Genomic DNA, 67,444 nt, shown 5'->3' on the forward strand with positions numbered 1-67,444 from the left:
TTACCTTCCTGCAAAAGTGGTACCTATTGATCTACTCACATTTGCATGTTTTTGAACTGCTAGGTTGGCAGAAGCTGGCCCTAACAGTGGGAGCTCATCCCGCTCCCCGGATTTGAACCGCCAAGCTTTTGGTCAGCAAGTTCAGAAGCTCAGCAGTTTAACCCACTGTGCCTGTTTCCATGTCAGTATGATTTTAAATCCATTCTGGGTTTTACTCCAAACATCAGTGAGTCAAACCTATTAAGGAATAGTTTTCAGGCTTGTCCTAAAAACCTAGTTTATTTTAACCTGCAACATCCTGCAAATTAACAACACTTAAGAAAAATATAGTGCATTTGGTCTACAATGACAAAGGCACCCTGGTGATTTTGCAGTTAAAAGTACAAATGTCTCAATTGAGAGCTCTGAATGACACGACAGAATAGTGCAGTTTTTTGCAGGCAAACAGTCTCCTTGAACCAACCAGAGCTCTCACTTTGAAGTCTGCAGTGAAGTTTTGCAACAACATTGACCATAATATAGATGTTGAAGGAAAACCTCGGTCTTAGTACCAGTTTTGGTGATCTGTATGAAAAAAAGTTTTGTTTCATTTCAAAATGACTGAAGGTGTTGTAACAAATCCATTTTGTTGTCCGAGTCCCTTTACAGAGTTCAAAAGTTCTTCCATTTTTTAAATTTACTTAGTGTCTTCATCCTCATCCTCATCCTCATCCTCATCTCTTCGTTATCACATCATTCCAGTTCAATGTTTCCTGCGTACAATGTGATCAGCAGGATGGCAGCAAATCCTGTGAGCAGGCCAGCATTTTGGATAAGGAAAAAGCCTAGATCAGTTTTCCTTCCAGTTACTTTCTCTCTTGTCATGTCATTCATCTCTGGGAACTACAAAGATGGAAAGGGGAAGAGAAAGAGAAAGATTTTTAGGTAGGTTTTGCCATCTGCTGGCAGAACATTGCACAACAGCATATTTTTAAATGCATCCATTGATTTATTTTACATTGCTTCATGAAATTGGATTTGGTTCCCAAGTCACTTGAAAAACAATGATTTCGGACTATACTTAACTGGGATGCTGTGTCTGATTGATTACGTGGAAATGAGCAAGCTAAATAGTCTGTTTTACTATGTACTCCTTTCTAAGACTCCCTCCAATATTATGGGGAATTTTTCTGTTCGCCTTTTGTGGAAAAATCCTCCAATGGGTTGCCTTTGACGTGTTAGCATCACAGAGCTCATGACCATATTATTTATATTGGCTTGTCATGGGTAGGGTTGCACTGATAGGAAAGTCCTGGGCTAAATGGAGCAGTCATTTAAAGTAAATTATTGGCCATTGTGACAGGCCAATTAATGAGGAAGTGAATTCAACCTTAACTCTGTGCCACTATGGAGTTGGTGTTGGTGAAAAGCAGGGACTCTTCATGAATCACACAGGCATGTATACACTCATCTGTTAGTAGTTGTTGGTATTAGGTAGAAAAGACAACATATTTGGACATGCTGACCAAAGTTTAGAAAAGCAAAATTATAGAACTAAAATCCCCAGAATCTCCCAGAAACATAACCGAGACCACGCCTGCTGGTTACTAGTCCTTCCTTTCAACAGCTTGCAGCAGTTCCTTGAAGGTCTTTCTTATTTGTATTTATACTGGATACGATTGAGTTGTAACATATACAGGCAGTCCCCAAGTTACAAACATCCAACTTACATATGACTCATAGTTAAGAATGGGGTGAAACAACTGGAAGTGAGAGAAGATTACTCCTGGAGGAGTTGTCATAGGGGAAAGGTGTATTCATTGAAGCTTTATCACCAATACATCACCAATTTTGGCTTGTAGTTTCCACAACAAGCCAAAATTTTCAAAATTGAATTATTGGAGAAAGTAAGGTTGAAATCTTCTGAACAGGAGCACAGATAACAAAACAAACACCACAAGGGTGTTAACCTTTCTCTATGCTATCCAAAGCTTGCTCCATAGGCCCTTGCTCCTCAGGTCCATTATATATATATATATATATATATATATATATATATATATATGGCTGAAGTTAGACTTTAAAATGTACCTGTTCTGATTTACATACAAATGTAATTCAACTTAAGGAAAAACAACCTACAGAGCCTATCGTGTTCATAACTTGGGGACTGCTTATATATTTCATTTTATCTGGTTAGTGTCTTTATGCATTTTATGTACTTGGCTGCAAACACACCTCTTATATTCTTTAGTTATTTACATCAAGGCTGCATCTACACCATGCAAACTACTTGGGAGTAGTATCCTACAGCGCAAGTGCCCTGAAGTGGTATTGCAGTCCACATGATCAACTGGGCCAAATATTACATCAGCAATGGTGCCCTGACATCCTGGACCACTATATCACTATCCAAAAGCAGCTCCCCAGCACAGCCTTGCTGGTGACGTCACTTCTGGTGGCATCACAACATGGTGCTCAGTCATGTGATTGCCAAAAGCAACACTGCCAGCAAGGGTCCACTGTGGAGCTGCTTCTGGCCAGGAAAACAGCAGAGGGTCTTTTTGACACATGAACATTAGATTACCCCAGATCCAGCATCCAAAAATTAAAAAAACACCCAGGGTCACTTCAAATGCACTTCAGATGCACTCCTGAAAGTACATCTGCTGTGTAAATGGCCATACATCTTGTGAACTGCTCATATAGAAACAGGGCAGGCCTTTGGCATAAAGGTGGATTGCAAATTCAATAATCTAGCTGCAGAATATCATGTTTGAATAATCTGCCATTCTCATTGACTTGGGCTACTTGTCTTTCCAAGCCAAGATCCTATTGCATCAATCCACTTGTGTATCAGAATATAATGCAAGCAGAGTGATAGGTTTGCTGCTCACATGACTGGACCATTGTAAAGATGGAAGCTGTGATTTCCACAGCAGAGCAACCACGTCTGCAAGAGGGATTCTGCCTTGTGCAGAAAGTATTATGCAAAATAAAAATATTTCTAAAACTATTGTGGTCTTTTTAGGCAAAGGAATAGAACAGAATCTAAGTAAAATAGGCTCTGACATTTCTTGTTTACATGATGTACACATCAGAATATTCCAGGGAAACCCTGACTTAACATCCACTGCCCATTACTCACCCTTGCTGTGGGAGGAGCTAAATAAATTACATTACTTTAATTTAAAATGAGACTGAACTAGGTATAATTTGGTGCTCTGACTTATTTACCTCCCAGAATAAGAGGTTCTGCTCTTGAGCTTGTTACTCTGCCTTACTGGAGAAGAAAGGAGAATGTTTTTCTGTTACCAAGTGTTTACATCACCTTATGAGAGTAGACATTATGAGGGCAGAGAGAACAGAAGATATTTCTACTACTTCACCCCAGGAGCTATATCAGTGTCTCTACCATTATAAGAAGTGCCATGTCATCACTTTCAGCTTAATTTTCACTCAGTTTTCAATTGCTTTTTGGGAGGTATAAACTCTGCAGTTACTGTGGGAGGGGACTTGGGTGAGGCACCAGGAGCAAATATATTTTGCTGCAGCATAGGGTTAAAAAGTCACTAAAATGGGGGAGGATGGGGTTTTTGGAGAGATAGGCATAGACCTGTGTTAAAGGTAAAGGTAAAGGATTTCCCCTGACATTAAGTCCAGTCGTGTCCAACTCTGGGTATTGGTGCTCATCTCCATTTCTAAGCCGAAGAGCCAGCATTGTCCATAGACACCTCCAAGGTCATGTGGCCAGTATGACTGCATGGAGAGCCGATACCTTCGCACCGGAGAGGTACCTATTGATGTACTCACATTCGCATGTTTTTGAACTGCTAGGTTAGCAGAAGCTGGGGCTGACAGCAAAAGCCCTCACAGTTCCCCGGATTTGAACCTGCAACCTTTCAGTCAACAAGTTTAGCAGCTCAGTGGTTTAACCCACTGCACCACCAGGGACTCCTGTGTTAGATAACTCATAAACCAAAGGTCCAACGTTTGTTCAGCCACTTCCACTGGATGCAGTAGTTATGAGCCTATGTCTACCAGAATGATGTCCACATGTCAGAATTTGCTATTTCATTCCATGCTATTTCTGATAACTAGAAATATGTATTGTCAAAGGCTTTCATGGCCAGAACTACTGAGTAGTTGTGAGTTTTCCAGGTTCTAACGCCATGTTCTAGAAACATTCTCTCCTGATGTTTCACCTGCATCTATGGCAGGCACCCTCAAAAGTTGTGAGGTCTAGAAATATGGCTTTTAACTATAATTGTAATTGCCAAGGACCCAAGTAATATATGAGATATTTTGTACAACAAAACTTGATTCTACGACAAAGGCATATGTAGTGCACTCATCCACTCTCATACATATTCGCACATCAGCAGACTCCAGGCAGAATAGAAAGATTCTTTAGAAAACAATTCACAGAAGCTGTTTCTATTCTGGCAGGTAAACACACTTACTTGCTGTTGATCATTGTGCATACTCTCCTTGGAAATTAATTCAAAGACACTGAAGAAACTTCAGATACTGCAAAGTGCTGACAAATACAGATCAACAAAATTGCTGCACTGGCTGCTTATCAAAAGATGAGGTAGGATCAAATTCAAAGTCTTCAAAGCCTCCTGAAACTTAAGGAGTCCAAAAATTGTATTTTCCAAACACAATTGAATTTTTGGAAACAGAAGGAAAATTTTCTGTTACTGGGGTAATAAAATCCATTGGAGACAGATGACAGCCTTTATTGCTGCCACCTCTCATCATTGTTAAAGTCTCTTCAATAAAGCTAAGAATAATGATGAACTCAGTCGTCATCATCATTGCTATAAAATATCCTCTTTTTACAGGGCAGGGCTCCTAGCATTGAGCAGCAGTGAAGGGATTAACTCAAGCATCCTGATAATGGGGGGAAGGAGGTCAGGAAAGGGCAGAAAAAATCAAACACATTATGTTGCATTCCATATTCCTAAGAATCGGAAGAGGGAGGCAAGACAAACTCTACTATTTTAGAAAATAAGGAAGATACCTCGAGCAGATGATTTCGGATGTCACGCAAAGGCAGAACATGGGAGAGATAGTGGAATTATTATTCTGGAGTGTTTACTTTGCCGCTGGGGAGAAGAACAGGATTTTCTGCCTCTGGTGCCAAAAAGAACTCAGTTGCTGATGGACTTTTGACTTTTAGGTTTGAAAGCAGTATTTACTGCTCGATGTGAGGCAGCAAAAAAATCGGGGCCAGTCTTAATGATGTCTTCTTGCTTATTAGTCAAGGTGTGATTTTTTGTTCACCCAAGATTTCAGTTGGTGAACTAGAGGATCAGAGGTAACATATCTGAAAAGCAACTACAAGATAGGAAGGGAAAATATGCCCTCTCCACTGGACAACATATCCCACCATTGGTTGTGTTAGGCAAGGAAATTATGAATGCAACAGCATCTGCATTGAACTACACTTTGCTCACCACTATTGGTGTGGGCAATGGCAGTAAATCAAGGGAGGAATTTTTAGGGGCCACGTGGACTGTCAAAAAAGCCCCAAATCCAAACCAAGTGGATACACACACAATGAGTACTGAAACCTTCTAAAAATGTGTTGCTACATCTGAAAACTTTCAGCAGCGGCAATTCATCTTTTCTTGCCAGAAAAATGGCATTATGGGAAATCCAAAGGGGTCAAAAGCCACAAAAAGTGTCTGGAGGCACATGTGGCCTGGGGGTAGACACTGCCCAGTAATTACACCAAACCTGGTTGGTCCAGATGTTCCCTCTTGTCTGTGAATTGAGGAGATGATGTTACAGAATTTAATACTTGTTTATATGCCTCAGAAAGGTTCTACATCTTAATTATGGTATTCAAGTCATTACAATCATAGAATCATAGAATTGGAAGAGACCTCGTGGGCCATCCAGTCCAACCCCCTGCCAAGACGCAGGAAAATTGCATTCAAAGCACCCCTGACAGAAGGCCCTCCAGCCTCTGCTTAAAAGCCTCCAAAGAAGCCTCCACCACACTCCAGGGCAGAGAGTTCCAGTGCTGAACAGCTCTCAAAGTTAGGATGTTCTTCCTCATGTTCAGGTGGAATCTCCTTTCCTGTAGTTTGATTGCCCAATCACAGTTCATAGCTTCCTTATGCAAGCTACCAGGAATACCACCAAGTGCATCAAAATGGGACTTCAACAGATGGTGTCATGTGGATTTTTCAGCCACATGAGGGCCTAGGCAAGTTTAAGTATTGGACTGTGTGATTCTTGCAGTCACTTCTAACTATGATCTTGGTAGTAACTTCAGGCCTTTATTGTTTCTTATTTAAGTTTTCACACTTGTCATCAAACACAAGTCATCAACAACTGCATGAAAGAGTACTACAGGATATTATCAAAGGGTGGATATAGTTGTGAATATCCATGATGATGGAATGATAACTAAACAGTCTCTCTGTGGGTAACTGAGAACACTAGTTCAGCCTGGTCCAACATAAAACCCTATCCAAGATGTGCCCAACATCTGCAACTGGGATTCAAAAAAGTTATCCCTGGGTTATGTCAAATTATCTAACCAATATCCTTGCCATCAATTTTTAGGCTTCTACCAAACAAGGTGATGTTCCTGTGCCCCAACTTTCTCCAAACTGCAGTAATGTGATGCCAGGAAAAGTAAGGTTCTTTAATTTTTACTGGTTCTGATAATGATGAGGAAGAACCATAATTTTATTTTTTTAACAACTTCCAGTATCTTTTCACTATCATAATCACTGCAGTCTTAGGGATTCTGGAAGCTGTAGTACAAAGGCTTCTGAGACTTGTAATCCCAAATAGTACTGTTTCCAAATGCAAAGAAAACCAAATGTTCATAGTAATTTTGATATGTTACATTGTACTGCACTGTCTGAATTTTGTTGAGACAAGAAGAGTTGGTAAGCTCACCTGGCCATATTTATCTTACATATGACTATTACATTTAATAACTTAATTAAGTGTCAGTGTTCAGAGTCAATCTAGATATTACATAGTTGGGGAGAACATTTGCTTTCACAGCCCTTTTTGGATTGCAGGCTACTAGAAGAGGTAAGATAGAATCATGGAAGCATAGAGCTATAAGGGATTGCAAGTCCAATGCCTTGCCATGCAGATGTACAAAACTAGAGCAGTCCTGGATGATGGCCGTCCAACCTCTGTTAGAAGACTTCCAAAGAAGCAGCGGATATTAAACTAGAGGACTGCTGGCTTGTTCAGGGGGACTCCTAAATTATTTATGCTAATATGACATTGTGAAAGAGACACAATTTGCTACTCTGTCATTGGTAGGAACATGTGTAGGGCTTACTCTGTCTTTGATTAGATAACAATTAACTTGCTCTTGGCTTATGTAATTGCATTAATGACCTCCTTCTGCATGATAATCTTTCTCTTGAGATCCCAGGACCTCTCTACTTTTCTAAAGAGCCAAGACCTTCTATCCTGTGTGAGACTTACTAACCTTCAATCAGTTAATGTTTAGTGACCATAGTACAGACAAAGGTCTTCTGATGAGAAAGCATTCTAATAGACAATGCCCTACATGGGGCCCAATCCAGAGTCCTATTACCTACCAATACATCTTTCATAATGTACAATCTAGAGAGAAGAAGCAAGAAAAAGAACAAGAAGAATGGAAAACAGGAGTTTTAACAAATCCTACCTGTTTAAAATAGAGAAGAACAGGGTAGAATTCAGCAGAAAAGCAGGATTCTGTACTGACCATTCACACACATTATTTACTTTTTATTCAGATATTGCATGAAAGGTTCAGGTCTAGAAATATAAAGACAGAGAGATTTGAAAGCTAGTCAGAGAAACCTATAACCTGCTACATAGTGAGGTTAAAAACAGGGGTGCAAATAAAGACTAAGATAGAAATTACGCAGAGAGATCAGCTGTAGTCTCCTCGGATGCCCTTTACCCTTGGTGGAAAGAGATCACTATACACACCAACAGAGCTATCTTTCCTTTTTAGTTGGGGAAATACTTGTCTCATCACACACAAAGGTAGGAAGTATTTACTGTACCACAAGACTCATGAAATCTACCGTGTCTCTAGTGCTAGTCCATTCATCTCTCATTCTCTTATTTGGAGATGAATGCTATAAGGGATGCACTGAAATCTTATCCATTAAGTTGCTTTTCCCATCAACTCTTTTCTATTACTGATCTTCAGTTTAGTTGTGATAATATGATGCAGTTTTTGAATTAAACTCTTGGTATCACAAGTTTCCACACATTTGCCTACATCAAATGCATACATATACCTCTTCCCAATGTTGTTTATCATCTCTCATTCTATAGGCACTTTTACCTGGGAACACGCTAGCAAATTACTCCAACCCACTTTAAATATATAAAGTTAAAAGGGACGTTTAGTGGCTTTGATCCAGGGTCTTCCTGGAATCTATTGGTTGAAAAACCTACATCTACAGGTCCAGGAGTTTTCTTCTGTGCACAATACCTCCATCTCTATAATAAAGTTGGTTAGTTAATTTTATTATGGTCCATAGACCCATCAGTAAAACCAAATTCTCCCATCTCAAGAAAAGTCTGTTGTACAGGATACATCTACATGGTTTCAAGTAATACCCCTATTGGAGGTTAGTTGCTTTCTCAGCCTGATTGCCACTCCAAGGAATTTTGCCTCTATAAGAGTCACCCTGTGGCACTTGTCCTCTAAAAGATATCTAACAATCCTCTGCAGGAGATGGCTGGTCATCTGCGGGACAGGATTGGATATAAAAGTTGGCTACGTTGCATTGTGTAGTAGCGAAACTGCAATAAAATGTGTTCTATTGTTTCTATTTCATTTCATCCACAGGGGCATAGTCTTTGGGAGTAAGGAATTCCAGACTGCCTCTTAGCAGCTCTGAGGGAAATTCATTTAATCTCCCCTTTGTAAAGAGTCTGTGATATTTAGTCACTGTGAGGCTTTTAGGTATTCACATGTCTTAAATGGCTCCCTGTTTGGTAAATTTAGAACTCTGGGGGAGCATAGTGAATTTGAGTGGGCTCTAAGCTCTCCCAAGGCAATGTCCCACAACCTTTGCTTCAGGAATTCTTACACCATTTTGAGTCTCAAATGGAGCAGAAGGGACGCAGATAGTCCAGTCCAGTCCTTCACGCCCAAAAGAGTTTCAGGGCTTCATAAGGTAGGCAGTGTAGTAAACCTGTTCCCAGTTTGAAAACCATAGGTTCATTTTCAGAGTCCAGGCCCTAGTACTCAGTGGGCATTCACCCATTTTTAGAAGCAGGACCACATTAGGTACGCAAGAAGATACATTTAGAAGATCTCTTATAAACCATCTCTATAACAAAGGGCTCTTCTTTTTCTGTCCCATCCAGCAAACCTTGACATTCTGGTCTGGAGGATTTTATGAACCTCTTGTATATACCTAGGCACATAACTGTGGTCACAGTCAGCTAATTACCTTTTCCTAAATGTACCTAACTGGATGCTGGTTTACTAAGGAGGACTTCTGGTGTTAATGGCAAGAAGAATGTGAATAGATACAGCTCCCTCTTCTGGAATATATTACATGTTTGTTTGTTTTTTCATTTTGCAAACCACCTTGATTCCCAGCTTTGGAGAAAAGGTAGAGCATAACAAAATACTACAAATTCTACCAACAGGATTCACATTAACTTTGAAAACTTAGAATGAGAACAGATTGTAGCTAAAGTGGCTAATAGAGGAAAAGTAAAATGAAGTAATTATTTTGAAAGGAAACCCATTCTCACAAGAAATTAGTTTTGTGCTAATGATAAACACAACTTCCTCTTACAAGTATATTTCTATATAATACAACCATGTAAACATTCATTTTTTTGTGTCATGTAAGGAGAGCATAGTGGAAACTTACCATATCTGCCAGGGAAATGTATAGGAACATGCCTCCAGCAATTGCAAAGATAATGTTTGGAGCAAAGTTATTGCCCACTATTATACCAAAAGCTAGTCCAAGATAGCAGGAGCATGCTGACAGAAAATTGAAAAACAAAGCTTGACGTGTGCTCATGCCTGCATTAAGAAGGATGACAAAATCTCCTGGAAATTGGGAGAGAGGGGGGACAAAAGAAGATTAATCAGAAGTGATATTGGTACAATGTTTTTCAAAGATAATTTTAGTAATATTTGAAATACGTACCAAAAAAAAAGGAAAAAACACCATAATTGTATTCCCCAAATGCAACAACAGTGTTATCTTACCCAGTTCATGAGGAAATTCTTCACACAAGATTGCTATAGATGTGCTAATTCCCTGCAACAGGGAGAGTGTGAAGGATGCTCCGATTGCTAATCCATCAATGAAGTTGTGCAGGGCATCACTCAGTGTGATCATCCAGGCAATTGTGCCAATTTGTGACAATGAAGGTCCATTGAAACATTTGCATGAACTGCTTGGAGTTTCATCTTTCTGCAGAAATAGAAGCAAAATCTGTTACCTGATGCCTTAGATGGATATAAGAAAGCCAATAGCTTTCATCCATATATTTTAGAAAATGCTAAATTACAGAAATTCCAAGTCTTCTTCCCCCTCCCAGAACATACACTGCATAGGAAAAAAAAGAGCACAAAGCATAAATCACTCTATAGGTTCTTTGGGGTAAGTATTGAAAACAGGACTGCAGTTTTTGCTCAGGAGTATCTAGTCCTGGTTAGCACTTGGATGGGAAACCACCAATGAATAATATTTGTTGTAAGCTGTATTTTAGACGAAAGAACTGGCAAAACCATCTCTGAATATTATCTGTCTTAAGAAACCCTATGAAATTCATGATGTCATACTAAATCAACTAATGACTTAAAGGCACATAATACACACATTTAGTGGAACTAGATTGATCAAGATGCCACTCTGCAAATAAAACATTTTATCTTATTTTATAGTTGGTCATAGACCATGACTCCACAGTGTTCTGAATTTGTTCAGGCAACTTATTTTCTGGTGGATTCAATGCCACATGGATTTCAAAGTTGTTACAACCAAGGTGTTAGACCTCATCTGATATTCAATTCTTCCTTGGCCAGAATTATGTATTATTATTTATTACTGGCATTTTTACCCCGTCTCTTCTCAACTCCCAAAAGGGGACTCAGGACGGCTTACATTAGTAATGGTGCAAGACTGCTGCATCACAATTACAATAATACAACACAATCAAATACAAAACAATCATTAAAACCAATACATATAACATTAATTAAAACAATAAAACAAAATCACAATGTCATCTGCTGCAACGCCATTCCAGTCAATGTCCATTATGGTGCAAATTACGTCTGCTGCCCGAAGGCCTGGTCCCAAAACCACAATTTTAATTTTTTTCTGAAGGCCAGGAGGGATGGAGTTGATCTTATTTCATTTGGGAGTGCATTCCATAGGTGGGGGGCCACAGCCGAGAAGGCCCTGTCTCTCATCCCCACCAAAAGCATTTGCGATGTTGACAGAAGTGAGAGCAGAGCCTCCCCAGATGATCTTAGGTTGCAAGATGGGATGTAGAGGCAGATGGGTTCAGAAGGTCTACTGGGAGAATTGGGTCAGCTGAAATCTCTCAGGCTCATGTGGGGCTGGGCTCTGATTTATCCATATTTAGAAAGGAGCCAATGAAATCAATGCAACCTGAGTCAGTTGTGATGAAGCTGTATGACAAATACTTTTTGAATATATATATATTCATGCCTATTTAGACAACATCGTAACCGTTTTTACACCCTTCTAAATGATTTTTTAGCATTTGAGACTTAAAATATACAAAACCACTGATATTTATATAAAACATAGCATTTCTCTGCAACGCTGTGAATGACTCAACATTGTTAGACAAGTCATAAAATTGTCAGCCAAGTATATAAAGTAATAATACCTTGGCTGGGCAATGCTTTAGCAATCCGAAAGCACATTTTACTTCTATTGCTGGAGCCCAGCAATATAAGAATAATGATATAAAGGAGTGAAATATTTTCCTGCACAAGCTGTGCACTACAGAATATTCAGAAAGCTGTCTGGAGCAATTCTGGCACACTGGAAAAACATCTTTAATGGCTCAGCACAAGAGCACCAATGCATTGATCTCTCAAGTTGAACCCTGCCTAATCTGATAGGATAATAATTGTATTTATCTGTTGGAAGTGTGGATATCTTTGTCTCCTCCTGGACTGTTTCTTTTGGTTCAATACGACAAGAGAGAGGGCCTTCTCCATGATTGCTCCCCACCTCTGGAATGCCCTCCATAAAGAAATAAAGCTGGCCCCCTCTCCCTCCTCTCCTTCCAAAAACAACAAAAGATTTACTTCTGCTCATTAGCATACAGAAAGGAGGAGAATTAGACAATGAGAGATCACTACCAGACCTCTGGTCGTATACCATTTAGTATCTGGACTCAATCTAATTTATGCTAGTCCACTTACCATCACTAGCTACACAACCAACTCACACAACTTGATGAATGATAGCTGGCTTCTATATATCAAAGTAAATATTTTTTTTATCTTTAGATTTTATGCCATTATGCAATTTTGTTTGATTCCATTGAGTTTAATTTAATGATGTTAGGCTCTTAGGTTTTTGATATGTGGGGTTCCTCTAGGATTATTATGCTGATATTTATCCGTTTATGGAGGCATTGAATGTTTGCCGTTGAATGTTGGGATCTGCCCTGAGTGCCCTTTGGGGAAAGGGTGGAATATAAATAAAGTATTATTATTATTATTATTATTATTATTATTATTGTTATTAATGCTGGGGAACGGAACAGAGCCCCCAGTGGTGCAGTGGGTTAAAGCGGTGAACTGCTGAACTTGTTGACTGAAAGGTCGCAGGTTCAAATTTGGGGAGCAGCGTGAGCTCCCGCTTTTAGCCACAGCTTCTGCCAACCTAGCAGTTCAAAAACATGCAAATGTGAGTAGATCAATAGGTGCCGCTCCAGCAGGAAGGTAACGGTGCTCCATACAGTCATGCCGGCCACATGACTGCATGACCTTGGAGTTATCTACAGACGATGCTGGCTCTTCAGGTTAGAAATGGAGATGAGCACCAACCCCCAGAGTCAGACATGATTGGCCTTGATTAATGTCAGGGGAAAACCTTTACCTTTACCTATGCCAAAGAACAGACTGGAAAAAATACAGGAATACATTCACCCTAACCTGACAAAGTCTCTTGTCATTACTGAATATACAACAGAATACTCCAAAAGAAAACAAACACATCCAGGTTACTTTAAAAGTAAATCACAAACAACTATCTTTATAAAAGCCATTCATGTGAGGGATAACATCTAGGACAGTGGTTTGCTGAGAATAGGTAAGACGAAACTTGACAAAGAGAACACATACAGTTCAAATGAAGGAGCTAGTTTCCCCATCAGAATCATTTTATGACACTTCTGCTGCATATTTTTTAAGTTACATGTTCAGCCTTTTCCAGGCCCTTACTGAACTCCCTGAGCTTTATGTAACCTCCACAGTGGAGTCCTATAAGGATGTGATGGAGTATCAAGCCTCTGACTCCGAATGGTAATGCAAAACTTCTTGAGATGTGTTAAGGGAAGCACTGTACATTGTTCCTTTCCTTATTATTCAACTTTACAGTCTTCCTAACAACATACTTTGTGTAGAGCAGACAAGAGATGCTCAAGTTTGTGCCTGCAAAATTTAAAGAAATCTGACAAATTGGCAGAGATTGAACCAAAAGAAACAGTCCGGACACTTTAAAAAGAGGGAACAAAAATACCTACACTCTCAAAAGATAAATACAATTGTTATCCTATCATATTAGGCAGGGTTCAACTTGAGAGATCAATGCATTGGTGCTCTTGTGCCGAGCCATTAAAGATATTGTGACGCAGCTGGCTGAGTGTCAGCTGCATTATTATTATTATTATTATTTATTACTTGCACTTATTAACCGCCGCTCTCAGCCCTAGGGCGACTCGTGGCGGTGTACAAAACATAGAAAAAACAACAATTTACAATAAGTCAAGACCACAACACAACATCTTACTAATACAAACATCTAATTAACTAAAAATCCGCTTCGTCTATTTTGGGGTCATAATCAATCTCATAGTCGTAGTCCATTCCGGTCGTCATTCCGATAACATAGCACTCAATTGAAGGCCTTCTCGAAGAGCCATGTTTTCAGGCCCTTACGGAAGGCCATTAGGGAGGGCGCCTGTCTAATTTCAGCAGGGAGGGAGTTCCATAGCCGGGGGGCCACCACCGAGAAGGCCCGCTCTCTTGTCCCCGCCAGGCGTGCCTGAGAGGCAGGCGGGACCGAGAGAAGGGCCTCCCCGGATGATCTTAAGGTCCTCGTGGGCTCGTAGGCCGAGATGCGGTCCGCAAGGTATTTTGGGCCGGAACCGTTTAGGGCTTTGTAGGATAGCACCAGCACCTTAAATTGGGCCCGGTAGCAAATCGGCAGCCAGTGGAGCTGGGACAACAAGGGCGTTGTATGCTCCCTGCGTCCCGCTCCAGTTAACAACATGGCTGCAGCGCGCTGGACTAGCTGGAGCTTCCGGGCCATCTTCAAGGGCAGCCCCACGTAGAGAGCGTTGCAGTAGTCGAGGCAGGATGTGACCAAAGCGTGTACCACCGTGGCCAAGTCAGACTTCCCAAGATACGGGCGCAGCTGGCGCACGAGCCTAAGCTGTGCAAATGCTCCCCTGGTCACCGCTGAAACCTGGGGATCCAGGCTCAGCGATGAATCCAGGGTCACACCCAAGCTGCGAACCTGCGCCTTCAAGGGGAGTGCGACCCTATCCAGCACAGGCTGTAACCCTATACCCTGTTCGGCCTTGCGACTGACCAGGAGTACCTCTGTCTTGTCTGGATTTAATTTCAGTTTGTTCGCCCTCATCCAGACCGTTACAGCGGCCAGGCACCGGTTCAGGACTTCGACAGCCTCCTTAGTAGCAGGTGGGAAGGAGTGACAGAGTTGGACGTCATCTGCGTACAGGTGACACCGCACTCCGAAACTCCGGATGATCTCACCCAGCAGCTTCATGTAGATGTTAAACAGCATGGGGGACAGTATGGAGCCCTGAGGAACCCCACAGGTCAAAGGCTGTGGTGTTGAACAGGAGTCCCCCAATAACACCTTCTGGGTACGGCCCTCCAGAAATGACCGGAGCCACTGCAAAGCAGTGCCCCCAAGACCCATCTCTGCAAGGCGTCCCAGAAGAATACTGTGGTCGACGGTATCGAAGGCCGCTGAGAGGTCCAGGAGCACCAACAGGGACACACTCCCCCTGTCTAGCTCCCGGCGGAGATCATCCACTAAGGCGACCAAGACCGTCTCGGTACCATGTCCCGGTCTGAAACCAGACTGCGCTGAATCCAGATAATCCGTGTCTCCCAAGAATACCTGGAGTTGTGAGGCCACCACGCTTTCCATGACTTTGCCCAAGAAGGGAAGATTGGAAACAGGCCGAAAGTTGTCAAATTTAGTGGGGTCCAATGATGGTTTCTTCAACAGCGGCTTTATAATAGCCTGTTTTAGGCTCGCTGGAATCTTGCCTTCCCGAAGGGAGGCATTAACCACCACCGTTACCCACTCAGCCAATCCCCCTCTGGCCTCTTTCAGAAGCCAGGATGGGCAGGGGTCTAGGATGGACGTGGTGGGCCTCATTCCTCCAAGTATCTTGTCCACATCCTCGGGCTTCACAAACTGAAAAGAATCCATCAAAATAGGACAAGCAGGTGCTTGTGTCACATCCACAGAGACTGCATTTAATGTGGCGTCCAGCCCAGAATGGATCAAAGCGACTTTGTCTGCAAAGAACCGAGCAAATGCTTCACAGCGCGTGGCCGAATTGTCAGGGCTCCCGCCTGAAGTAAGGGGAGTTAAAAGACCTCTGACAATCCGAAACAACTCCGCCGGACGGTTTTTTGCAGACGCAATAGTGGCCGCAAAGAAAGTTTTCTTTGCGGCTTTTATTGCCGCGGCATATGCCCTTAAAAAACCATGCTCGATTTGGCTCGCTTGGGTCCGAGCGCCACACGCTCTCTAGTTCCCTCTTCCTTCGCTTCATCGCTGCCAGCTCCTCAGTAAACCAAGGGGCTGGTTTAGCTCGGTTACTTGAGAGGGGACGTTCCGGAGCGATCCTGTCAATTGCCCTGGTCATCTCCCCATTCCAGAGAGCGACCAAGGCCTCGACATGGTCACCTACCGAGGTAGCGGGAAAATCCCCAAGAGCCATCAGGAATCCGTTCAGATCCATAAGCCTCCTGGGGCGGACCATCTTAATAGGTCCTCCACCTTTGCGGAGGTTAGGGGGCGCAGCGAGCCTAAATCTGATCAGGAAGTGGTCGGTCCATGGCAACGGAGAGATAGACAACTCCTCCACACCGCCACCCTGCTCCCATCCCTGGCAGAAAACCAAGTCCAATGTGTGTCCAGCGCAGTGGGTGGGGCCAGTTATTTGTTGGGACAGCCCCATGGTTGCCATGGCAGACATGAAGTCCTGAGCCGCTCCTGTGAGGGTCGCCTCGGCATGGATGTTGAAGTCCCCCAGCACAAGAAGCCGTTGGGACTCCACCGCCAGGCTCGAGACCACCCCCGCTAGCTCAGGTAGGGAGACTGTAGTGCAGCGAGGTGGACGGTACACTACCAGAATCCCTATTCTGTCCCGGTCACCCACCCTCAGGTGGACACATTCGAAATTTGTGGTCTGCGGGATGGGACTCCTGGTCAGATGGATGGAATCTCTATAGACCACTGCGACCCCGCCTCCCCGTCCTCCGGCTCTTGGTTGGTGTTGCACGGAGAAGCCTGGAGGACAAAGCTGGGAGAGGTTTACGCCCCCAGCTTCATCCAACCAGGTCTCCGTGATGCACGCCAGATCTGCCCGCTCCTCCAGGATTAAATCCTGAATCCAGGTCGTTTTTCACTCATTAAGATCACTCTGACCAAAAGGTCATGAGTTCGAAGCCAGCCCGGGTTGGAGTGGGCTTCCAACCAATTGTGTAGCCTGTTGTCGACCTTTGCAACCCAAAAGACAGTTGCATCTGTCAAGTAGGAAAATTAGGTACCACCTTGTGTTGGGAGGCTAAATTAACAAATTTATGAGGCCATAAAAAAAGACTCCAGCAAAGCACTCCAGCAAAAGCATGCGGGGAATGCGGAAGTACTTCATCAGTGTCACAGATGGACGATGAAAGCGACAGCTCCCCTGGCGGCCAGAAAAAGTTAAATAGCCTCTGTGTATGTCTGTATACGTTGTATGTCAAATTGTCATTGAATGTTTGCCATATATGTGTACATTGTAATCTGCCCTGAGTCCCCTGCAGGGTGAGAAGGGCGGAATATAAATACTGTAAATAAATAAATTTTCCAGTGTGCCAGAATAGCTCCAAACAGCTTTTTTAATATTCCTTGGTCATGTTGAGATATATGTTTCTGGGCATGACTGTGTATTCGCCATGGCCCCAAGACTATCAAATTGCACACTCCTTGAATACTGCTATCATCTCCCCTCTGCATAGAAATAATATTAAACCTAAAGGTTTGCATGTCCTGCCTCTTCAGGATTAGTTTCTCAGTCCTGAGCTCACATTGTTGATATGATTTCTTAGTTATGCCTTTCTATTATATCTTTACCGACCTCTTCATTCAGCAACCTGTTCTCTTGCTTTCAGAGGTTTCCTTTTAACTCAACATTCTGTCATTTTTTTAAAACCATTTTTTAAGAAATATATTCTTTGTCCCCTCTTTTCCACTTAAACCTATCTTCTATCTGCAGGTGGTTTTGTGTAAAAGGATAATTTCACCACCTCAGGAGATTTACCTAGTCATACTTCATAATGTATAGATCAGGTTTTTATTTTAGTTTCATGAATGTATTGCCTCAGGTCCTCTGCCAACAAATCCCAGCCCATTGCAAAAACTCATATCTTTAAAATGACTCACTGCTGGAGAGAACCATGGCTTCAACTTAATATTTAAGTGGTTTCTCTGCATAGAAACAACAGACAAGAATGAGCAAAGAACACGTCAATGCATATTTTGCCAGAAGTGAATATGTGAAGGGGTTATTGTGCAAGTATCAACTCAGCACATGTAGTCAGGAAAAATAGATAGGTTTTTTTTGGGGGGGGGGGGGAGGTGTTTTTTTGGTTTGTTTGGTTTGTTTGTTTGTTTTTTTTTTTTTGTCATGTCAAGAGCAACTTGAGAAACTGCAAGTCATTTCTGGTGTGAGAGAATTGGCCATCTGCGAGGACAGTGCCCAGAGGATGCCCGGATGTTTTGATGTTTTATCATCCTTGTGGGAGGCTTCTCTCATGTCCCCACATGAGGAGCTGGAGCTGATAGAGGGAGCTCACCCGCGCTCTCCCTGGATTCGAACCTGCGACCTGTTGGACTTCAGTCCTGCCAGAACAGGGGTTTAACACACTGCATAATATATGGTTTATCTTACAGAAGTTGATTGGAGCACTATTTTTTATTATTGTTTGTTTGTTCGTTTTGGATACAGGCTGAGTCTGTCTTAACCAAAATACTTAGGATGAGAAGTTTTTCAGATTTTGGATTTTTTTTAAAAAAATGGAATACCCATTTTTGTATATAATTAGTGAATGAGCAATGAGGGAAAGGGGGCTAATCATACACCCAGCACCTGCTGGATTTTTCCTCAATGAATCCTGACAAGAGAAAAAGAAGGAGGGAAGGGGGGGAAGACTCAGTTTACGCTAGGCCCTCTATGAAAAGATGTTTCTGCTGCTTGGTGCACACTTTCCACACTTTAATCAAAGAAGCTCTCAAAGCTGGGAAGGGAGGGAGGAAATAATCCAAGTGGATCCAGCAGCACCGCCTACTGAAGCTTCAATTTGGCAATATAACCCATGTAGCCAGAAAGAGAGGGAAAAATCCATCTCTTGCCTCCCATGAGTCTTTTCCATTCTAAACTGGGCTGAAGATAGATGGCAGCTAAGCGATCATTCCAACCTCATGGTTGTTTTAAGGGTACATGCTATGTCGCATGCCAACATTGCCCATGCAAGCACATATATGTCTGGGATGTATGCATTTCACAGGGACCTTGTGTAAGCTGAGTCCTCCCCACTCTTCTTTTTCTGCTATCGGGGCAGACTCGTAAAATGTTTTTAAAGACATATACCTGCAACATATTGGGATAGATTCAGACTTCCTCATACAAAGTTACAAAAATCAAATGGGTTTCTGTGAAAATTGTCTTGAATGCAAGCAAGGCTAAATGGATGGTGAGGATACATGTAAGCATGTAAGCCTAATGCCCAAACACTTCCATTTAGCCCTCCAATCCAATGTGTCATTTAGATTCATTTGAAGTGTATGCATGGAGATATTCTTAGATTTGGTAGCACAGTATGGCAGTTAAAGTGGTGTCAGACTGTATCAGTACTACACTACAGATACACCTGAGGGATACAGCAGTGGTGTATAATCCCAATACACCACTGCATTTCCACCTCCCTGCCCTGATGGGCAAAATTGAGATACATTAACACCCCACAACCTCATCCAGTCATTCAAGTTGTAAAAAATGTGCAGCAGTTTTGCAAAGAGCTCAACTATGTGGTGAAAACTGTTTTAAAAACATTTAAAATGGATCAGAAGTAAAACTGTTCTTATAAAGAATTGTTAATTCATACCTGTCCAGAGACCACACTGACATTATCAAAACTCAGATTTCCATTGGCCTCGGCTACGGCTGGGTTTGCATAGCACATTGTTCCATTAATGGGTTTCGGGGATTCAACAGGAAGCGGAAAAATTGAGGGTGGTTTCAGTTCTTCAGGTTCAAAATGGTTATGACCAGTCTAAGGAGAAAAATAATGCAGAAAACAGTGCTCAAACACACTTCAGAATGACTTTTGTTCCTGAAATATCATTTCCACAGAAGTCAGGGCAGAATATTTGCCCATATAGTCAATACCGTCTTCTATAACCGAGAGTGGCTTTCTGTGGATACAGACAGAGGTTTTTCCCATTCCTTTGCTACTTAATAAAGATGTGTCAATTTTCCAATTTTATTGCATATCCCAGTTTCAATTTCTCTACATTTCTCCAAATCCAATCTATATTTTCCTCCCATCCTCATTTCACAGAATGCAGTGGCACATACTATATCAGGAGACCAACAAAACTAAAAAAACTCTTTGCTAAAGTACTTTTTGAGCCTTCTCATACACATATCCTCCAATTACAATGGTACCCCTGAACATACTAAAAGCATGCAGAGTTGTTTGCATTACTGGTTGTTTTCTCACTGATTTTTCTCTGCACATTGGGTTTGTTGAAGGGAACTCTGCTATCTACTTTATATCTTAACTTAAACCAGGGATTTAACTCTATTCCTTAACATAAATTGTTGGACATTGTATTTTAACTACCAGAAGGACCAGCCAACATGGCTGATGGTAAGAGAATGCAAAAGTTACAGTCTAAAACACTTGGAAGTTTAAATCAATCACGACTTAAACCGAACAGTTCTCCATCCTTAACTTCTGTACAAATACATAAATATGCTAAGCTTGAAAAAATAATAGAATCATAGAGTTGGAAGAGACCTCATGGACCATCCAGTCCAACCCTCTGCCAAGAAGTAGGAAAAATGCATTCAAAGCACCCCTGACAGATGGCCACCCAGCCTCTGTTTAAAAGCCCCCAAAGAAGGAGCCTCCAACAAAAACAGCCTAAATAGGAAGATTGTTTTCCTTCATGCCTAGCGATCTACTTACATGGCTGTAGGACTTCAGTATCATTTTAAGAATTCTTTCTACAAAGAAGAGGATGTAGAATCCACCAAACACAGCAACTGCTTTATCAATGTAGTTATCTACTTTGGGATCAAATCCAAATGCCTAAGGAGAAAATGGGATAGTGAATCAAAGCTACTCACAATGTATAAACTTTGTTAGAGAAACAATATGAATGATTTGCAAGCATTCATCTCTAATAAAACCAGTCAAATGAAGTCTAATCCACCTGTCTGAATTCACCTTGCTCCTTGTTCCACACCCTATATTTTAATTATGCTTGGGATGGAAGCATATTATACAATCATATTGGAGGACCAAGAAAGGCTGGCAAATGTTTCCAGTGGGACTACTTTTTGAAATGTGGAAAATGAAATTCTGGATATCAAGTCTGCAGATTAGATGGCTGTAATGTACAAATGTCTTACATTCCCGAGCAGCTGATCTTCATCTTCATCAAGTGATATGCGAGGTTGAAATGCAATTTTCATTCTCATTAGAAATAGGTGTCTTGACACATCAAAACTTTATTTAAAAAAAAAAAGATCAACCTCTGCAAGATTTTTTGCACTTTAGGACTTCTCATGAAAATTTCAATTCTGCACAAAATATTGTACTTTATACACAAAGACCTTTGTGAAATGTGTTTCATAAAAACCAATGAATGTACACACATTTTCCTTACAAAAAGCAGTGCTTTTCTCCACAAATGAGATTTTCACCAGGAAGTCCCGAAATGGAAACATTCTACAAAAATGTGCAGAATCCCGTACCTTTCATCCCTAAGAAAGTACAGCTTGTAAAAGCTTTGTCCTTCCATGTAAGAATGAAATAGGCAAATATTTATATGCCTAATAAAGACTCATAATGCCTCTGATAGTCTGTTTGTGTTATTACAATATGCATTTATTTATTAATATGCATTAGATATCCTGCCTTTTATTGCAAAATCACAGCATGGCATATATTTAAAATGATGTAAACAGTTTACAAATCCAAATAAAAATAACAGAATAATATTTTTCATCTCTATCGTTCAAAACAGCAGGAAAGGCTAAAAAAATTAAACCATATACATTTTTAAAATATGTTAGAAGAAAAGGCTTTAATTAAAAGCCATATTTTAATTGGTGCCTTAAATAGACTAATGTTGGGTATTCAAAAGGAAAGCATTCTATCAGCAGAGTACTACAACCAAAAATCTTCTCTCCCATATAAATGCATGTATCGTTCCCAAACTCTGATTCCTCCTGTTTCAGCTATATCTTTCTTACCTCTGGAATCAATTGAAAAATTGCATTGGAGAAGAGGGTTCCAATAGCCAAACCAACAAAGTATGTTAAAATCTTTGGGAAATAGTCTTTCTTCAAAAGAGGCGTTAAAACCAAGCCAAGAAGAGCAGCAAAATTGATTATGGTCACTGCAAGGAACCCAAAGCCCCACACTGTAAAATAAAGAAAAGCACAATGAAATATTAGATACATTCAGGTGGAGGAGCGCTCTTGATAGATCATTTGAAAACACATTGGTCTCACTGACAAAATACTTATATAACTAGTTATATTCTGGTTTTTTTATCGTGTCAGAAGCTAATTGAGAATACTGGCTTGTTGTGGGTTTTTTCAGGCTATATGTGAGGTCCTCACACCTCTGAGGATGCTTGCCATAAATGCAAGCGAAACGTCAGGAGAGAATGCCTCTAGAACATGGCCATGTAGCCCGAAAAAACCTACAACAATCCAGTGACTTCAGCCGTGAAAGCCTTCAACAATGAATTGAGAATATTCTGCAAGTCGCTTCAGGTCTGAGAGAATTGGCCGTCTGCAAGGACGTTTCCCAGGGGACACCTGGCTGTGTTACCATCCTTTGGGAGGCTTCTATCATGTCCCTGCATGGGAAGCTGGAGCTGATAGATGGAAACTTACTCCATCTCGCAGATTCAAACCACCAATTTTCAGGTCTTCATGTCATTAATTCAAATGGCACAACCCATTGCATCACCTCAAATCAGCAGAAACTTATTCTGCCAATCTTGGAAGGTAATGTTTGAGAAATATCAAAGTCAGAAACCAGATAAAGAAAATGATGTTTGTGCCTGTGATATATACATGTACAGACTAGTGGGGGCAGAGGGAGAACAACCAAAAATAGTCCTGTGACTGCACTATAACTGGATTTCTTGTGGCAATTTCAACTGGAAATAAATGTATTAGAAAGCAGAAGACAAGTGTCAATATATCTGCAAAGTACACAGGAAGCACATTACATAGTACTAAAGGGATTAAATGTGTGCATTTGTACGAATGTGTTCATAGTTTCCACAGTAAAATCTAAGAGCAGGATATTAAACCCAAATGAAAATATATAACATCTAATATTGTCCCATACTTCACAAGAGTATTTGTCTAAGGACAATCCAATTTTAGCAGAACCATGAGCAATGTAGTACATACCCCAAGTGCTATTTTTCATTGGCAACGATATTCATAGCTCTCTAGCAAAAATCCTAAAATACCCCCACCAAATTACAAATTTGAGATGGAGTCACAGCAATTAAAATGATACCAAATTGCTATATTAAACTGTATAACCATATATTAAAAATGATAGAAGCAGCCAAAAATGAAAGCCCAGCCTGAAACACAAAGTTTTCCAGGAAGGTTGCCTCACATGTATTGAGTCAACCTAATCAACCATAAAGATGATGGGAGGCTTCCTTGTCTATTTCAAAGGAAATAAATATGAAAATATTTTCAAGCAAAGTTTTATAAACACTTCTTCATTAACTCTAGCAAGTAATGTTAAGGATTTATATTTTTTAAAAGTAAAAACTTGATGAAATGTTTCGGTGAATATCTTAATAAATGTGATTTCAATAATTATAACACATTATAGTTTTCCATAGTTGTGGAGGTAAATATTATCACTATCCTTTCCTGTATACATACTGTACACATTCGTTTCTCTTGTCCCACCAGATCATTATATACAGATTATTCAAGAATAAAGGGGTGGGGAGAATTACTATGTCACTGCAAGCTATCACCATAATTATATATCTTAAACCTTTAAGCCAAGATTGAAGGGTTGCATTGCTTCTTCTTGAACCCAAATAGGATGTCCCCAATTTCACTCCATGCCTTTTAAAATTTTGGGTCTAGAACAGTGGTTCTCAATCTGTTGGGTCCCCAGGTGTTTTGGCTTATAACTCCCAGAAATCCCAGCCAGTTTACCAGCTGTTAGAATTTCTGGAAGTTGAAAGCCAACACATCTGGTACATAAGGTTGAGAACCACTAGTCTTCATGTTTACTTCATGTTTAGAAAGAAGACCAATGTTGTCATCTACACCAGTGGTTCCCAACCTTTTCTTGACCAGGGACCACTTGATCAAGGACCACTTTGACCAGGGACCCCTTGACCAGGAACCCCTTGACCAGAGACCACTTTGACCACGGATCACTCTCCAACATTAGTACCAAAAGGGTTACGAATCAGTTTTTGGTCAACTTTAGATCCGATTTGGGTTGCTGATTCAGAAACTGCATTGGATAGACTACATCAGATCTAGTTTCTGATACAGAAAATATGTCATAGTCAGTGAAAGGGATGGGGTGGCAGGCAGCACAAAAGGAGGGAAAATAAAATAAACGAATAAAGAGGAAGGAGGCTCGTGGACCAGGTTTTCATCCTCATGGCTGACTGGTGGTCTGCGGCCCACAGGTTAAGAACCACTGCTCTAAACAATGGGAACACCTCCACAAAACACCTTAAAATGTGGTTTAATACACATAAGTTTCAGGACCGCTATCGGTCATTTTGGATACAACATGAGATACATCCCATCCTCCAATTTGAGTGGGGCAGAAAAGCCTTTTGGGTAAAAATAGACTTAGAGGACTGCAGGTGGCCCATGGGCAAAACCTTTCCTAAACCTGCTATAGTGTAAAATATAAGAACAGTATAATCCATGAGCAGAGCCACATGAATTCACTTATGTGAATACTAATTGAGTTGGAAGTTTTCCCTGGAAAGTCATTACAGACAGATTCATATCACTGCAAAGTTAAATCATAATAATAAGGGAAATCCATTTGAATATAGATCGTGTGGAAAGGGTCAGCATGCCTTGAGACTCATTAGAATGCAGCATGCTACAATAAATCAGGTATGCTAATATCATATTAGTAGCCTGAATTTCTGTTGTGACATGACTTTCCTTCATGTGAGAGGGACACCAGCTGCATACTCCAGATCATGGGAAAGAAATCTCTGGATGTCCAAAAGTTCTGTCCTACGGTTCCCATCAGCCCCAGCCAGCATGGACATTAGGGTGGGACTGTAGGTGATATAAGGCCAAACATCTGGAGAACCAAAGGTATCCTATCTTGTGGTCATTAATCACTCATTCAAAGCTGAGACCCCCCACAACAATTCTCTTAATACAGAGTTACAGATTTTGGTTCTAATTAATTCTTATTACAGAAGTATTTTGTAGCAGCTATCCTGGGTGAATGAGTATAGAATAAAATGTGTTGGGTATAGATTATCATTACTATTGTTACTATATTAAATGCTGCCCTCTACCCAGTTTTGGGATTCAAAGCAACTTAGTAAAGTTACATTTGAAACAGCTAAATCATATAAAATTAAATTATCAATAGAATTAAAAGCAATTAAAATTATGACTATTAAAAAAAAACCAGAAAAAATGTAGCTCATTATTAGAGGCTCTTTCTCCATGAGCAATCAGTCCTCAAAAGCCTGCTGAAATAAATAAAATAAAATAAAATAAAATAAAAGTCTTCACCAGCCTACAGAATGATTGGGACTATCAGTCTAACCTCTCCAGAAAGGAACTTCCAGAATTAGGAACATAACAACAGCTAAAATAGGTGTGGGGGAATTTTGACTCTTCATATTTTTAGACTTCACTTCCTGATATCTCTGCCAAAATTTTTATAATCCTTTACCTTTTGACTTTATATTCTAAAGCATATGGCAAGCCAAAGTTGACCTGCACCATAGCGATAGCGGCAGTTGTTTTGTTTATAAACTTGGATATTTATAATTCAAAATAGAAGAAATTTCTTCTGGAGTATTTATTTTGTAACTAGATATTCCAAGGCCTTTTTTTCTTCCAAACAGGTAGATAAAACTAAATTCAGCTTAGAGACTGGGGTCCAATGTTTCTGCCTGTGCTGCAAAAATACTTTTCATTTTTGAAATGATTCCTCTGTAGCCTATGGCAGTTTATGTACCAATGTAGTCTCTACTATTGAAAACCACTGCATGGATAAAGAAGATAAGGGAAGGCAGAGAGAAGCAATAATTGAAGCATAGAGTTGATTTTAGTAACATTAGAAAGGATGTTACTGAGTAGTAGGGCTCATTTCAGAGCCAGCATGGTATAGTAATTTGAAGTTGGACTGCAATTCTGGAGACCAGGGTTTAAATCCCCACTCAGTCATGGAAACCTATTGAGTGACCTTAGGCAAGTCATATTCTCTCAGGTTAGAGGAAAACAAAGGCAACCCCCTATCTAAATAAACCTTGTTAATAATACCCAGAGATAAGTTTATTTTACAGTTGCCATAAGTTAGAAACAACTTGAAGGCACTCAAAAAAAGGCCACAGTCTGGTGTAGGCCATTCTGGTGCTGTCAGCAACCCATGCTCCTCCTTCGTTTGACAAATGCTTAGATAACCCTCGAGCATTTCTTCTGCAATAGAGAGTAGAACTGTATTGTCGAAGGCTTTCATGGCCGGAATCACAAGGTTCGTGTAGGTTTTTTTGGGCTATATGGCCATGGTCTAGAAGCATTCTCTCCTGACATTTCGCCTGCATCTATGGCAAGTATTCTCAGAGGTAGTGAGGATGCTTGCCATAGATGCAGGCAAAACGTCAGGAGAGAATGCCTCTAGACCATGGCCATATAGCCCAAAAAAACCTACAGCAACCCAGAGAGTAGAACTGCCTCATCTATACATAGCAAGTAGTGAACCAGATGGTGTTGGATCAGCAACCTCTGTGAATGTTTCATGACATATTCCTGAAAAGGCCCTGAGTCTTTCTTCCCTTTTAAGAGATAAAGTAAATTATTTGCATGTGAAAGTCTCAAGTTGAATCCTTGACATCTCCAGGTGAAAGGGTCATGTGGCAAAGTATCATGCCTAGAAAAGCCATAACCATTCAGGGCAGACATACCACCTCATCATCAAAGGGCTAAGCCCAAGTCACCCACATTGCTGGCTGGCTCCCACCACATGATGCTGCACCAGCTCCATGGTGAAGGAAGGCAGAGCTGGAGCATTCCACTGGCAGGGCAACATGGGAGAAATCCCATCTTGCCATAGAATGCATGAGGGGGAGCCGGGCACATCACATGCACTCACGCTTACCCCCATCTGATCACCTTCGGCTGGAGCTGGGCGATACAGGACATGGGAAGCCAGATTCTCCGTGCCTCCCTATGAACCAGAGTGATACCAGCAGCCATCTGACAAGGTTGATAAAAGAGACTATATGGACACAGTAAGTCTTCCTGGTCCAGATTGAGAGATTTTTTCAAGATTCATCTCCCAGAATTTCTCAGCTAACACAGAATGTTGACTGAAGGATTCTGAAAGGTGTAGACCAAAATAATAACTTTTCCAGGCTTCCTGTGTTTCTGCAGCAATAAACTTCATTGATGACAGTAGGTAGCTCACCAGCAAAAACTGGATGCCATCACATTAGAGCATGGAACCACTTTAAATCTGGTTTTTGACTCCTGCAGAATTCTGGGACTTGTAGTTTAGGGAGGGGGTCTTTAAACTGCTCAGCCAGGCAGGTTTTTGCCCTCACTAAACTACATGCCCCAGAATTCTGCAGGAAGCAGCAACCGGATTTAAAGTGGATCCATGCTGTGATGAGGCTGTATGTTGAGGAACCGGCAGATCTAAGAATGCAGATCCAAATAAGAAGCATTAAGTGTAAACAAATAAACAATACCTTCTGTGGGAGATGGTTTTGAGTTGCCTTTGGATTTTTCACAAGGGTGAAAAACCAACTGTTGTAAGACAGCAGGACATATTGCAGAGAAACTGGATGCTGTCACCTTGGTGCTGTTTGAGAGGCCATGCACAGAAAAGATGTCTTCAGCTGACATGCACTGCAACAGAATGGGACACTCGAGTTAATATAGGAAAAGAAATAGAGATGTCATTTATGAGATCAAACAATGCTGAAGAAATCTGGCTGCAGAAAACTGATATTTTCGTTTTCTGAGCAAACTTTAAAATATACATTATATGGATGAACTACAAAGTTATTTGGAAAGGTGTTTTACACTTGCTAAGAAGACTTTGCCAGAAGCTTGGATATATTATTTTGAGTTACAGGTTTCCAGAGGCCTCCAACTATCATGGTCAAGCTGAAGGATTCTGGAAGCTTTCTTTTTAAAAAAAATTACATTTGGCTTTCCACGTTTGTGAATTTTAGTTTTATGGACTTTTCACAAAATTGAAAAATCTCAGATACTGTAAAATGTTTTCTTTTGGGAACAATCCTGAAAGTTCCAAGACTCTTTTCTATCTCTACTTAACTTGCCATCAAAATGAAGCAAATAAGAAGCAATGTGTGAAATATTAAATATGGATGTCTTGCAAATTCAAATGTTTACAAGAACTGGGTGCAGTTGTGGCTAGAATCCCGAGCCATTTCTATCAACAAACCTTTTGAGGGTTTTTTTTTAATTTTCCTGTAGACAGAGTTTCATTAGAACATTGACGAAGAAACATATTTCTTCCTCAGTGCTATTAATAGGAAGTCAAACAGACTGTTAATGCTCTTGGTAGTTTTTATTCTGAAGCTTTACTCATACAGATCAAGGCTCTTTCTATAAAGCTTGAATCTCAATATATGTATCTTAAGAACAGACAAGCATCTCGAGCTCCGAGGATTACCTGGGAAGGAATCCCACTGGGGCATTGCAGCATACCCAAATACCTGGGAGTTATTCTGGACCGTGCACTGACCTACAAGAAGCACTGCTTGAATATCAAGCAAAACGTGGACACTAGAAGCAATAGCATACGAAAGCTGGAAAACCTGGGGATGACAACCAGATACAGTGAAGACATCTGCCCTTATGCTTTGCTACTCTGCTGCTGGGTGTGCATGCCCAGTGTGGAACACATCTCACCATGCTAAAACAGTGGGTGTGGCTCTTAATGAGACATGCTGCATTATCACAGGATATCTATGCTCTACACCACTGGAGAAATTATACTGTTTAGCCAGTATTGCACCACCTGATAGCTGCGGGGAAGTAGCAACCAATAATGAAAGGACCAAGCAGTGACATCTCCGGCCCATCCCCTGTTTGGATATCAGCCAGCACAACAACGCTTTAAGTCAAGAAATAGTATTCTAAGATCTACAGAGATACTTGCAGGAACACCTCAGCAAGCAAGAGTCCAAAAGTGGCAGGCTAAAATTCAGAACCTCAAGACATGGCTTATACCAAATGAGAGACTCCCCCATGGGCACACATAAGATTAAGCACCAAAACATCATGTTTTACAACAAATTGACAGAAAAGCTAGTACAATTCACGGTAACATTATGTAGTGATTACTGTATTTACGAATTTAGCAACAAAATGCCACAATGTATTGAAACAGCTGTGGATCTGGGTGGGAGGCAGACTGCGTTAAATAATACAGAACGTTGGAGAAGAGAAGGTTGGATAAGCGAGACTCTACTGTACTTAGATCCCAAGCCTTTTAGGAGTCTTTTTTTTTTTAAGGAGAAGTACTTTGAACTATGAAAACAATATAATCAGCAAACTGGAGGGGGAGGAGGGGAGTCTCCCACAATCTTCTTTGGCTTTCTTTCCTTCTGCTTTTTCTTTCCTCCTTTTCTTCCCGGTGCTTAATTAATTGCCTGTTGTATTCATATTCATGTCAGCATACCCTTTCACTGTCCCAATTTGGCAGAGGCAGACTTTTCCACTTTTTCAGCTACTTTTAAATTATCCCAGGTTCTTTCACCTTCTCCCATTGAGGTAAGTTGATTTTGCAGCAGTTGGAGAAACTCATGCCCCGTCTACACTGCCATATAAATTATCCAGATTGTCTGCTTTGAACTATGTAGACTCATATAATCCAGTTCAAAGCTGATAATGTGGTTTATCTGTTTTGATAATCTGGATTATATGGCAGTGTAGAAGGGACCTGAAGCTCAAAACAAAGATGGAAAGTAGAAGAAACAGAGAGAAATTGGGCATTTTAACATTCTAGTTTTCATCTGAAATGTGTCAAGATATGTAAAAGTCAGATTACTTGTTCACCAACATGTCCGTTTCCCTCACCTACAACTTAGGCGATCCCTCGTTGGACGAGTAAGATTTATTTATTTATTTATCGTGTCATCAGCAACCATTGTATTACAATTCCAACAGAGCAAAACAAACACAGAGATTAAAAAGAAAAGAAAGAAAAAAGAAAGAAAAAAAACCACACAGATTTTGTAAGTTTGGTATTTGGTTAAATGTCCTTTGACCAGTATCTGGCCACTTGGAGTGCCTCTGGGGTTGCCGCAAGAAGGTCCTCCATCGTGCATGTGGCAGGGCTCAGGGTGCATTGCAGTAGGTGGTCAGTGGTTTGTTCTTCTCCGCACTCGCATGCCGAGGATTCCACCCTGTAGCCCCATTTCTTAAGATTGGCTCTGCATCTCGTGGTGCCAGAGCGCAATCTGTTCAGCGCCTTCCAAGTCGCCCAGTCTTCTGAGTGCCCAGGGGGGAGTCTCTCATCTGGTATCACCCATGAATTGAGGTGCTGGGTTTGGGCCTGCCACTTTTGGACTCTCGCTTGCTGGGGTGTTCCAGCGAGTGTCTCTGTAGTTCTAAGAAAACTATGTCTTGATTTAAGTCGTTGACGTGCTGGCTGATACCCAAACAGGGGATGAGCTGGAGATGTCTCTGCCTTGGTCCTTTCACTATTGGCTGCTACTTCCCGGCGGATGTCAGGTGGTGCAATACCGGCTAAGCAGTGTAATTTCTCCAGTGGTGTGGGTCGCAGACACCCCGTGATAATGCGGCATGTCTCATTAAGAGCCACATCCACTGTTTTAGTGTGATGAGATGTGTTCCACACTGGGCATGCATACTCAGCAGCAGAGTAGCATAGCGCAAGGGCAGATGTCTTCACTGTGTCTGGTTGTGATCCCCAGGTTGTGCCAGTCAGCTTTCGTATGATGTTGTTTCTAGCGCCCACTTTTTGTTTGATGTTCAGGCAGTGCTTCTTGTAGGTCAGAGCACGGTCCAAAGTGACTCCCAGGTATTTGGGTGCGCTGCAATGCTCCAGTGGGATTCCTTCCCAGGTAATCCTCAGAGCTCGGGATGCTTGTCTGTTCTTAAGGTGAAAGGCGCATGTCTGTGTTTTAGATGGATTAGGGATCAGATGGTTTTCCCTGTAATAGGCAGTAAGAGCACTTAGAGCTTCGGAGAGCTTCTGTTCTACCATCTCAAAGCTCCCTGCTTGAGCAGTAATGGCGCGATCGTCAGCATAGATGAAACTCTCTGTCCCTTCTGGCAGTGGCTGGTCATTTGTGTAGATGTTGAACATGGATGGAGCAAGCACGCTCCCCTGAGGCAGGCCGTTCTTCTGTTTCCGCCATCTGCTTCTCTGGCCCTGGAACTCAACAAAAAAGCTCCTGTTTTGTAGCAGGTTTCCTATGAGGCGGGTGAGGTGGTAGTCCTTTGTGATATTATACATTTTTCTCAGGAGGAGGCGGTGGTTCACAGTATCATAGGCTGCAGACAAGTCTATGAAGACAGCTCCTGTGATCTGCTGCCTTTCAAAGCCATCTTCTATGTGCTGGGTCAGGTTCAGCACTTGCGATGTGCAGCTTTTGCCTTTTCTGAAGCCAGCTTGCTGTGGGATCAGACAGGGGTCTATATTTTCCATAATTCTATGCAAAATAAGTCTCTCCAGAACTTTGTAGAGGTGGCACAACAGGGAGATTGGTCTGTAGCTTTTTGGGTCATTACGGTCTTTGCCTGGCTTCAAGATGGCGATGACTCTTGCTTTCCTCCAGATTTTGGGGATCTGACAGGATGCAGTGCAGTTGTTCATCAGCTCCAGCAGCCAGCGCCTTGCTTTTGGACCAAAGTTCTTGATTTGTTCCATCCGTAGATCATCCAAGCCAGCTGCTTTGCCATTCTTACATTTGTTGAGAGCCATGTCCAATTCAGTAGATGTAAAGGGTTCATGGAGGTTGTTGTTCTCAATCTCCGGCTGTCTGGCTATTGGTTTCTTTCCTACTTTGGTGGCAAGGTTGGGTTTCCCATTCTTCAAGAGTTGGTGTGCTATCTGATCTGCCTTTATGTTGGCATGGGTATTAGTTTGTGAGGGATCGTTGCTCAGCCGTCTCAGCAGCCTCCACGCCTTCTGGCTGCTCCTGCCCATGTCGACCTCTGTGATCAACTTGATCCACTGTTCTTTCTTGGCTTCAGAGATGGAGGACACAATGCTCTGCGCTGCCTGAAGAGTCTGCTCACTGAATGGGTCTTCGTTGTGGAGCCTGTAATAGTTTTCCAACAAGGCAGCTGTTTCAGAAGTAATGCCCTGGAGGTAGTGGGTTCTGCAGCCTCTCGGTATAGAGGCCCGTGAGCAGGTTTTCACTATTTCAATAAAATGTTCGTATTCCTCAGGGACTGGCGCGACCGATGTGATCATGTCGTCTAACATGTCTGAGAATTTAGTCCAATCTGCCTTTCTGAAGTTGTATCTTCGTTTAAATCGAACTTCCTGAGGCCTTATTGTTGGGAACAGTTGCATATTATTGGTCGGTGCTGTGTGTTTGGGATTGGTGGTCCCACTGATTTGGTGCATTGCTGTACGATGCTGTCGCTCACAAATAAGAGGTCTGGGTTATAACCTCGGTGCCTCTGAACTGCACAAACGAGTAAGATGGTCTTCCATTATGGATTTCCTTGTGGGTCCGTAGGTGGCTGTGGAGCCCTATTCTTGCTCTGCATCTTCTTCCGCAGTGAGGGCATTGGTTTCCAGGTGGAAGGCGTTCCCGGTCGGGGTTGGCTTGACGCGCCTTCCTCCTGGCACGTTTCTCTCTTTCACCCTCCACTCGTGCCTCCTCGAATTCTGCAGCACTGCTGGTCACAGCTGTCCTCCAGCTGGAGCGCTCAAGGGCCAGGGCTTCCCAGTTCTCGGTGTCTATGCCAGAGTTTTTAAGGTTGGCTTTCAGCCCATCTTTAAATCTCTTTTCCTGTCCACCAACGTTCCGTTTTCCGTTCTTAAGTTCGGAGTAGAGCAACTGCTTTGGGAGACGGTGGTCAGGCATCCGGACAATGTGGCCGGCCCAGCGGAGTTGATGTTGGAGGACCATCGCTTCAATGCTGGTGGTCTTTGCTTCTTCCAGCACACTGACGTTTGTCCGCTTGTCTTCCCAGGAGATTTGCAGGATTTTCCGGAGGCAGCGCTGATGGAATCGTTCCAGGAGTTGCATATGACGTCTGTAGACTGTCCACGTCTCACAGGCATATAGCAGGGTTGGGAGGACAATGGCTTTATAGACAAGCACCTTGGTCTCCCTACGGATGTCCCGGTCCTCAAACACTCTTTGCTTCATTCTGGAAAATGCTGCACTTGCAGAGCTCAGGCGGTGTTGTATTTCGGCGTCGATGTTGACTTTGGTGGAGAGGTGGCTGCCAAGGTAGCGGAAATGGTCCACATTTTCTAATGTGACACCATTAAGCTGTATTACTGGCATTGGAGAGGGATTGGCTGGCGACTGCTGGAACAGCACCTTGGTTTTCTCAATGTTCAGTGACAGGCCGAGCTTCTCGTATGCTTCTGCGAAGGTGTTTAGAGTGGCTTGTAGATCTTCTTCTGAATGCGCACAGACGACATTGTCATCAGCATACTGGAGTTCTATAACAGATGTTGTTGTAACCTTGGTTTTGGCTTTCAGTCTGCTGAGGTTGAATAGCTTGCCATCTGTCCGATAGATTATTTCCACTCCGGTGGGAAGCTTCCCATCAACAAGGTGAAGTATCATAGCGATGAAGACGGAGAATAGAGTTGGGGCGATAACACATCCCTGTTTGACACCGGATTCCACTTTAAATGGGTCACTTTGGGAGCCACTGCTGTCCAAGACTGTTGCCATCATGTCATCATGGAGGAGCCGCAGGATGTTCACAAATTTGTTAGGGCACCCGATTTTGTGGAGGATGGTCCAGAGAGCGCTGCGATTCACTGTGTCAAATGCCTTTGCAAGGTCGATGAATGCCATGTACAGGGGTTGGTTTTGTTCCCTGCATTTTTCTTGGAGTTGTCGTGCAGTGAAGATCATGTCCACGGTTCCTCTGGAGGGGCGGAAGCCGTTCTGGGATTCTGGGAGGGTGTCTTCTGAGAGGGGCAGAAGGCGGTTTGCAAGGATTCTTGCGAGGATTTTCCCAGCGGAGGTTAGAAGGGAGATACCTCGATAGTTTCCGCAGTCTGTTCTTTCCCCTTTTTTGAAGAGGGTGATGATGGTGGCGTCCTTGAAATCTGCTGGGATTTTCTCGGTCACCCACACTTTTTCTATGAGCTGGTGGAGTTGGTGTGTTAGCTCAGGTCCTCCCTCTTTAAAGATTTCAGCAGGGATCCCATCTGGTCCACTGGCTTTGTTATTCTTCTGTTGGCTGATGGCATTGCTGACTTCTTCCAAACTAGGCAGTGCTGCAAGCTCATCCCTGGTTTGTTGTTGTGGGATTTGTGAGAGGACCTCGTCGGCCACATTGGAGCTGCGGTTCAGGAGGCTTTGGTAGTGTTCTTTCCAACGTAGTGCAATTGAGTTTTGGTCCTTCAGGAGTTTGGTTCCATCTGATGAGCGTAGAGGCTGTATGCCATGGTTTCTTGGTCCATAGATGACCTTTGTGGCTTTGAAGAATCCCTGAGCATTATGGGTATCTGCCAGGTGTTGGATTTCTTCGGCCTTCTTTGTCCACCAGATGTTCTTGAGTTCTCTTGTCCTTCTTTGGACCTCAGCTTTTGCACTAGCATAGATCTTTTTCTTAGCAGCACAGTTGATGTCTCTCTGCCATGCTTGGAAGGCTTTCCTTTTCTTGTCAATTAGCTGTTGGATCTCGATGTCATTTTCATCAAACCAGTCTTGATGTTTCTTGGCTTGGTATCCAATAGTTTCTTCGCAAGCTTGGATGATGGAGGTCTTCAGTTTGTTCCAATGTTCCTCAACATTTTCGGGGTGTTCTGTGGGTAGATGGTCCTTGAGTGCTGTTTGGAGATGGGCTCGCCTGGAGGGCTCCTGAAGGGCTTGGGTGTTCATTTTGCGCCTTGTCTTCCTTCCTTGGAGTCTGCGCTTGGGGGCGATCTTGATAGCCATCGAGGATCGAATTAGCCTGTGGTCAGTCCAGCAGTCGTCAGCACCTATCATGGCTCTTGTGAGGAGCACGTCACGGCGGTCTCTGGCGCGTGTGATTACATAGTCTAAGAGGTGCCAATGCTTTGACCGGGGGTGCTTCCATGATGTCTTGAACTTGTTTTTCTGGCGGAAGAGCGTGTTGGTGATGACAAGGTTGTGCTCCGCACATTTGGTGAGAAGCAGGATGCCATTTGAGTTGCTGTTTCCAACCCCGTCTTTTCCTATGGTGCCTGGCCACAGGTCGAAGTCTCGCCCGACTCTTGCATTGAAGTCCCCCAGGAGAATGATTTTGTCCTCCTTAGGTATCCCCGATAGGACGGTGTCCAGCTGACAGTAGAATTTCTCCTTGATGTCTTCATCAGCGTCTAGTGTTGGTGCATAGGCACTTATGATGGTTGCCCGTTGGTTTTTGGCAAGATCAACTCGGAGGGTGGAGAGACGTTCGTTGATACCAGTGGGTGCTTCGGACAGATGTTTCATCAGATCATTTCTTATAGCGAAGCCAACTCCGTGCATTCCTTGGTCTTCTTTGGGCAGTCCCTTCCAGAAGAAGGTGTAGCCTCCTTTTTCTTCTTTCAGCTGTCCCTCTCCTGCTCTCCGGGTCTCCTGAAGGGCTGCTATGTCGATGTTGAAGCGTCCCAGCTCCCTTGCGATGATGGCAGTTCTGCGTTCGGGGCGTTCACTGCCACTGTTGTCCATCAGAGTCCGTACGTTCCATGTACCGAAGTTCATTTTTCTTTTTTGGCCGCAGGGTGGTGACCCCACTGGACGCGGCAGTCCAGTCAGGGATGAGTGAGGCAGACTATGTTTGGGGCACCTTTTCTAGCCCCCTCCCCATGTGGGGTGAGCAGAGTGGGTCCTCAATAGGGCTGCTCAGTCGTGGATACAGCTGCCGAACTACTCAACTGCCTCGGACCTTGAGGTAGAACGACTGAGTCCGTACCCACCGCCCATGTGCCAGTCTGTGACTAGGGGCTTCCAGATTTCACAGTCCTGCCCCCGTCGCCACTCGCTGATCGCCATGGGACTTTGGTTGGTTGGTTTTTATTTTCTGTGGAAGACGCCTGTGCGTGGATTTTTTTAATGTGTGGAGGTCAGTGCACAACTGATCAACACACAGACTTCACAGAGTGAGGTTCCACTGGTGATGTAGTTTAACACAATGACCGTGGCTTCTCAGTCTGTTGCAGCCTTCTTCCGCCTTCGCAGCCGTTGTAACATGTGCCATGTTATCCTCCGCCTGCTCCGCCGTTGAGGTCTTTGGGTCTTCGGACTGTGCTTGGTCTGGGGCCTCCCCCGCAGCCACTCCTGGGAGTGCACGACTCCAGTTGTTGTGCCTACAGGTTCATCGGAACACGCAAGCCCCCTCACCACGACAAGGTGACAGTCCATCGAGGGGGATGGACTGTCACCTTGTCGTGGTGAGGGGGCTTGCGTGTTCCGATGAACCTGTAGGCACAACAACTGGAGTCGTGCACTCCCAGGAGTGGCTGCGGGGGAGGCCCCAGACCAAGCACAGTCCGAAGACCCAAAGACCTCAACGGCGGAGCAGGCGGAGGATAACATGGCACATGTTACAACGGCTGCGAAGGCGGAAGAGGTTGGTAAAAACTGATGTTCGCTAACAGGTCCACCAACATGAAATCTTAACCCTATTTTCATTCTTGTGTCTTATTCTGAAAGCTGATAAGTTAATTTCCTAAAAAGTAATGGAGCCCAATTCCAAAGTACAGTGTGGGGTAAGAATCTTTGCCAAGTTCAAGAGTCTATTTCCTGCCCCTGAAATGCCCCAGGGCTGCAAAGATTGCCAAGAATGTCATTTAAAAGCAAAACAGGGGGAGGGGAATGGAAGCACGTGGAAGGCCACTTCTAGTGTGCAAAGAACAATGGTATTTTAAATGTTAGAAACTAGAAGGGGGAAGTGACCTATTTCAAGAGTTAATCATCACTCCTGGAGATGGGCCACTTTCTTCTTGGCTGGAAAGAAGGCGATTGAGGGAAACTGGAAGTGGGGAAACATAGGTCTCAACAGTGGCTGAGAGTGCATTTGTACAGTTAAAACTGGTATGTCACCTGCAAACTATACTTTAAAATGCCAGAATTGGCCACAATGAAGCACACCTTAATTATATCCTACTTTAACACACTCACACATGATGGTGACTTTGGAAATTCTTCAGAAACTTCAGCAGGTTCAATATGCTATGACAGCTGGTTGGGACTGGCTACAGAGAACATAAACTTACTCAACTCATATACCTGAACCAACTCCACTAGGAACTGGTTTGTCTCACAATTCAAAGTTATATTTTTGTCCTGTAAAGCCCTATATGGATTGGGACAAACAATCTGCAGGACTTTCCACTCTAGAAATTTGCTGGTTTATAGGTTGAGTCTATGTTGACGTCTAGTGGGAGCATATTATAGAATCGCCTCGAGGGCATATTTTGTGAGACGCAGGTTTGTAAAATTGTTTGTTTTAACTCATGTTGTGAGTTTCTGTGGTTCACATATTGCAAGAATGGCATGAAAATAATAATAATAACAAAAGTAATAATAATAATAATAATAATAATAATAATACCCTTTTTTGTACCCCTGCCTCCATCTCCCCAAAGGGACTCAAGGCAGTTTACACACAATACAATACAAGATAAACCAGTAGTATATAAAACAACAATTTGAACTCAAAACGGTGCCCAATAAACTATAGTGTCAACTGCTGTAAAAACATGGTCAACTGTAAACAAGAAGAAGGGGAAAGGATAGTGCAAGTTGTGCAAGTTGTAGCTAAGGGACAAGGGCATGGGATGGAAGTGCTGTGCTGTATCATAATTGCAGACCATTGGGCTAAACATTTTCAAAGGCTTGTCTAAACATCCAAGTCTTCAGATCCCTATGGAAGGAGTACAGTGTGAGTGCCTATCTAATTTCTCTGGAGAGGGCATTCCAAAGGCAGGGGACCACCACCAAGAAGGCCCTTTCCCTCGTCCCCACCAACCGTGTGTGTCAGTGGTGGGACCACAAGGAGGGCCTTCCCTGCAGATCTTAACACTCATGCCAGTTCATAGGGGGGATGCGGTCACAAAGATAGGCAGGGCCCAAACCGTTTAGGGCTTTATAGGTGATTACCTGCACTTTGAATTGGGACTGGAAACTTATTGGCAGTCAGTTGCGGCTCTGGGACCAACAGACCATTTGGTAGGTTAATGACTTAATTAACCGGCCAAGTAATCTGTTGGCCCCAGAGCCATCACTGTGCTGACATTATATACCAGATTAGCATCTGAAAAAGCATGGGTCCTAAATATGAAAGACGATAAGGGAGGAAGGAGGTGATGGTAAATTTTCAGGTGGCAGTATGAGCTCTACAGCCTCAGGCTACAGGAACTGGACTATAATTCTGCATAATCCTAGATACAAAAGACTCCCTGCTGCTATAATACTAGGAGGAGGTCTGAGAAAAACCTCCTCTCTGTAATTTATTCTTTTCTTTGTTAGAAAGAACAGACTGTGCGACCTGGTGAAGAAAATGTCATGCCTGCACCACCGCTTGCACATGAGCACTCAAACATGGTTTATACCACCTGAACATTCTACCTTCTTAAAAGTTGAAGACAAGTACACCAAGAAATAGAGCCCAGAAGATACAAAATTGCCCCTCCCTGCCCCCAAAATAGTTGAGTTGGTTGCCTGCCCTAAAATAATAAGAACCAAGTTGGATAATACGGTGTATTTGAGGGGATATGTCTGATCTTGGAAGCTAGACAAGGACTTGGATAGGAAGCTTTAGCCTGCATTTCAGAGAAAAGAACTGGCAAAACCACCTCTGAGTACTTGTTGCCTAAGAAAAGCCTATGAAAAAGTCATGGAATGTATCTTATCAGCTATACTTGATGGTACAGGACACCAAATGTAGGTGTAGGTTTGGATAATCTAACAACTATGGTATTTCCAAAAGAAAACAGGTTTTGTGATGGATTGGCTTATGTATTTCTATGCAACAGTGTTTCATAATATGTCTGCTCTGACATTTGTGATCCTATCTATCTTCGGTTGTTTGGTATCCCTTTAAAACAAGGAAATGTCCTTAATATGAAGTATTTTGGGATGTGTCCGTATTCAACAATAAAGATACTATCACTTGCCAGGGCAGTGTATTATGCAAATGGTAAAATGAGTAGGAGAGGAATCAGATCTTCATGAACTGAATGACAAAGAAAGTGCAATAAACAAAGAGAGCCATCATAATATAGTGGTTTGAGTATTGGACTACTCAACTATTTGAGTATTTGAACTATTGGCTCAAATCCCTGGTCAGCATGAAAAACAATGAGGTCACCTTGAACAAATCATACTCTCTCAGCCTCAAGAGGAAGGCAAAGACAAAAAAATCTCTGAACAAATTTGCCAAGAGAATCCCTTTTTTAAATTGTATCAGAAGCAACTTGAGAAACTGCAAGTTGCTTCTGGTGTGAGACAATTGGTGTGAGGGGACACCCAGATGTTTTACCATCCTATGGGAGGTTTCTCTCATGTCCCCGCATGAGAGGCTGGAGTTCACAGACGGAAGCTCACTCTGTCTCACAGATTGAAACTGCTGAACTTCAGGTCAGCAGTTCAGCTGGCACAAGGGTTTAACCCAGTGGTTCTCAACCTGGGGTCCCCAGATGTTTTTGGCCTTCAACTCCCAGAAATCCTAACAGCTGGTAAACTGGCTGGGATTTCTGGGAGTTGTAGGCCAAAACACCTGGGGACCCACAGGCTGAGAACCACTGGTTTAACCCACTGCACCACCGCAGCTCCTAAGAAAATCTCATGATCAGTTCACCTTAGGTGACCATAAGTTGAAAACAACTTGAAGGCACATAACAACAAATGAGCAAAAGATCATCTATTTTTTTAGAAATATTTGCAAATCAATGAGAGTATAATTCTAAGCACATTTACTTAACTGTCCTAGCAATAAGCATCACTAGATGAAACTGAGACTATTTTAAAGTATTGTGCAAGACTGCATGGAGGAAAGTGACCTTTTTTCAACTTAGCTAAGATCCAGAACAAATATTTCACTCAATAGGGGGCTATTTTAGTAGATTAAATAATGCATTGTGTATCACAAGAGACAATTAGATAGTCAGTTAATATTCAGTGCTTTGCAAAAAATAGCCATGCATAAACCCTTTGGCTAATGACTATTCCACATTTGACTATTCCACTGATACCACTAGATATACAAAAATATGTACTCGAGACTGTGAAGGTTGCATTACAGGTAAAGAAAAAACAACTAGCACGAGATCTTCCATATGTAACCTTCCTGTGTTTTCCTACTATTTATCCAGTCATTTTCATTACCAAAGATTAAGGATGAGAATCATGTGGTTATTGGTCTATGAATGTCAGAAGTCTCGGCCCATAGCCAATACTGACGAATGCTGGAGGCTTCATCTCAACTACATCTGAAGTTCACGTAATGCCCACCTCTGCCATAGAGAATCCAGCAAGAAGCAAAAGAAAGAGTAACTGCACAAGACCTTTCAAATGGCAAGGCTAGGCAGAAGCCATGATCTGGGATCAACCCTAATTACAAATACAGCACAACCCCTATATCCATGAAGGATCCCTACCAAGACTATTCTCCCTTGTGGCTACTAGCAACCATAGATAACAGAGCCCAACAAAAAAAATGTGTTTTGGTTTTTAGGTCTGTTCCTGGAGATATTTGGGGTGCTGATTCAGAAAACTGCACTGGATAAACTTCATCAGCTCTAGCTTCTTAGATGTAGTATTCATGATTTTCTGTGGGGTATCAAATGAAGACTGCTATATTGCATATGTTGTGTATCTCACCACGGTGGCACAGTGGGTTAAACTGCTGAGCTGCTGAACTTGCTGACTGAAAGGTCACTGGTTAAAATCCGGGGAGTGGGGTGAGCTCCTGCTGTTAGCCCCAGCTTCTGCCAACCTAGCAGTTTGAAAACATTCAAATGTGTGTAGATCGATAGGTACCGCTCTGGCAGGAAGATAACCATGATCCATGCTGTCATGCCAGACACATGACCTTGGAGATCTACAGACAATGCTGGCTCTTTGGATTAGAAATTGAGATGAGCACCAACCCCCAAAGTTGGCCTTGACTAGACTTAATTTCAAGGGGAAACCTTTACCTTTACCTGTGTATCTCTAAAAATTAGAGCTAATAAGGGGGAAACCAGTGCTATTTTCTAAATCAGCAGATCAAATATACCTGGAAACAGGTCTAACATTTGAGGCACCAAAATGTGTGTTGGCTAGTGTTATAGCAAAGATTATATTTTGACAACAGTTGGGCTGGTAGCATGCCATAAAATCAAACTGGAATATTTAGAGAGGCCCACAAACATTTCCATGGGAGATGATTTGGCAGTGGTTATGGGTAACTGAAACCATGGATATCGAATCCATGGATGGTTATATGTCAAACAATGTAGCTTTGATCTGTACAGCAGTGGTGAGCAACTTCCAACTCCCATGAGTCCTGAGCCAACACACCCAATTGTAGGGATGCTAAATGTTAGTCTCATAAAATGTGAACCACAGGGCCACAGTTACTCAGTTACTCTATGAGTCAGATCCAAACACACAAATCTTCATCCAGCTAGGTTTCTGCAAAACGGAGAATATTGGCAGATTCATCTAAATTACACCATAGCCAAAAATAACAGAGCACAGAACTGCAAACAAATATACCATACATGAGCCAACGGGCAATCTGTTTGAACTGACTATATTGAATATTTGGTGGCATGTTTGAATGTGTTCCTTTCTATCACAAGCCTGGACAGTTGGATTTTGTGAAGCTTTTAAAACAGAGTGTAAAAGACATCACCTATTCCATCCCTTGAATATTTTAACTCGTACATGGGTTATGGAATGCGAATGTTTGAGCCAAAGTGAGTATTCTTCCATGGGCAAACTGAGCTGTACTTGTCTAGCTTTTTTCCCACAGGCAATGTGAATTTACATTTCTAAAAATGTAATATTGCAGCTCTCTTGCCACTAGCATTAAACAAAGTTCCAACAAACGTAATAGGGCATACTTTTGAGTAGAAAACTGTAGGATTATAGTGTAACTCATGTATGCCCTCTCTTTACAGGAGGAAAGAGGTGGCTGAACTCTTTTTGACATTTGTTTTTGAACCTTTGCAGCAAATGCAATGAAAAATCTCATTATACCTTAAACACTATTATCACATTTTAGGTCACAAATTTTCATGGACTAGGATACATTTCATTAGATGCATCAATTGTTATTCTCAGTTTCAATGTACACAACACAATCACTGTATTATCACAAACTACTGGTGTTGTAAAAGACTACTATTCTCATTTTGCCTGCATCCAAACTCTGACTGAATGGTTATTACAAGACAAACCATCCCTCATATGGAATTCCAAAATACTCCAATAAACTGGGTTGCTATGAGTTTTCCGAGCTGTATGGCCATGTTCCAGAAGCATTCTCTCCTGATGTTTGTCCACATATACAGCAGGCATCCTCTGAGGTTGAGAGGTCTGTTGGAAATAGGCAAGTGAGCTTTATATATCCGTGGAAGAAATAAATATTGTCTTCTTGAGGCAAGTGTGAATGTTGCAATTGGCCACCTTGATTAGGATTCAATGGCCTCTCAGCTTCAAAGCCTGGTTGATTGCTGCTTGGGGGAATCCTTTCTTTGGAGGTGTTCACTGGCCCTGATTGATTCTTGTCTGGAATTCCCCTGCTTTTGAGTACTGCTCTTTATTTAAATGCTAATCAAGATGACCAATTGTGACATACACAGTTTCCTCAAGCAGACAAGAGTTCTTTCTCCCATCCTGGACCTTCCACAGATATATAAACCTCCCTTGCTTAGTTTCCAATATACCTCACAACCTCTGAGGATGCCTGCCATAGATGTGGCTGAAACATCAGGAGAGGATGCTTCTGGAACATACAGCCCAGAAAACACACAACTGTTCAGTAATTCCAGCCATGAAAGTGTTTGACAACACATACTCCAATAAAATTATCCAGAAGGGTCTGAAGCAGTCTTTTGTCAGTCCCATCCATCCAAACACCAGCACTTGTCAAAAATGGTGCCTCTTTTACCTCTAATAAGTTAAAGGATAGTGACACCTCTGCTTTCTGATGGTTCAATATACACAAGCCTTGTTTCCTGCACATTTTTGAAAAAAATTGCATATAATTACTTTTAGGCTGTTTATATAAGCTGGAATGTGTCCAGAGGAGAGCGACCAAAATGATCAAGGGTCTGGAGAACAAGCCCTATGAGGAGCGGCTTAAGGAGCTGGGCATGTTTAGCCTGAAGAAGAGAAGGCTGAGAGGGGATATGATAGCCATGTATAAATATGTGAGAGGAAGCCACAGGGAGGAGGGAGCAAGCTTGTTTTCTGCTTCCCTGGAGACTAGGACGCGGAACAATGGCTTCAAACTACAGGAGAGGAGATTCCATCTGAACACGAGGAAGAACTTCCTGACTGTGAGAGTCGTTCAGCAGTGGAACTCTCTGCCCCGGAGTGTGGTGGAGGCTCCTTCTTTGGAAGCTTTTAAACAGAGGCTGGATGGCCATCTGTCAGGGGTGATTTGAATGCAATATTCCTGCTTCTTGGCAGGGGGTTGGACTGGATGGCCCATGAGGTCTCTCCCAACTCTTTGATTCTATGATTCTATGATGTGTAAGAACCATATATGAATTTCGTATTTGTTTAGGAATCAACTCAAATTATAGTTTCCAGCCATATATTTGGTAAAGTTTGTGTTGTCTGTATTGTCTGAAAAGTTGCCATAGTTCAGGGATCAATTCTTCTCTGAACTGTTGATGTGAGAGTTCATATTTGGACGTGGGTCCCATCTCCAAAATATATCCAGATGTTCATATATCAAAGTCCAAGTATTCCAAAATCTGAAAATCAAAACCCTTCTTTCCCCAAGCATTTTGGATAATGGATACTCAAATACTCTAGCTAATGGTTCCCAAATCCCCTCACCATAAAGTGGAATCTGCGCTTTGAATGAAATTTTCTGGCTACTTGGCAGGGGGTTGGACTGGCTGGCCCACGAGGTCTCTTCCAACTTTGATTCTTATTCTATAATTCTACTGCCTGAAGGATTAATGAAATTGCCATCTAAAAAGACATGCTTTCCAAATTGTAGCACAGGAACACGTCATAGTCCGTATATCAGACTTACTCCATCAAGGTTATTTTACATAGCCATTGTCAGCATCTTTCCTTCATTCCCACTGAGTTCCCAAAAGAATTCCCAAACTGCTGATATCCCCCCCCCCCCCAATTTCCACATATAGAGTGCAGAATTAAGGATTACCTGTATTTATGTGCACAATATGTGAACAGTCTGTGTACGGTGAAGAAGAGACATTTTCATTTTGTATAAAGCTATACTCTCATGTTACCTTTTGTCTGGACAAAATATTAGGCAACATAAGATTTACATTGGCCAATGATGAAGATTGCTAGTCAAAACATGCCTGGCTTCTGTTAAAATGAAGGAACATTCACACTAACTCTACACAGCCCAAGCTCCATCTCTTTTCCTTCAAAAATGATGACTATGTAGAGTTAATTTGAATGAGTTATTATTGTAGTGATTTGTTATGTTCGTTATACACATTTGCACACACACGCACATACACACAAACATGTATGTATGTATGTATGGCCAATGTAAAAAAAATTTAAGAAGAGCAGTGCTGCTTCAGGTGGAAGTTCGACCTGACCCAGGTTTCTCCTTCCCATAGCATTTTATCAAACACCTCATTGGAGCTCAGGAGAAGAACAAGAGTTGGGTAAATTAAATTGTGTGTCATATTTTAAGCCATTTTTTATCACCTTTCAGCCCATCAGGCTCCCTGGGGTGATAAATATGAAAATCAAAATCAAAATATGCCTATAAAATGGCCACTGTTATAAAATTTCTCTTAGAAATAGTTTTAAAATCACAGACAAAACAACTAATGTACCCTCTCCTAATTTCAAGAACCAAAAGCCATCTGAACAAAGGTTTAGCTGCCTTCTAGAAATTAGCAAAAGATGAGGTCAACCTGGCCTCATTTGAGAGGGAATTCCCCTGTCAGAGCATTACTTTGGAGAATGTCCTTTTTACACGTACCCACTAGGCTAGCCTCGGGGGATCTTAAATTTTTGGCAAGCTCATTGGAAAGGAAATGGTTTTTCAGATATTCAGCCCCAAGCCATTTATGTTGAAGGTAGAAGTCCTCAGAACAAGAAGTTCCTTTTGGCAACTAAGGGCCTTTCCAGACAGGGCTTTATACCAGGAGTATCTGCATTTTAACCCACTGCGCTGGTGACGCAGTGGGTTAAAGCCCTGTGCTGGCAGGACTGAAGACCGACAGGCGGATGAGCTCCCTCTATCAGCTCCAGCTTCTCATGCGGGGACATGAGAGAAGCATCCCACAAGGCTGATAAAACATCAAAATCATCCAAGCATCCCCTGGGCAACGTCCTTGCAGATGGCAAATTCTCTCACAACAGAATGCTCCTGACACGACAAAAAAAAAATATCTGCATTTTAAAAACGTGGAGGTTCCTGGGGCCCTGTCCACACCCCACCCCACCCCCTCCCCTGCCAGAAAACACGTGCTTTCTGGCGTGGGTGTCCAGATGTTCTTGTGGGACTGGCCTGGGAGAACACCTGGCGAACACCTGGCGCGAAATAAACTCAGTACTTCCGGTATCTGTATTGCAGTCCAGACATCATTCCCAAAGTTTATCCCAACCTCCTCCCCAAAAGCCCTAAACCCCGCTTTTAAAAATAAAAGTACTCACCCAGCCTAAATTGGAGAGCTCCAGCAGCTCTCCTGGTGCATAGAAATGATGTGCTGGGAGAAAGGCAGGGAGAGGAGTGATTTTCCTCCCCCCCCCCCCCTCGTTCTCCCGGCAGAGAGTAAAGGGCTACAGCCTTATTCATCTAGAGAAGTCAGCCATAGCAGAGCACCTGACGAACCATTCTGGACACAGCATATTATTTGAGAACACAGAAATGCTGGACCACTCTGACAACCACCATGTCAGACTACACAGAGAAGCCACTGAAATCCACAAGCATGTGGACAGTTTCAACAGAAAGGAGGAAACTATGAAAATGAGCAAAATCTGGCTGGAGATATTTAAAAACTCAGGACAGGAAATAAAGAACAACACTCAGAAAACAGGGGAATTCCAGACAGGAAATAATCAAGAGCAGGTAACACCTCCCAACAAAGAATTCCAGCCAGGCTTTGAAGCTGCAAGGCCATTAAATGCTATTCAAGGTGGCCAATTGCAACATTCACACTTGCTTCAAACAGACAAGAGTTCTTTCTCCCACCCTGGACATCCCACACTTTTCTAGTTTCCAACAAACCTAACAACTTCTGAGGATACCTGCCATAGATGTGGCCAAACAGTCCAGAAAACTCTCAGCAACCCAACATCAGAGTATTGTCAAGGTGGCAAAACATTATTGATGAGAAAGAACAGCCAAGAGATAAAAGGCTCTTGAAATTTGCTCTTGCAAGGCCACGATTTCATCTCCTCCTGTTTTCTCCCCACTGATGAGTTGACTAAATGTGAATTACTTTTGCAGCATGAACTCAGCATGTAATAACTGAAGTAAACTGAAGGAAATGAGAGAAAGGCAGAGGAAGAGAAAGTAACTGGGACATTTTAAAAGCAGCCGGAAAAGTGGAGTGACAAAGAATATCCTTGACAAATTGGGATACTTGGAGGGGATGTCTGTGTTGAATGGCAAAGAGAAAATCAGAAGATAATCTATGGGAAAATATAGGTGAATTTTAAGTAGAAGACACTGTGGTCTGTGCCTCTATAAAATAATAGCAAAGGATTGTGAGAGAGGCAGTGGGCAAGTAATGCAAATTCTACACCAATGGGGAGATAAGAAACAATGGGGTGTCTGTGGTGGAGTAAAAAAAGAAAATCCAGGATGAAATTGTCCCATATGAAAGCCTTCACTTGGATGGTAGGAAGTATGGTGTTGGTGGAGGACATTGGCAGGGCTCTTGCACATGTTCATGGCACTCACTATAAGTTGTAATGTCATTGGAGGGAGGGTCATTGGTGTCTCCTGAGATGTGGGAGCTATACATATACATGGAAGTGGAAACCTGTAAGCGGATACTCCAGGCACACGCATACATACATATTTGCACTTTTATTTTGCTTAGATTTTTATGTGAAGCCCCTGTGAACCATCACGGAGATTAAGATCATCTGGGGAGGCCCTGCTCTTGATCCCACGTTCTTTGCAAGTGCGACTGGTGGGGACAAGAGACAGGGCCTTCTCAGTGGTGGCACCTTGGCTGTGGAACTTCCTCCTGAGTGATATTAGATCATCCCCCTCCCTCCTAGACTTCAGAAGGAGAGTAAAGACTTGTCTCTGAGAGCAGGCTTTTGAGAACTAATTCTGTGAAATAGCTTTTGAGAACTAATGCAGTGCAATAACTTGAAAGCTGAATAATGTGCAATTGACTACGGAATGGCCTTTGACTCTGAACCATGGATGGCATGTTTTTAGCATTGGAATGTATTTTGCCATGTTTAATTTGTATTGATTTTAATCCAATTTATTTTATGTCGACATTGTATGTTTTAAGGCAGTATGTCAGTGCCGCTCGTCAGTCCCCCTCGGGGTAGAGAAAAGCAAGATATAAATAAGGTAAATAAACAAATAATAATAAATAATATGGTTATTCATTACAACAAAGTTCTGCTAAGGATTCCCTTTGGGTGGGGGGAGACACTGCCACTTTTCTCCTGTGTGATTTTACAAACATCTTTTGCCAGATGAAGATGACAGTACAAACTTTGAAAACTCTGAGTTGCTGTAGGTTTTTTCCGGGCTATATGGCCATGTTCTAGAGGCATTTTCTCCTGATGTTTCGCCTGCATCTATGGCAAGCATCCTCAGAGGTAGTGAGGTCTGTTGGAAGTCACTACCTCTGAGGATGCTTGCCATATATGCAGGCGAAATGTCAGGAGGAAATGCCTCCAGGACATGGCCATATAGCCTGGAAAAACCTACAGCAACCCAGTGATTCCGGCCATGAAAGCCTTTGACAAGACTTTGAAAACTTTGCTCCAAGTGCCTCATCCATTTTTGACTGGCCAATCAAGGCATGGGTCTTTTGGGAAGTTTGTTTTATTTTGCTGCAGGGGCAGGCTGTGGCCCTCCCTCCAGGTGTTTTGTACTTCAACTCCCACAATTCCAACAGCCTCTCCTGTTAGGAATTGTTAGGGGAAGGGAGGAGAGGGGAGAGGAGGGAGAGGAGAGGGAAAGGAAAGGAAAAGGAAAAGGGAAGGAAGGGGGAGGGGAAGGAAGTGGAAGTGAAAGGGAAGGGGAAGGGGAAAGGGAAAGGCAAAGGGAGAGGAAGGGAAAGAAAGGGAAGAGAAAGAGAAGGAAAGGAATGGGAAGGGGAACGGAGGGGAAAGGGAAGGGAAAAAGAAGGGGAAAAGAAAGGAAAGAGAAAGGAAAGAGAAAGGAAAGGGGAAGAAATGAGGAAGGAAAAGAAAGGGGAAGGAAAAGGGGAAGGAAAAGTAAAGGGGAAGGAGAGAGGGGATGGGCAAAGGAAATGCAAGGCTCACCTGATTGTATTGCAGCGCGTCCAGTTGCCCGGGGAGCAGCACCTCCTCCATCCGGTGCGCGGCTCCCATTTTCTGGAGCAAGAAGTTGAGCTGACCGGCCGAGAGGCTCCGGTTGGTTCCGAAGAGGGTGACGAGGTCGCCCGAGAAGGCCACTTGGGCGCTCGCTCCTTCGAAGGCGACCACCAGGGCCAGCGCGCCCACCAGGAGCGTCCCAGGCAAAGCCATCGCGGGGGTCCCTCTCTCTCTCTCTCTCTCTCGTCTCTCCCCTGGGTCTTGTCAGGCGAGAGCAAGGAGCGAGCCGGCAGCCAGGCGTGGAGAGGAGCGTGTCACGAGTGGCAAGCGCAGCATCCAAGCCAAAGGAGTTGCGCAGGCGGCGAGCCGGCTCCTGCTACCCGCCTTCCTCTTGGCCGCCGCTCCTTCTTGGCCTCCTTCTTTGCCTCGCTCCAGATTTAAGGCGCTGCTTCTCCGCGTCCCGAAAGGCTCAGGGACACTGGGACAGCCCCGGCGGCGGGAGGGGCGAGCCGGTCAGCGAGCAGGAGGAGGAGGAGGAGGCTCCAAAAAGCAGTGCCAACCGAGAAAGGCGGCAGGGAATGCTTCTTGATTCTGGGAGGAAACGCTCCCCAGATGCCCACCCCGCTCCTCCTGCGATAAGAAAGGGGTCAGAGGGAGGCAAACTGAAGAGAGAGGGGTCCAGAGTGCAGCTCCTTCTGCTGATGTTTTCAAGGTCCCCACTTCTTCTCTGACCCCATAAAGCAGGCGTGGGAAAACTTCGGCCCTCCTATAATTGTCGGCGTTGAAGTCCAAAACACCTGGAAGGCCGAAGTTTGGTCATGCCTGCCATAAAGAAATAACATTCCGTATATATATATATTAGTCATAAATAAAGCCTAGGCATAGTGGTCAACAAATCAACCCAAAAAACCTGGGTCAATTTTTTTTCGTGTCAGGATGAGAAACTGCAAGTCACTTCTGGTGTGAGAAAATTGGCCGTCTGCAAGGATGTTGTCCAGGGGGCACTTGCATGTTTTACCATCCTGTGGGACAAATCAAACCCCCAATTTTTTTTCATGTCAGGATGAGAAACTGCAAGTCACTTCTGGTGTGAGAAAATTGGCCGTCTACAAGGACGTTGCCCAGGGGACACTTGCATGTTTTACCGTAGCATGTTTTACTGGGGAGTTGGAGCTGACAGAGGGAGCTCAAACCACTCTCCCTGGATTCAAGTCACTAGCCCAGTGGTTCTCAACCTGTGGGTCCCCAGATGTTTTAGCCTTTACCTCCCAGAAATCCTAACAGCTGGTAAACTGGCTGCGATTTCTGGGAGTTGTAGGCCAAAACACCTCAGGGCCCTCAGGTTGAGAACCACTGCGCTACCCTATGGGTCAGCAATTCTACCAGCACAAAGGTTTAACCCATTGCACTACTGGAGGTTAATGAAAGTACTGAACTCATATATTTTAAAAGAAACCATCCTCAAGTAGAGGGGCAAAAGGTGAAAGCTTAGTCCATCCCAGGAGGACCTAAAATAAGAACTATTCTCTCCATCATGGCTCCAAAATCTACCCTCATTTTATACATGTGGTCAACTTATACAATTTATACATGTGGTCAACTTAAGTCTTGTTGATTTCAACCCCCAGAGTTGAACTCAACTAGACTTAATGTCAAAGGTAAAGATTTCCCTTGACATTAAGTCTAGTTGAGTCCAACTCTGGGGGGTGATGGCTCATCTCCATTTCTAAGCCAAAGAGCCAGCGTTGTCCATTGACACCTCCAAGGTCATGTGGCTGTCATGACTGCATGGAGCTCCGTTACCTTCCCGCCCATTGATCTACACACAATTGCATGTTTTCAAACTGCTAGGTTGGCAGAAGCTGGGGCTAACAACAGGAGCTCACCCCACTCCACAGATTCGAACCACTGACCTTCCAGATAGCTAGTTCTGCAACTTAGCAATTTAACCAGCTGTGCCTTCGGTGGTTAAATAAATTGCAGTGTTCCCTTTGGTATCCACAGAGGTTGGGTTCCTGTAACTCTCCCATGTCCACCATGTATACCAAAAACCATGGATGCTAAAATCTTATTATATACAATGGGATAATAGCATGGTGTCCCTATAAAATCAAAATTTGCTTAGGGTGATTTTTAAAAAAAAATGGATTCAGAATCCGTGGATATAAAGGACCAACTGTACATATCTCTTAGAATATAACATGCACATAGTTGCATTTGTTGTTGTGTGACGTCAAGTTGTTTTGGACCTATGGGGACCCTATGGTGAATTCATCATAGGGGTCAATCAAGTTTTATCCAGAGAGAATTTGTTTTTGCCTCCCTCTGAGAGAGTACGACTTGACCACAGTCTCCCAGTGGGTTTCCATTACTAAGCAGGCATTTGAACCCTGCTCTCCAATGCTCAAACCACTTCAACATCTGAGATCTTCCTCTATTCCTGAAGGCTTTCAACTTTGGTGAGTGTTGTTGCTTTTTCCAATGAGTCATGGCATCTCATGTTTAATCTTTTGGCTACTAGTGAAAATCGAGGCTTGATTTGCCCTTAGACGCATTTGGGCCTCATGTCACAGTGCTGTGTTAGCACAAATATTTCAGTGTCTTGTGGTATCTTAAAGATGCAAGACTCAGGCTTTGGTCTCACACAGCCCAGCACTCAAAACACTATGTCATACTGACTTTGTTTTTGTTTATTAATATTGAGCATTTATTCAGTATGAATTTATAAAGCAGGTGGCTTCATTGTCCCTAAACTGAACTAATAAATACCCAAGCAATATTAAAAGTTATACAAAATGCTGAAAAATTGAAAAAGCAGCCGTCAAACTCTGAAAATCACTAGAAAAGATGTGATATCAGGATTCTTGCCAGTGGAAATAGGCTAATGGTTCCCAACCTGTGGTCCGTGGACCACCAGTGGTTTGCAAGAACTAAAATATGGTCCAGAGCCTCACAGTTACTACACCGTTGCAACAAGAGTGACTGGTCTTGTGAAACCCCTTTGTATTGCCGAGGCAACTGGGATTTTGGGAGGAAAGAGGCTGACTACCCACGAAAAGCACAACAACAAGCCTCCTGACTGCTACTTCTCCTCCTCCTCCCTTTTCCTGAGCAGAGCCATTCCATGTAGCGCCTGGAAGTGGGGATGCCTTGGTGTCTTCATTTTTAGGCCTGTTCCTGGGGTTATTTGGGGTGCTGATTCAGAAAATTGCATTGGATAGACCAGCTCTAGATTATTAAATATGGTTTTCTGTTGGTGAGTAGATGGTGACTACTGGATGGCATATGTTCTGTATCAGAAACTAGAGCTGATGTGGCCTATCCAATGCAATTTTCTGAATCAGCACCCCAAATAACCAAACCAAATCTAAAGTTGACAAAAAACTTATTTGTAACCCTTTTGGTATTAATGTTGAAAAGTGGTCCCTGGTCAAAAAGAGGTTGGGAACTACTGGACTAGGCAAATAGTTAGGGAACTGTCTTTGTGGGGATTGCCCCTTTTTAAAATATTCAGGAAAAGCCAAACTTGTGTTTTTGAGAATTACGTGTATCTCATCAGTGAAGCTATGATTTATGAACAATCAAAGCTTGAATTTGCCAGGAGAAAGCTACACAGCATTAGTCCCTGCACAAAAAGAGACCAAGAACATTGTAGATCAGCCTAGGCCAGCTTCCTATTTCCAACAGAATGCAATTTAGCTGAAATAAATAATTACAAATAATGTATTACAGTAATATCTTTAATTAGGCCAACTTAAAGATTGTTAAATATTTTGTCAGGCTTCATCAAGGACTCCCATTTTTGAAAGTATAGAATCTACATCTTTTTATTGTTAGATATATATATATATATATATATATATATATATATACACTCTCTATGTCTCAGGAGGTAAATTTGTCAGCCTTCTTCAACACACTTTTTAATGTCAAGAGGGCTTTGGATTTTTAATACAATGAGCAGCAGGACTGAGGAAGTCTCCTTGGTACCAGAAGGACACCAGTGGCCTCCCGGTGTTTCTGCAATTGTTGCCTTCCTGTATCGTCTCAGCAATTTGCCTGGTTTACTGTTTGGCTGGTCGCAATTTACCTGGGCAAGATAAGGAACACTCCACTAAACCTGTGGTGGCCTGCACTGCCTTTTTGAGGGGCTTTGCTCTTGAAAACCTCTGTTGAATGGATGCTTGGTCTATTCTGCTCACCTTTGTCACACACGACAAGGTTGCTGCCCGCTGTCATAAAGGTGTGTAGCCTTTGGCAGAGAAGCCTCTTCTCTTCAGTGGCATGATGCCCATCAGCCATATTAGTGGCTTGCTAGTCTACCATATGTGCAATTTCACAGACGCCATGATAAAGAAGTAATGGTTGCTTACCTGTAACCATGTTCCTTCAAGTGGTGATCTATTACATTTGCACATCCTTGCCCATCCTGCTCCTAAGATTGTTGATTTGTTATTTTTGTAGTAAACCTCAAGAGAATCCCAAGAAAGGCCTGAAACCATCTCATTACCCTTTAAAGCCTAATTAGGATGCTTGCAGCTTTTTCCAGTTTTTTTTAATCTAAAGAATACAAGATACAGAGGCTATGAAAACAACTTCTTTGGGGCTTTAACTATCAGAATCTCCTGAAAATGTGAGGTTAGGGGTTGCAGTCCAAAAACGCAACTTTATGAAATGGTGTAAGTTTGCATCATTTACTAGGAGCCTTGTGCTTTCCTAAAAGCACTTTTTTTAAAAAAGCATTTTTTAAAAAGATATTTAACAATGGCCCAGCATAGGCTTTCAGGAAGTCCACAGGAGTTATAACAACCACAGCTTAGCTCTCTGCAACTGTTACTCAAAGATATACTGCCATCTTGTAATATATATATGTGGTGCCTTTTAGCCATTTTGTTCAGAAGCTGCTGACTGGTTCATTGATCTCTAATCTATTTGTCAAGTCATCAAAGCCTGAAGCCACCATCATATCTTCTTAGCCTTTGTTCAGGCACTCAAAATCCATAGAAGAGAATATATACTAAAGGCCCATCCCTGACAAAATGCATATTTTTGGCAATATTTCATCTTAGTGCACACGTATGGGTCAGAGTAAAGTCTACTTTTCTATATACTCCCCATTTATGTCCATTTTCCATATGCAGTGAGCAGAAATTCCATATTGTTGCAGTATATTGCCTTGCAATGTAGCATTTCCTTTTTGTCTTTCCTGATGCTAGTGCCAATTTCAGTGAGTGATTCCCTATTTTTTGAGATATGGAGAAAAGACGGAACATATCTATCAATGGCTTGGTTTTATAAAATGATGTCATGTCCTTAGTCCTATTTTTTCTAAATCCAATGGCGCTGAGGCACCCTCATATTTCTTCATAGGGATGCTGCTGCAATTGCTTTAAACTTTATTTCGGTAATTCTTGTGTGCATCCTGTACAGCTCTACGTTATCCCTTTTCACATGGGGCAACCAGTGCTACACAACAAAGCTGGTGACATCCATGTTACTGAGGGAGGTTAAATCTACTCCAGATTTTAATTTGAACTGTAAAAATCTATACAAGGGGCTGAACTTTTCAGTGAAATAAGTTTCAACACCTTAAATAACTACCAGTTATTAGACACTATGCATGTTCGCAAATTTTTTTCCTATAATTTCTACCATTTCTTTTGTGTCTTCCATTTCTTCAGAAGCACGAAATGGGAACAGGAAAATCTGCACAACACAAAACCCTGCTTTCATGTGCATCAAACATGAAAACGTTTGATCCTGAAAACGTGGCTGTTCCAATGTGCCTTCCCAGAATAAGGAAAATTCCCAGCAATATGTCCTCAGAATGCACTTTACTACTGGTTTAGGATTGACTGCACTCCCTCATCTCTCTTTTAAAACCCTATAAAAGATATATCCTACCTTGCTCATGCCCAGCATTTATTTTTTTAATTTTTAAAAAAACTATTACATTTGGCCCAGCCATAGGTTTTTAAATCCTTGTGTGCTACTGTTTATTAGTTATTGTTTGTATGTGATTTATATTAATTGTATTGTATTTATTGTTTTTGTTTATTGCTTTTTGTTTTATTGATGTGTTGTTGGGCTTGGCCTCATGTAAGCTGCTTCGAGTCCCTTGGGGAGATGTTAGCGGGGTATAAATAAAGTTTATTATTATTATTATTATTATTATTATTATCGAACTTGCCTCCTTGCCTTGGAAAGAGTGGCAGGGTGTGCAGGCAGGCAGGCCTGGAGCTAGCTGCAGACATGGTCCAGGCCTACCTGCATGCCCCATCACACATGCACTCTGAGAGAGTGTGGTGGGGCATGTGTGGTGGGGGTATGCAGGCAGGTAGGCCTGAGGTTTAGCTGCAGGTGCGCTCTGGACCTGCCTGCATACCCTGTCACACACACACACTCTGAGAGAGTGGCAAGGTGCAGGGGCGGCTTTTGCATTATGCGAAGTAAGCGACGGCGGAATACTTTGTTTGTCCCAGGGGCGCTCACGCGCCTCCTTAAATGCCCCTCCCTCCAATTGGGCCTCGTCCCATGAGCAGCGCCTGTGGCGGGGGCAGCAGCAGGAGGAAGCAGAAAAGCCACGCATGCGGCAAGGGGGAAGGGAAAGGCGCGCGCCTCTGCCCTTCCCCTCTCGCCCTGCATGTGCTTTTCTTGGCGGCAGAGGCAGGAAAGGCGTGCGAGGGAGAAGAGAAAGGTGCACGCCTTTCCCTCCCCTCATGCCCCGTGCACCTTGTAGAGCGGCGAGAGAAGTGTGGGGCAGCAGCGAGGCTTGGCCATCTCCTTCTCCTCTGGGCTCTTCTTCCTCCCCCTCTCCGTTTAGACACCTCCAAATGGAGAGGAGGAGGAGGACGACCCTGGAGGAGAAGGGGGGAAGACCTCGCTGCTGTTGTTGCCCCACTCCGTGCTCTTCTCTCTGCCCTTTGATGCCTCTGCTTCGCCTGGAAGGCTCAAAATGTGCCAGCAGCATTCTCTCCTGACGTTTCACCCACATCAGTGGCAGGCATCCTCAGAGATTGGGAGGTCTGTTGGAAACTGACTCGCCCCCATTTCCTTCTCAGCTTTGGAATTATTACTATTATTATTATATTTTATTATATTTATTATTCTATTTACAATTATTACATTATTATTTTTATCATGAATTATTTATATTTATTAGATTGTTATGTGTTATAAATGGCAGACATCTTCAGAGGTTGGGAACTCTGTTGAAAACTAGGCAAGTGGGGTTTATATATATCCCTGTGGAATGATGTCCAGGGTGGGAAGAAGAACTCTTGCCTGCTTGAGGCAAGTGTGAGTGTTGACATTGGCCACCTTGATTAGCACAGCACTGAATGACCTTGCAGCTGGATGCCAAGTTTTTAAACTTTGTGTTTTCTATATACATTACAAATTTACCTTTGGTTTGCTTCTGATGCAGCAAATAACCTTGCAGCTTCAAAGCCTGGCTGCTTCCTGCCCGGGGGAATCCATTGTTGAGACGTATTAGCTGGCCTTGATTGACTCTTGTCTGCAAGGCCATTGAATGCTAATCAAGCTGATGGGATTTGGAGTACCTTCAATTGATTCAGCTCAGACTTCCACAGACCATTAAAACTCCCATTAATGACAGATCTGAACCAAACTTGGCACACAGAACCTCCATGACCAGCAGAAAACACTGGAGGGGTTTGGGAGGAATTCACAGTAATAGGATCCTAGTGTTACAAGAGACCTCCAAGGGCCATCCAGTCCAACCTCCTTCTGCCATAAGGGAAAAACACAATCCAAGCACTCCTAACAGATGCCCATAGAGACTCTGCTTAATATTAATACTATTATTAATAATAATAGTAATAGAATCATAAAGTAGGGAGACCTCCAAGGTCCATCCAATCCAATTTCCTTCTGGCATAAGCGAAAAGCACAATTAAAACACTCCTGATAGATGGCCATTTAGACTCTCAATAATAATAATAATAAGAAGAAGAAGAAGAAGAAGAAGAAGAAGAAGAATAGCAGCAGCACCCTGGGATAGTGTGGTGGTATGCAAAATAAAGTAATGAGAAGCAGCCAGAGATTTTTTTTGTTTGACAGACATAGATTGGATTAGTATGTGTTTTGCCAAATTTGGTGCCAATTTGTCCAGCGGGTTTTGAGTTATGTTAATCCCACAAACGAACATTATATTTTTATTTATATAGATAAGGTTATTCTATCTTTAGTCATCTCAGTAGACTTACTTGTCGTGGTCCAAAGTATTTTATTTTCTTTGGAATTGCTATGCATTCTAGAAGAAGTCCTTGCAGAAAGGAAGCTGTTCATTCCGTAAACACACAATATTTATTTAAATGTGTGTGTGATGGAATGTATTGCAATTTGCAATTCCAAATAAAATAATATATATGTGTGTGTGTCTGTGTGCATGTATGTGTGTATGTGTATGTATGTGTATGTATTAAGGGCTGTTCTGTCTTCAATTGTCTCAGCAGAATTGTCATAATGCAAAGATCTTGTATTTTCTGTGAAACCTTTGTGTCGTACTTGTAGATCAAAAATGACAACAAAAATATTTGCATTTAAAAACATTAATTTGTGTTAATTCTATGTAATGTAACTATATGAACATAATGTAAGTAACCTTCTGGTTTTAAGGTAACTCTTTATTCACCTCTACCTTTTTTTTTCAGTGATTGGGTTTTTTTTTGGGGGGGGGGGGGCAAAATAACGTTTGCTTACCATTGAAAATTACCTAGGGCCGGCCCTGGCAAGGTGTGTGTGGCGAGGCGTACAGGCAGGTCTGGGACGCAGCTGCAGCTGAGCTCCTCTTACTCTAGAGTAAGAGATGCTTGGCTGCAGGCAGTGGCAGGGGTGCATGCTTTCCTGGCCTGTCTCCATGCCCCACCACACACGCACTCTCTTTCCAAGGAGAGTGTGTGTGTGGTGGGGCATGCAGGCAGGCCTGGAAAGAGTGCACACCTGCCAATGTCTATAGCTCAAATCTTCTTACTCTAAGGAGAAACAGCAGTGCTAGGTAAGAAGAATGCACGCTGGGAAGGAGAGCCAGTGGGCAGGAAGGCCCCCTCCCACCATAAAGGGTCCAGTTTTCGGGCCCTGAAATGAAAGAATTGAAAACAACAACAAAAAACAGATTGAGGGCCCCAATGAAAGCCAGGACACGAAACAGGACAAGGTTTCCCCTGAATGGACATGTCTACTAGTCAGCACTGTAGATATGCAACTTTTCTGAGTTACAGTAAAATGCAAAAAAATACCAGTATGGAATACAAGCCTGAGTGTTGGACTTGGATTCAACGAGAACAGAATTCTTAGTCTTAAAAATTTCCTGGACTTTCACTTCCGACAAATCATAATCCCTAAGAGAAAAGCAATGCAAAACCTCCTTTGAACAAATCTTTTTAGGAAAATTCTAGGATAGGGTTATTCTAAATCTGAGTTGATCTGAAGGCACATAACAATGTTATAATAGCAACCCAGTGATTTATACTTCAGTTCCTTTTTTTTAATAATCCTTGTAAACGCATTCCCTGCTCTGCATCCGATGAGATTCTTTGCCATGCTCTCCACTGTCAAACAGTGCAGACACGCTTAGGTTTTTCTAAGTATCCCTTAGACTGTTCTTTCTTTGTTTTGCTTTTCTCCTTTGAACATGTTTCAAGGGGAGATTAGTCAAAGTTGTACCACTAAGTGGATAAGTTTTTTTTAAGTAAGTGCAAAGTACACTGAAGAGTTAATGAGGGAGAGGGGCACAGTTTGTGCTTTCCAGTTTCAGAGGGTAAACAATACTCCGCTAGGGTTTGGCTCATGCTCAGAAAGGTCAACATCTGAGCATGCAAATAGGAAAGAAGCTGCCAGTAAAACAGCAGGGTTGTTGCCAAGAATGGGGGAGCTAGCTTGATCAACCTTCTCTAAATAGTGTTTTTAGAGCATGGCACGTGGTGTGTTTTTGCAAAATTCTAGGTATAGCATCAGCATACCTGCTGATTCACAGCAATTATAAACAGCAGCTCATGCTCATGTCCCTGTGAGACAGCCAAAAAATTCAGTGCCTCTCTGATCTCATTTTGTGTACCCACATGAATTTAGCTTTCCACATCTCTGTTTTAATACAAAAGTACCAGACTAAATGTCCTGAAATATTTACCACAACCATGCTCTAATAATAATCATGACAACTAGAAATAAAAAAAAAATCCCAAAAGCAGCACGGCATATGATATTTACACTTTTTTCCTGCCAAGATTCCAGACTACTTTTTTTTTTTACTATTTTCACACAACAACAACAGCAACAACAACCCCACTGGAACTTGTGCCACAAATACCACCTGCCTATGACAAAAAAACTGGTGGGATCACAAGTCTGAAAAAAATTACACGAAATGAACACATCAAACTACTCTGGGACTTCTGAATTAATACTGACAAGAGTTTTGGCGCACCATACTCCTGACCTCACAGTTGGGGGGGGGGGGGGAGTATGGATCATCAATGTTGGAATCCTAGGTGACAGCAGAATTGACAAGAAGCAATGGGAAAAGCTTACACAATATGAGGATTTAAAGACAGAACTGCAAAGACTCTGGCATAAGCCAGTAAAGGTGATCCCAGTGGTGTTCAGCACACTGGGTGCAGTGCCTAAACACTCTGGCCTGTACCTAAAAACAATTGGCACTGACAAAATTACCATCTATCAGCTGCAACAGACCACCCCACTTGGATCTGCATGCATTATTTGCCAATATATCACACAGTCCTAGACACTTAGGAAGTGTCAGATGTGTGATCAAATTCAAAAGCCAGCATAGTGATCTTGTTTGCTGTGTACTAATCTTGTTGTGTATCATATAATAATTCTTTATTTGTATCCTGCTTTTCTCCCTAAACGGGACCCAAAGCGGCTCACAACATTTTCAAAACAACACAAATCCAGCAATATGCAACAATTCAACAGTTACAGGAAAAATAAGTGAATGGGGCAGCACCTGACATTTATGTCTGGTACTCAAATGTCTCCTCTTCCCCTCAATAGAAAAATCTTGCATGATACTCCTATGTCTTGAGCTACTTGGCCAAGCCATGTGTAAAGAGACAGAACAAGAACTAGCTAAAGGCAGATGATTTATCATGGCACGGCTATCTTGAGATTACTCTCTGTTTCTCTCTTTTTGCAATATATGTGCCACTTCTTTCTTTATGGGAGGAGGGAGAAAATGTTCTGACCCTACACACCTCACTGACTATCTCTGCAGTTCTTCAGAACAGCCCATGTGTTTTCCCTAGATAAAGCCTTGTCATTTCATCCACCCACAGAGCATGACACATGTGCAACTTGGGGGTCACAAAGATCAGCTCCAATTTGCCCCTCTCAGTTATGGTTTCAGACCCCTTTTCTTCTCAAAGAGAGCTAAACCCAGAATGAGTTAGGCAGGGAAATACTTTCTGTTGCTAACTCAACTCCTGCAGTTCCTCATACCACATAGTAAGCAATAGTTAGTCGTGTCTTTGAAACTTCTGTAGAGAAATAACTGATTTGCTTTCTTTCTAAGCAGGGATCCTGTCACATTTCAAAACATTTATTTTTATATATCTTATCACAGGAGTTTACTTCCGCTCTACTTTCCGTCACTAGCATGCTGTTCAGTTTTTGTGCTGGCACCAAAGAATGCAGGTGGGGCTTAAGAGCTGGAATATCCCAGTGCCAAAGATTGCCAAAGAACTGTGCTACACAGAAAAGCTCATTCTTTAAAAGTGTGCTTCGTGCACTTGCTACTAGTTAAGCCTCCAGCAGTTCTGCAAATACTTTTCTCCCTTGTTCTTATGCTCTTACCTTGAGCCATCAGCCATTTCTAGTAAGACATTGTTTTGAAAAAAGAAATCTTTGAATCTTTGCAGATGCAATTTTCTTTAGAGTCTGGTGAGAAATGTTTACTTTTAATAAAAAGATTAAAACATCAGCCCTAAGGTTGCAACTTTGCAGGTAGGTAACAATACAAAGCCTTCTGCCCACCAGAAATGCAGTTTTCATTGCTCATTGCAGAGCTGTTGTTTTCATTTTAAGACACAAATTCAACCATTATGTGTCACAGCATTCCCAGTGATCATACTTACAAGTAGTTTATCAATACAAACTAATATTTCTTTTTTTTTTAAATATATATTTTATTGAGTTTTCTGTGACATAGTTTAAAAAAAATTTGGGGGTAGGGTGGATGGTGTAGGGAACGGAGAGGGAAGGGGAGGTGGGGATAGGTCAATGGGGTAGGAAAGGTTGTAGCAGGAAAAAGAAAAAAAGGAAAAAGGAAAAAAAAAAGAGAAAAGGAAAAAAAATCGCAGATCTTTGTGACTTCCTGAGTGGGCTGGTGAAGGTGTCTTCCTTTTCTCTGTCTCCTCTTCATTCTTCTATCATGGTCTTCCCTCTTTCCTTCCTTGTAGGGGTTTATTTACTTTTATCTAAACTATTGTCTTGTATCTTAACTCTTTCAGATAACCGGTTACTCTTCTCCAATCCGTCTCTTGTATCGAATTGTCCTTACTTCTCGCTATTAGAAAAGTCAATCTGTCCATATTTCTAATGTCATAAACTTTCTGTAGCCATTCTTCTGGTGTTGGTATATCTTCTTTCTTCCATAGCTTTGCATAGCACATTCTCGCCGCTGTTGTTAATAAAAATAGTAGCTTATCCATATTTTTTTCCATTTTTGGTGGTGTCATCCCTAACAGAAATGTTTCTGGTTTCAGTTGGATATTTAATCCTAGCATCTTTTGCATTATTCCATGTATTTTTTTCCAGTACAGCTTTGCCTTGTCACATGTCCACCACATGTGGAACAGGGTGCCTTCTTTTTTCCTACATTTCCAACAACTTGTGTTGACGTTGCTATAACATTTGCCAAGTTTGTGCGGTGTCATATACCACCTAAAAGCCATTTTCAGCCAATTTTCCTTGAGGTCTGTTGCATATGTAAACTTTAATTTCTTCATCCAAATTTCTTTCCATTCCTCGATTTTTATATTTCTTCCAATGCTTTCTTTCCATCTCTTCATGTATTCCTTTTCTTCGTTCGGGTCTCTATTCCATTCTTTTAATTTTTTATATATCTTTGTTATTATTTTTTTTTCCGTCTGCATGATATTATCCCAGAATGTTGTTTGGTCTTCAAAGCCAATCTTTTCATCTTTTTTGAAACTTTCTTTTATCTGGCCAAATTGAAACCATGAGATTTTACTGTTGACCTCTTTCATCTCTTGTTGGGTTTTTAGAATTATTTTACCTCTTTCTTTTTTCACCAAGTCTTTATATTTCGGCCATTCATTCCAACCTAATTCTCTTCTTTGTACGGCTTCTAATGGTGATATCCACATTGGGGTTTTTTCGCAGATTTTTCTCTTGTACTTTTCCCATGTTTTGTATATAGCCGAGCGTATGAAGTGGTTACCGAATTTTTTTTCTTTTTTGACTCCATCGTACCACAAATACTGGTGCCAGCCTGCTCTTAGATCTATCCCTTCGAGATTCAATAATTTTTCGTTTTCTAATTTTGACCAATCCCTTACCCACATTAAAGTACATGCTTCAAAGTATGTCTTGAATTCTGGAACTCCCATGCCACCTCTTTTCCTTTCTTCGATCATATATTTGAATTTTATTCTTGATTTTTTCTTTTGCCATATAAAGTTCATTACGTCTTTATTCCAGTCTTTCAGTAATTTTTGATTTCTAATTATCGGCAGATTTTGGAATAGAAAGACCATTTTTGGTAATATCTTCATTTTCACAGTTGCTATTCTGCCTAATAGGCTTAAATTTAAACTTTTCCAGTTTTACATAGCCAAAGAACAAAAAAAGATTGAGGAAATATGGAAGATACAAATTGTGCAAAAATTAAAGTATTTAGGGATTATACTGACAACAAAAAATCTACAACTGCTACAAAATAATTATACAGAGACATGGAAACTAATATTTCTTTTCAGGGTCAAAGGATATGTTGCAAATAAATGCATGTAACAAAATAATAATAATAATAATAATAATAATAATAATAACTACTTCTTTATTTTTATATACCCCGACAACAATCTCCCCAAGAAGGCTAAGGGCAGCTTACAAGGGACAAGCCCAAAAATTACAATAAAACACAAGAGATTAAAAACATCAAATATGAAAATATAAAAACAGTCACAATTGTAAACAAACATCAAGCAATATGGCTGAGACAAAGAACATAGCTGAGGTACAGGCTCACTGAGTACAATACATTCTGAAGGGAGCGCAAGGAAAGTGCAATAATCCAGTAAGCAGGGCTGGAAATAATGTCATCAAAGGTGTTGAGGTAGACAATAAGAGGGCCGATGTAAAGTGCTGAACTTAAAGTAGGGACAGGAAAATTACTGGTGGACTGCTTAATCAAAAGCGCACCGGAATATCCACATTTTTAATTGACTCCAGAAAGAGGACAAGGTGGAAGCTAAAACAAAGCTCTCGTTTCCTCTTCTAGAAAAAAGCAGGTTAAAGAAGAAACATCTTGGAGGGGAAAAAAAGGATTGGGAATCATGCATTGTTGAAGGCTTTCATGGCCAGAATCAATTCATGTGTGGATTTCAATGGCTTCTCTGTGTAGTCTAACCACCAACAACCATCATGTCAGACTACACTGAAAAGCCACTGAAATCCACAAGCATGCAGATAATTTCAAAGGAGGAAACCATGAAAAAGAACAAAATCTGGCTACCAGTATTTTAAAAAACTCTAAAATTAGGACAGTAAATAAAGAACAAAATTTTGAAAATGAGAATTCCAGACATGAAACAATTAGGGCCAGCGAACACCTCTCAACAAATGATTTCCCTAGGCAGGAAGCAGCCAGGCCTTGAAGCTGCAAGGCTTTGCAACACTAATCAAGGTGATTAATTGCAACATTCACACATGCTTTCAACAGACAAGAGTTCTTTCTCCTACCCTGGACCTTCCACAGATATATAAACCTTCCTCACTTAGTTTCCAATATACCTCACAATCTCTGGGGATGCCTGCCATAGATGTGAGTGAACCGCCAGGAAAGAATGCTTCTGAGATATGGCCATACAGCCCAGAAAATTCACAGAAACCCAGGACTGGGAATACTTGATTCATTTTCTACAAGCAATTTTTCCACTGCTTTCTCTTTTCAGCCTACTTTTTCATTCAAAGGCTTCCAGAAACAGGGTAAAATCATCACACATGATCTTTACATGACATACAATTTTTAATGTTCTTTCAGGTTCTGACTGTCTACTTTTGTCACTGCAAAAAAGAAAAAAAAGCCATAAGAATAAAGGTGTAAATGTTTCCATAGCATAATAGATTCTTCTGTACTAAAGTCATTGTATTCACGACATGTGAAAAAGACCAGGTATGTCATAAGGGCAGGAGTTACAATAAGGTGCCAATTTTCAGTCTCCTCCCAGTCAACAAAGGACCTCTGTAAGGAGGAACAACTTATAAAACGGTTGTGCATTCCAAGTCTGACTGAATACAGCTACCATACCTAGAAACCAGCCTTGAAATGGATTGAGCAATGCAGCAGGGTTGAGTCGAGAGCTAAGAAAGTAGTGAAGCAACTTTTGGGATATCCTTCCATGTGCCAAATACTTCTCCCACACACATCCAACTCTAAGGACTCTATGTTGACACTTTTGTTGGACATGCTCTTGAGGCAAATGGACTAAATTATAAGAAAAGAGATTCCATCTAAATATTAGGAAGAACATTAACTGCAAGGTTAAAGCACTGAGCTGCTGAACTTGTTGATTAAAAGGTTGCAGGTTCATGAGCTCCCGTTGTCAAACCCAGCTTCTCCCAAACGAGGAGTTCAAAAACATGCACATGTAAGTAGATCAATAGGTACTGCTCCAGAAGGATGGTAATGGCACTCCATGCAGTCATGCTGACCTTGGAGGTGTCTATGGACAACAGGGGCTCTTCGGCTTAGAAATGGAGATGAGTACCAACCCCCAGAGCCAGAAATGACTGGACTTAATGTCAGGGGATAACCTTTACCTTTACCTTATTAACTGCAAGAACTACTCAACAGGAATATGGTGGACTCTCCTTCAGTGGCGGTGTTTAAACAGTTGATTGCCATGATTTGGTTGTGCATTCCTACATGTCAGAAGGTTGGACTCCATGATTCTCTATTTCTATTAGTTTTCCCACCTGTATCTTTTGTTGTCCACTACAGGTGCCTTCCATGAGAAGCATTCCTGGGGAAGCCAAGTTACACACATAACAACCTTGGGGCTGCTTTATCAATGAATCAGAATCTCTAGTATTTTTAGTATTTTAGTTTTTTATCTTGCACATGTGGCCCACTCATTGTCATTTCATTGTGTATGATTTTGCTTTATTGTGTGTGTGTTTTTTATACTCATATGTGGTATGTATTTTGCTGTGTTGTTGCTGTGTTTTGGTTTTTTTAAATTGTAATACGCTGTTGGGCTCATGTAAGCCGCCCAGAGTCCCCATTGGGGAGATGGTGGCGGGGTATTAAATAAAGATTATTATTATTATTATTATTATTATTATTATTATTATTATTATACATCAGTGGTTCCCAACATTTCTTTGACTTGACAACTTGACCAGGGACCACTTTGACTAGGGACCACTCTCCAACATTAATACCAAAAGGGTTAGAAATCAGTTTTTGGTCAACTTTAGATTGTTTGGTTATTTGGGGTGCTGATTCAGGAAATTGCATTGGATAGACCACATCACCTCTAGTTTCTGATACAGAATATATGCCATCCAGTAGTTGCCATCTGCTCGCCAACAGAGAACCATAAGAGGGTTTTGCAAGACTAGTCACTCTTGTTGCAACACTGTAGTAACAGTGAGGCCACAGATCATATTATAGTTCTTGCGGACTATTGGTGGTCTGCGGACCACAGATTGGGAACCATTGCTATACATGGTATGGAAATTACCATTGTACATTAAGGGTTATACCAATCACAACATGGATTTATGAACCATTGATAGCAACCAGAAATGCAAAAGTATTGCTTGTTAATCAATAGTTATAGGAAAAGCTTTATCAATTAAATTGATCATTAAGCGTTTAGGGAAAGTTACTTTTTTGCATTACAAGTCCCAAACAAGCAAGGCCATTGGCCATTGGCCATTTTCTGGGAGATTTTGAAAAGTGATGTGCAATTTTAACATTCTTTTAGGCTTCAATTTCTGTTCAATTATTGAACCCAATTAGAACATTGCTGAATGCTGGGTCACACTAATGGATTTGTCTAGTTATAAAGGTACCAACTCTTCATTTTATTCCATTTACAACATTGCTGGGTGATCAACTTGCTATAAGGGAACATGTGAACCTGCCTTTACTTTCAGCATATGGATTCGGTGCAACCTCAGATTGTTATCTGTCAAACAGATACTTCTTCCACTATCTCCCATGTGATCAGCAACTACTTGACACACAACACACAAACTATTCACTGCCATAGAAGTAGTGTACAGGTTGTTTCTGCGTAATGCTAAAAAATTTAGTTCCTGGGCAATTCCAGTGGGAATTATGTTTCTCTTTCCAATCCGCTACAGAATGAAAATCCTCTCAGACTGGGGGCTAGCCAAAGTTTTACATCAAGAATTGATGCTCTCTCTCCCACTTGGTCTCCTTCCCTTTTCTTTCTTTCTTTCTTTCTTCCTTTCTCCTGACATTTTTAAAAAGCTGTATATTGTTTATTTGATAAGAAAAGAATGGCAAATAAGCTGTAGGAGTTGTGAAGGTTTAACAGCCATCACTGCACAGCAGTTTGTATAATCATTCCATTTATCAAAAACAATGTAATGATGCTTCACATAATACGTGCCCCAAGTAAATTAATGAGAAGGTTTATTTACACCTACTAAGTACACAGCAAATCCAAGCAGGTTTTTTCTCCCTCTTGGGACCAATTGTTCTGCAGCATTCCACAAGACTGACTGACTGCTTAATGTATTTGGCTAAATAAAGGGATAAATAAATAAATATTCTCTTCCAGATGTTTTTGGACTTAATTCTCGTGCAAATTAGATAATTCACTTAGGTAAAGGTCAAAGTTTTCCCCTGACATTAAGGCCAGTCATGTCCGACTCTGGGTGTTGGTGCTCACCTCTATTTCTAAGCTGAAGAGCCAGCATTGCCCATAGACACCTCCAAGATCATGTGGTCGGCATGACTGCATGGAATGCCGTTACCTTCCTACCAGCGTGGTACCTATTGATCTACTTACATTTGCATGTTTTCGAACTGCTGGGTTGGCAGAAGTTGGGCCTAACAATGGGAGTTCACACCGCTCCCTGGATTTGAACCTGCAGCCTTTCAGTCAGCAAGTTCAGCAGCTGAGTGGTTTAACCCACTGCGCCACCGGGGCTCCAATAATTCACTTACCATTCCTCATAACCAAGTAGCAACAATTATATAGCTTTTTTCTTAAGGCTGATGGGACCTGGAATCCAGCAAAATCTGAAGGGCCATTTGTTTCCCATCCTGGCTAAAACTGAGGTGCGAATCCAACTAGAGTGGACTCACTGACTCAATGAGATTACCATAGGTGTTG

General features: G+C 42.1%; 1 protein-coding gene across 1 annotated transcript; it reads right to left on the reverse strand.

The window, feature by feature from the left end:
* Positions 1-240: 240 nt before the first annotated feature.
* On the reverse strand, positions 241-49,369 carry SLC39A8 (solute carrier family 39 member 8). Its single transcript, XM_060779162.2, has 8 exons — positions 48,831-49,369; positions 27,732-27,891; positions 22,015-22,184; positions 20,723-20,845; positions 19,634-19,801; positions 10,211-10,418; positions 9,864-10,048; positions 241-882 (listed from the first exon to the last, which is right to left on the reverse strand). The coding sequence occupies exons 1-8, from the start codon at positions 49,053-49,055 to the stop codon at positions 733-735; spliced, it is 1,389 nt and encodes a 462-aa protein (XP_060635145.2). The 5' UTR covers positions 49,056-49,369; the 3' UTR covers positions 241-732.
* Positions 49,370-67,444: the final 18,075 nt, after the last annotated feature.

This window comes from Anolis sagrei, chromosome 5, assembly GCF_037176765.1.
Source record: "Anolis sagrei isolate rAnoSag1 chromosome 5, rAnoSag1.mat, whole genome shotgun sequence".
Taxonomy (NCBI): domain Eukaryota; kingdom Metazoa; phylum Chordata; class Lepidosauria; order Squamata; family Dactyloidae; genus Anolis; species Anolis sagrei.

Coding starts and splice junctions, on each gene's coding strand:
- SLC39A8 (XM_060779162.2), bottom strand. CDS start 49,055: ATGGCTTTGCCTGGGACGCTCCTGGTGGGCGCGCTGGCCCTGGTGGTC. Junction 22,185..27,731: donor AAAACCATCTCCCACAGAAG/GTATTGTTTATT, acceptor TTTATTTTACAG/TGTGGGGCTTTGGGTTCCTT. Junction 883..9,863: donor ACATTTCCCTGGCAGATATG/GTAAGTTTCCAC, acceptor CCATCTTTGTAG/TTCCCAGAGATGAATGACAT.